This window comes from Medicago truncatula, chromosome 1 (genome assembly GCF_003473485.1).
Source record: "Medicago truncatula cultivar Jemalong A17 chromosome 1, MtrunA17r5.0-ANR, whole genome shotgun sequence".
Taxonomy (NCBI): domain Eukaryota; kingdom Viridiplantae; phylum Streptophyta; class Magnoliopsida; order Fabales; family Fabaceae; genus Medicago; species Medicago truncatula.
The window spans coordinates 38,257,976-38,324,277 of record NC_053042.1 but is presented as its reverse complement, the minus strand read 5'-3'; the positions used below and the strand labels follow the sequence as shown (position 1 = coordinate 38,324,277).

General features: G+C 32.5%; 5 protein-coding genes and 2 non-coding genes across 8 annotated transcripts; 1 reads left to right on the top strand and 6 right to left on the bottom strand.

Annotated features, from left to right (window-relative positions):
• Positions 1-6,642: 6,642 nt before the first annotated feature.
• LOC25484522 (uncharacterized) lies at positions 6,643-24,272 on the bottom strand. Its single transcript, XM_013613367.3, has 22 exons — positions 23,648-24,272; positions 22,184-22,246; positions 19,226-19,325; positions 18,996-19,122; positions 18,784-18,883; positions 18,631-18,708; positions 18,472-18,531; positions 18,252-18,356; positions 17,955-18,065; positions 14,568-14,609; positions 14,264-14,377; positions 13,995-14,179; positions 12,037-12,323; positions 11,167-11,288; positions 10,994-11,036; positions 10,813-10,904; positions 10,040-10,088; positions 9,226-9,296; positions 8,968-9,087; positions 8,428-8,528; positions 7,616-7,661; positions 6,643-7,101 (listed from the first exon to the last, which is right to left on the bottom strand). The coding sequence occupies exons 1-22, from the start codon at positions 23,840-23,842 to the stop codon at positions 7,051-7,053; spliced, it is 2,262 nt and encodes a 753-aa protein (XP_013468821.1). The 5' UTR covers positions 23,843-24,272; the 3' UTR covers positions 6,643-7,050.
• An 8,002-nt stretch (positions 24,273-32,274) lies between these two features.
• LOC112417130 (eukaryotic translation initiation factor 6-2) lies at positions 32,275-35,451 on the bottom strand. Its single transcript, XM_024772158.2, has 8 exons — positions 35,380-35,451; positions 35,183-35,245; positions 34,712-34,808; positions 34,532-34,617; positions 34,401-34,445; positions 33,082-33,212; positions 32,765-32,875; positions 32,275-32,684 (listed from the first exon to the last, which is right to left on the bottom strand). The coding sequence occupies exons 2-8, from the start codon at positions 35,190-35,192 to the stop codon at positions 32,427-32,429; spliced, it is 738 nt and encodes a 245-aa protein (XP_024627926.2). The 5' UTR covers positions 35,193-35,245; positions 35,380-35,451; the 3' UTR covers positions 32,275-32,426.
• A 975-nt stretch (positions 35,452-36,426) lies between these two features.
• Positions 36,427-38,924, bottom strand: LOC25484520 (eukaryotic translation initiation factor 6-2). Of its 2 annotated transcripts, none has more exons than XM_024773663.2 (8): positions 38,842-38,924; positions 38,293-38,338; positions 38,080-38,176; positions 37,856-37,941; positions 37,629-37,673; positions 37,282-37,412; positions 36,901-37,011; positions 36,427-36,822 (listed from the first exon to the last, which is right to left on the bottom strand). In XM_024773663.2, exons 2-8 carry the CDS (start codon positions 38,300-38,302, stop codon positions 36,583-36,585), a joined length of 720 nt encoding a protein of 239 aa, XP_024629431.1. In that variant the 5' UTR covers positions 38,303-38,338; positions 38,842-38,924; the 3' UTR covers positions 36,427-36,582. The 2 variants fall into 2 exon arrangements, with proteins under 2 accessions (XP_024629431.1, XP_024629441.1); XM_024773673.2 differs by lacking the exon at positions 38,842-38,924 and adding an exon at positions 38,617-38,797.
• Positions 38,925-48,248: 9,324 nt separating this feature from the next.
• Positions 48,249-48,322, bottom strand: TRNAI-AAU (transfer RNA isoleucine (anticodon AAU)). Its single transcript has one exon. It is a non-coding gene; the product is annotated as a tRNA-Ile (tRNA).
• Positions 48,323-51,383: 3,061 nt separating this feature from the next.
• Positions 51,384-51,457, bottom strand: TRNAI-AAU (transfer RNA isoleucine (anticodon AAU)). The gene has a single exon. It is a non-coding gene; the product is annotated as a tRNA-Ile (tRNA).
• A 66-nt stretch (positions 51,458-51,523) lies between these two features.
• LOC25484515 (uncharacterized) lies at positions 51,524-52,914 on the top strand. The gene is made up of 2 exons (XM_013613361.3): positions 51,524-51,739; positions 52,360-52,914. The coding sequence occupies exon 2, from the start codon at positions 52,365-52,367 to the stop codon at positions 52,752-52,754; it is 390 nt and encodes a 129-aa protein (XP_013468815.1). The 5' UTR covers positions 51,524-51,739; positions 52,360-52,364; the 3' UTR covers positions 52,755-52,914.
• Positions 52,915-53,604: 690 nt separating this feature from the next.
• On the bottom strand, positions 53,605-60,958 carry LOC25484514 (DNA ligase 1). Its single transcript, XM_013613360.3, has 12 exons — positions 60,753-60,958; positions 58,667-60,136; positions 58,413-58,420; positions 58,049-58,230; positions 56,150-56,210; positions 55,970-56,068; positions 55,694-55,788; positions 55,502-55,615; positions 54,949-55,016; positions 54,581-54,691; positions 54,029-54,260; positions 53,605-53,931 (listed from the first exon to the last, which is right to left on the bottom strand). Exons 2-12 carry the CDS (start codon positions 60,049-60,051, stop codon positions 53,821-53,823), a joined length of 2,466 nt encoding a protein of 821 aa, XP_013468814.1. The 5' UTR covers positions 60,052-60,136; positions 60,753-60,958; the 3' UTR covers positions 53,605-53,820.
• Positions 60,959-66,302: the final 5,344 nt, after the last annotated feature.

Sequence of the window (66,302 nt, the reverse complement as noted above, 5' to 3'; positions counted from 1 at the left end):
AAAATTTTGATGGGAAATAAGGTGTTGTTTGGTTTTTTATTTTTAAATGTATGTAATTAAGTTGTAGAAGATAAAAAGTAAGAGAACGATATATATATAAATATATAAGAAAAGGATCAAAGAAATTAAAATGAAAGTTGAGGCACTTTCATTTAGAGCAAGTATAGTGATTGATGCACTAACAAATTGGCATCGACAACTAGGGTTTTGATTATGGTTAGCATAATGGATTAGTGAGAAATTCTACTATGACAAACATGAGTGTGAGTGTAAAATAGAGAAATCCTTTCACGGAGTCATGAATGGGATTGCTAATTTCCCTTCAAATTTATCAATTTTTGAGGGAAAGAACTGAGAACGTTGGTGTGCCCTAATGAAGGCGCTAGCTTTGAAGCTCAGGAAGTGTTTGACGTTGTGCAAGAAAGCTACAAATAATTGTGTGAGTTTATGGAAGCTGAAATCAGTTGTGGTCGACTGAGGAGAGAATCATGTCCCTTAGTTGTGGGTTCCCCAACTTTCAGGTGGAATATTAGGTACAATTGTTTTCAAGTTTTCAGCTACACTAAAAAATGCGTGAATAACAATATAAAGATAAAAGGATAAATTTGCAAAAAAGCTTGTTTGATTGATAAGATGAGTTATTTACAATGTATGAACAATGTATTTATAGTGTATTGTTGCATATTAGTCAAACAATGTGGCAAACACTATGTAACTCCTATTTGGATAATTTTTTAGGGTGTTGTGTGATAACTTCTTTGGTAGTAGGATCGTGGCGCCCCAAGTTCGATTTCAACTTCCTCTCCTCGGCATGATACGTTAACAAGGTCCCTTTGTGCACAGATCCACTACAAATCGTGTCTCTTCCCTCATTCCTCATAAATGTTATTGCCACTAAGAGCAATGATTATGGGTAATGTGTCATTGTCCAGTCTCATTATGCTTGTGACTCAGCTTTGCGTCTTTAACGACCCATATTCTGAGTTAGTGACCTTGAAAGAAAAAAAATCAACTGTCTTGCTAGACTTCTCTAACATCGCATATACTTCACTCGATGGAAGGGCCTTCTCGCCTGATTACTCAATCACCTATTTATTTAGTTTGGCTAACATGATAATATTTTTAGGTGTAAATAAGATCATAATACTACCTAGGATCAACGAACCACATTTAAAGATTACAAGGCCTTATTCTACATTAATTCTGCAAAGTGTACCAAAAATATATTGTATTGAAACATAGAGACCACACTTAGTTTCGTACATTCTTAAATTCACAGAAATTCTAAATTAAGGTTTGTAAAATTGGTTTAGTATCAAGATTTCAAAGTAAGTTCAGACAAGTTAGAGAAAGTTGTGTTGGCATCAAACTTAAATAACTTCTCATCCAATGGTTCCTCTTAATCGATTGTATAATTCGTATGCTTCAAATATAACTTCGTATATCCTTTACGTATATGTCTCCATCTTTGGTTAACGACATAAAATCCATTAAATCAACTGACGGCTATGGGATCATCTATGTCAGGATAGACTTACATTTCCTTTCCTTAAGAGTTTGATTATTCTCTGGTTCAGATTCATGGCAATGTTGAAATGTGGATTCATTGTCTTATTCTTGGTTCTTCCTAAAAAAAAAAAAAAACTTTCCTTTCCAAATCTCGTGTCCTACTTGGAACTTGCTATCTTTAGATGATTCATCAATTTACGGCATTTCAATTAGTCCATCGTTATTATTGTTTTCAAGTTTGTCATTATTTTCTTCATCAGAAAATGTTGGCCGGATTCATCAAGTTCTTTAATCATAGCAGTGGTAGATCCAAGCAATGAATCATGGCCATTTTATGTTGGTGTAGTAGTACGAATCTTAGAATTTTGTAATATAGGCAAGAGAAAGTTATTTAAAACAAAAAATACAAAACCATGTTCTTTATTTGAAATGAGCCATCCTTTCGGTTCTCCCTAAAGATGAATATCATCAAAAAAAAGTTTTCAAAGAATGTAACATAACAAACATTTTCTTATAGCCTATTAGGACATGAACTATGATGCACAATTCTATTTTAACTAGAAAAGAAAAATAAATAATCACCCCCACATTGCGTTTAAACATTACTTGCCATCTTAACTCCTAAAAACTTAAAAATTTGTATGAAATTGATTTTGCACCATTTTAAAAAATAATCTTTTACAACCCGACAAACATCATACTCCCCCTTTAATAAGTCCGCCCAACATACTCTTGAATGGTCATCTATAAATATTATAAACCTTTTTTTATGAGAAGGTGTACTTGTTCAGTTAGGGTTTCAAACACCACTATGAATAACATAAAAAAATAAATAAAAAATAAATAAAAATAAAAAAAAATCGATGGTTTCTACGACTGTAATGAAAAATGTAATTGATGATATTTAGCAAATTCACATTTAAACAAAGATAAATCCTTATTTTGAAACAACTTAGAAAACAAGAATTTTAAATAACGGAAATTAGGATGGCCTAATTGTAAACGCCATAACATAATGTCATCATCATTATTTGGAACTAAAACATATTAGTTTGGAGGTGGCAAATGGTTCAAGTCAAATGTCAAAGTAGTAGAGTCATCCATCCTCCTTAACACTACACTACATGAAAGGTTTGAAATATGTAGGACATCATTAAGAATCAACATTGAAGACGAGACAACTAAACTTTCACCTGCGATGGCCGAAAAGAATGAGGGCCAAACCTAACCCATTAGAGTCAAGAAAAATTAAAATTAGGTAGATAATCCTACTCGGTTAAGTTCTTAAAACTACAACGAATATTCGTCAATTTATCATCGCAACTATTACCCTCACTAAAAATATGTCTACATCTAAATTACGTGTGGTGCAAACAATAATCAAAATTTGTCAACACATAGCTTAGCAATGTATTACATTTATCACATCGTTTTTTTTTCTTTTAAGTTGTATATACACGAGTTGGCTTTGTTCCACTTACTTTGCTCAATTTATGAGAGATAGACACAAGTGATAGTTTAGTGTGATACAGTGCCGTTTCTGAGATTTTGGTGGCCTAGGGCGAACCTACAATTTGGGTCCTAACTAATAAACATCAAACTTGATACAAAAAAACTAAGCAATTTTTTTAGGGCCTAAAAAAAAATTAGGGCTTAAATTTCGTACTTATTTTTTGGGTCTATGGCGGTCGCCCTCTTCGCCCTGCCTCAGATAGTGGATCTCACTAAATTATTATTTGTGTTTATCTCTCTTATAAATAGACAATAAATAGAGCAAAGTAAATATAGAAAAACCACGTTCATATACACCCATATAGAGTGTACTCCAAACATTTTCAATATGTACATGGGATATATGAATGTCCAAAAACAATTTCCAATTTAATTTTATTCACGCGTGATAAGGTTACCCAAATATCTATCCAATTTGTGAGTGGTGGGAAGACAACAAAAGAAAATAAAACAAGAAAAAACGAGGTTGATTAAGGAAACATTATGACTCCATTTCTTCAACAAGAAGTGAAGTATTATGATAATATATGGGAATGTTGCTGGAACATCTACAATCTTGTAAATGTTCCTAGCTAGCTTAGCATGATAATCTTCACACTTGACACCTTTGTATGTATGCAGGATGTGCTAGCTTCAAATACACAACTCAGTTGCCTTTTAGTTATATTTAAATTTAAATTATATGATTGATTAGTTGTGCGCAAGGATAATTTCATGCTATTTGTGATAACTCTCTCATACTCATATGTATTTTTATTCTCTCTCTTCTTCATTCTCTCTCTATTCTTTTTATCCAATAAATAGAGAGAAAGTGGTTGTCACAAAAATTGTACAAAAATTGGTTGTATAAATATCACTCCAAAACCAAAGTATTTCATTTGGTTTCTATTAATGGTGTATTCGATCTCTCATATATTTAGGAATGACTTTATCTTTAATTTGATCAACCAATTTTTTCTTAGTTTGGAGACACCAATATTTTGGTCGATTTTTGTGATTGATAACTCTGTATCTTTTTTATATTGGCACTTCTTGTGATTTGATTGTTTGTTTCTACTATATTTTTTGTCTTTTTAAAAAAAAAAAAATGTGCAAGGATATATCATAGCTGGTATAGTGGTACCTTGTAACTTAGGTTAATACTATATAATAAGAGGTGTTTGGAATCACGTTTCCATGATAGTTTGACTTGCGTTCCAAAGCCGCCATGATATCAAAATATTTAATGTGTTTAGTACTATCATCATAAATATAAATACAAAGTGTAAGTATAATATACTGGGAGCAACTAAAATTAATGTTACGTGAAAAATGATATTTACTCTTAAACAAGTTTGTTTTAATGTGGTTATCATCCAACTCAATATTCTTTCGGTCTTAAAAAAGATTTGTCAATATATGGTTATATTGGTCATTTTAAAGATCATATGTAGTCGAAATGAGCTAACATAGGCAAAAAAAAAAATCTTGAAGAGTGATGCAATTAAAAATTGTGGATCTTTTATTATTTTTGACCATTGACTATATGGGAAAGAATTTAGTTTGCTTGATAGAATTAAGAGTTTAGTTTGTTAATGTACTTTTACCTTCTTAAATTTTTATATGTATTGATAGCATGTATTTGATTTTCAAATTATGAATCAAATTATGAATCGAGAATGTCTTGATTCATTGTCAATTTGATTGTACTCTAACTATTTCAACACTTAAATGAAGTTTATTTTATTGTCAAAAGTGACAATCACGTTGAAACTAAGGGAGTATGACTTTTTATTTGTGGTCACATTAGCTATCCATCTTACTTTTCATGGAAGAAAGAGTGAGAGAAATTCAAATGTAAAATTTTTTTTATATATAAGCTAAACATTTTTAATTTTAATTCAAATATGTATATTGAATTTTAAATTTAGATTTAATTACCAACAACCTTACATAACAAAGCCTACCCAAACAGTATTAACCATGTTACATGTAAACTGTTCCTTTCATCAATTTTATGTAAAGAATCTAAAAGGATCTAAAGTAAATAATAAAGATTAAGATTCATTGCTTATTGAAGAAAAAAGGATTAAAGATTCATTTCATCCACAAAATAAAATGAGACAAGGAAAGGATGTTATTGTGATGCAAAAAAAAAGCTTGATCTTTGTGAATTGATGATGAAAGATCTGATTAAAGAAGAAAAGGTAATACTGTAGGTTGCTTTTGTTGGACTGTTCCCATCATATGACAAATCACACTATGTGTCCCATAAAGGCAAATTTAAGACTTTATTTGAAAACTACTTCTACCATGCAATGCAACAAACTAAAGCTACAGAACTATTGTTATTGATTGCTAACTCTTCTAATAAAAGTCATATACAGATAAACTAAAATATCTTCTGTAATTTAAGGACATAGATTCTTAACTGTTTTTGACATGTTTTCATATTTTTAAGCAATTATTTTATTCAAAATCAGTATGTATATTACTCTCAAGTACATCATACTTCACTGTATATCAATGACAATGATTACATACAATACAATGATCAATAAGGATTAGTTGATGAGTAAGAGCAACACACTTTTTTTAAGACACATTCTTCTATTAATTGAAATTTAAATGGATTCCACTAAATTATATTGCCCACACAAAATTAGTGAAACTCATGAATTTCAAACAACAAAAGAGTTTTAGAAATGTGTTGCTAGCATAATTTTATAATTTTATTTTTAATCAGTATAAACCAACCCTGATATTACACTTATAATAATATGGTCTAAGGATAGTACCTAGCATAAATAAATTAAAAAATTATATAAATAGATAGATAGATAGATAAACTTTGCACAAATTTTCCGCTAATTTTCAAAAAATATTATTCAATTTTCTAGATTTATCTAAGGTAATATTTTTTTTGAATAATTATTTTTTCTTCTATTCAACCATCGAATTTGTAAGACTCGACAATGGAAGTTAAGCCCAACATAATGAATTAGTGTTCCACAACATGACGAACTAAAGTTGAATCCCAACGTAAGATGATAGTCATGTATGTTTAATGTCGAAGAGTGCCTCAAATATAGTGTGGATGTAAATCATGAGACATCAGAAAATGAATTTTGTCAAACTCAAGCTTTTCTCTTTATTTAGAGTCGTTTTTTAAACAAACTTGCTCAAACATTTGCTGAAGAACCAACAGTTCATACAAGCACTTTAGGGTTATCCTAGAGTACTTGGTACTGATGTATATCAATCGCTTCCTGGTTAGATTAAGGAACTATTCATGTTACTATTCTGCATCGATTTCTTCAAGAAAAACTTCAAGATTGTCTTCACTGACTGTGCCTTCATGAGGAGATGGCTCTCCTCCACAAAGTTCTTCAAGATTAGATTCAGTGAGTCCTCACATTTGAATACTTTTTACTTCAACTTTGCATTTTCAGGATTGTTGTTCGCGAACATGATTAGATGCAAACAAATAATTACTTAATATTTTTCTCCAAAAATGAAGCTCAGTGATATGATATGGAACAATGAAGAAGTATTACAAACGACCTACATAATTCAATTCTTGCTGCAAACCAATTTTCCTCCACTAACAAACTAACCAGTAACATTTGACAAAAACATAAATTATTCAATAATAAAGTTTTGAATTTTATAGCAGCATGATTCACACATTTCAAAATCTCCCTAGACTAACTTGTAAAAAAAAAAAAAGTATTCATTACCTCCTTAAGTATCGGTTAAGTCGGTTCTTTGCTATTTGGATCAGGTTTTAACCCTAGCCAATATACGGGGTAATTTCCAGGTCAAGTCACATAAGAAAATGGCTAAAAATAATCATTAAATATTTTTAAAAAGAAAAAGAAATGATAGCATATAGAATCACAATTACATCTCAAGCTAATTCTGCCCTATGGTAGAATATATGAAACGAGCAAAAATTTATGTAGCACACAAAACACAGCTCCCAGTCCCCATCTATGATCAGCAAATTTCACTTATAGCAGAGAAGTTCTGCCAATTAGTGACTTTCCCTTACTTGTTGAAGAATAATCCCTTCCTCCTTCCCCTCTTTCTGTCCCCTGCCTGTAAAATCAAAAACAAAACAAAAAAACTTGAATATACTTGACAGAAACAAATTAAAAACCAAAAGACATAGATAAATGGCATTCATGTGCGTAAAATAAAGTAGAGCGATAAGATTGAAGATTCAAGGACAGGAAAGAATCACAACCTTGCAATTTACAGATCTTAATTGACTTCAGATCAAGGGAGCTAAAGTAATCTAATTAAACAATTCCATACTTTTTTTACAGAGGTTACCATGGAGTTCATTGCTAATAATTACGATTGGCTTAATACAGCAAGCTCAGTGATGTCGGGATTGTAACATTCTACCTTCCTCTCTAACTATTTTTTCCCTTTTTACCACTCTATCATGTTTAGGCGCCAATGCCATATTTAGGAGAAAAAAATGATTTAGAATTATTTACTATAACATGATGATTTGTGAAGGAAATAGAAGGGAAAAATGGAAAACGTCTATCCATGGCATTTATATCAATCAGCAGCACATAAAATTAAGAGAAGATTTATATACCCTTCGGATGAATAATCTCAATGTGAGCACAATGGTGTCTCTATGACTGCAAAAGAAGCAACATAAATAATCAGAAAATAATAGAAAAATGTTAAATAGACAAGAATCAGAAATAGCCCTATTACACAACCATTTGATACTTCAGAGATTAGAAGAAAAAAAAAATGCATTGTATGCAAGGTAAGCATGTTTTTGCCACTATTATCCATAACAAACAAAAGCAAGAATCAATGAACTTTGGATAACAAAGATTACAAAAATACTTAAGGACAAGAGTACAAAAGAAAAACACTAATCTTCAGATCATGACCTTTTTTTATTGCATTTAAAATTAACTGAGAAGCAAACCACAAACAAGAAGGCACAGGAGAAAGGTATTCAGGCTTCTGAAAATGAAATTCCATTTATTGACCAAGGGCACCAAACCAAATGACCACGGCCCTCAGCCCTTCTACCCACAGATTGAGAGAGAGAACCAAACTTAGACTTTTTAATGTTTTCAAAGGTGTTCAAAAATTTAAGTTTGATCAGCTTAGGCAGACTAATGAAGCCATTTTGTCAGTCAAGTCAACCCAGACTGATGCATTATAACTCAAGTATAATAGAGCACGACTGCATCCAAGATTTCCTTCCAAAAATGAAATAAAATAACATGGTTTCCTTTTAATATGAACATTTTTTGTTTAGAAGATAGATAATGAAACATAGCATAACTAGATAAGGGATCATGATTCCATTCAATGCTGTACAACTTAATTCTTTTTGACAGTCAGTTTGTGTAACAATGCAGTAGTAAGAAATAGAATACTTACCCACTAACATCTGTTGGGCTGTTCTCTGCTCTTAACAGATGTTCAGCACCAGTGGAGCCAATTATAACAAATTCTGAAATATGACCATATGGAATCATAACCTACAGAAGGAAATGCAGAAGTGGGATAAAAAAAAATTAGTCAATCACTGAAGACTAAGTCTCAAGCATTTTCATCAAAAGTAACAAGACTAAGTCTCAAGCATTTTCATCAAAGGTAACAACTTATTGTAGGAAAAAGACAAATAATTTCATCAAAAGTAACAATTTATTAATTTTCTTGGATGTGTAAATAACTTTAAAATGACAATGAAAAAGAAACGGAGGGAGTATTTTTATGATTTTTTTATATATTATAAGGAATTTTAGCATAAAAAGAAATAATAATTTGGAGAAGTTTATCTTCAAAGGCAGAAAGAAACAATTCACTGAATGATTACCAGAATCTGTATTTACTTCATTTTCCTAAACCAAACAAAAACTTTGCCACAATTCCAACTAGCCAAAATCAAAACACAGTATTTCAAAGAATAAGACATACATTGGTCGATGGAGAAAATTTTTCTGTGATTACAACTCCATTTGGTCCGCTGCATTTGATACTGTAACCTTCTTTCTTAATGGCCAATGTTGCTGGTTCCCATATATCAAGATATCCGGTCTGTAATATCAAAAGAAAAAAAATTATTATTAAACTGTTGGAAATATCTAAAGAAAACTGAAAGTAAAATAAAATTTTGACCCTATGATATTCAAAGGAACCTCATAACAAATAAGAAAACTACTTTCATTAAATTACCGAAAGAGAAACTTTATATGAAGCATGTCCGCTGTGAAAACTCTTCTCTATATGGCTCTGCATTTCAGGTTCTGAGAACAAATAACAAAAGAGAACAACTCAACAAACTATTTGAGGAACTCCAAACATTTGCAGCCCAAAAACATTAGAAAAGGGAGACCAGAGTAAACCTATATCAAATTATTAAAATCAAGAGTATGACACATCCAAGTCAAATAAGTTGGTAACTGGGAATATTAGATTAAATTGTTTTTCACTCTTCTCTTTGATTGGTATTTAATTCTCATTATATGTAATTTTTTTTTTCTGATAGTTTTTTAATTAAGTTATTTACTTTTTTTATTACTTCAGCACAATGAATTGATAAAAAATGTTAAACTATATCCCTCTACATACTTGTCTCAATTCTCAAGTACATACCAAGTTAAATAAGACAACTCACCATTTAAAATTTGTCTAACAACCTTAAAGGGCACTATATCACTACAAGAGCATAAGATGCTGTATAACGAATTAGAAAAGTAAACTTCACAGAGAACACTGGATATTTAATATATGCATTGGTGGGTTAAAACTACACCAATTTCTTTCTCAAAACAAGAATCATCCCCTTTTACATATTTTTCTACTGCATGTGACAAGTAATATGAACTTAATTTTAAAAAGGCTACAGCAGATAACCCTCATACACAACACTTTCAAATTACTGAAAAAATCACTGGAACTTGTAATCTTAAGCAGTCTATCTCACAAGTTACATGCAAGGCAGCAACAACTAAACTTCAAAAACATTAATTCCGATACAGGTACTCACCACAAGTGATCTTCTTGTTATCATTCGCAAAAACTTGCACGGGTTCCCCCTACAATAAGAAGTAATGCATGAGATTTTGTGAAAAGTAAAAATCAAGATAACCATATTCAGAAAACCAAACTTATTCTAACTCAATTTACAAAGTACACATTTAGGAATTGTGTTTATGCTTCCCCCTTTGCATCTTATGTTACTTAATAAGCATAGTGCACTACTGTTTCCTCCTTTGCAGAGGGAAACAGGGGTTCATGACAAAGAGAGCAGAAATGACAGCAAAACAGAGATGTGGTTATATGCTGCTTTTGAGGATGCAAAAGAATTTTCAATCTAATCAATTACGGTCCCAGATGCAACTGATGCCAGCATTGGTGAAAGATATTGTATGTCCTTACACAAAAATATGATGCAAGTTAAAGTTCAAAGAATACTTGCTATGATAAATAAATAGGTGCACTCACATAAAGAGATAAAATACACCCAACTCAATGTTGAAAGAAAATTTACTATGATCAACGAAGTGAAGATTAAAAGAAGCCACTCAACAACAAATACAAGTTCCAGTATATACTAATCCTCAGTTTGATCACAATGGTTAGTTTCCAAAGTACACAACACTCCTTCAAATTCATAAAAACCTTTACACACAGCTAGCTTTATGAGATGGGTTGCATACCAGGAAAAGTTCATAATCAAATAAAAGCCACATCATAAGAATTACAATCATTTTCACATACATGTAAAAGACTGCCGCTGTGGTAGGTTCAAAAACGTACCTTGCGCTTCCTGTTATCCAGAGGCTGGACTTCAATGGCAAGTAATGTGTCAACATCATCAGCACTGATAAGATAGTTTGGTTGCTTTGCCCCTATATTTTAACCAACAGCTATGATTGAGTTTATGACATAAGGATACAAGAATGAGAGGAAAAAAGCTCAAACAGAAGCATAAAAAGACCTTCAATATAATTAAAGGAACCATCATCCAGGTGCCGAATCCACTGTAAGTACAACAAGGAACAAAAAAAAATAAAGTTAAATGATTGGAAGAGATATCCACATTGATACCATACAGCAAAAAACTATAAAGAAATAAAGTAACAAGTTCCAAATTATATACGTAAAATGCACCTCAAAGTTACAACTAGTGGTTCCGTGGATGGAGTATCCACATGCCTGAAGTTCCCTTCCTGGAAAGGGATCTCCTGAAATTTGAAGGCCCTCTATAGCTGGTAATGGATCATCATCTGCAGCTGCAGAGTGACATGTTTGCTGAAGTTATGTGTTATAGATAAAAGGAGTAGAGCAATAGTATAAGTTTAAATAGTATTGATAAATAACTTGACAGTAATTTGATACAAAAGATTAAACATGAATCCCAGAGACAGACTCAATCCTAAATAAATATGGAAAGCATAAAACAAATAAGGGAAATGTTAATGAGTGCCCCCGGGGCACTCTTTAAAACATGTCTAATCAATGCATTGGAAATCGAAATATTTGACTTTTTTATAAATTAATTTCTTCTTTTGGAATCCTTAAAGAGTGCTCCGGGGGCACTCGTTAACAAGACCCAACAAATAATACTAATAATTAAAATGAAACTAATCCTAAGAGATGATCTACGATACTCTAAGATTACAAACTGATCCTAGAAAGTAAACTAAGATGCTCTAATATTATATCAAATATATTATAAGATATTTACTTATATCTTAACAATGCTCAACTTAGTTTAGCCAACAGCAAAGCTTCAAATATTTAGTAAACCTTTAAAAGAAAATAAGGGCCCACTTGTTTAAGCTTAAAAAATGCTTGTATAGTCCAGCTTTGTCTGGAGCTCTTTCTGCAAACTATTATTTTAGCTTCCAAAAAAAGCATAAAAACAACTTTTTTGAGGTTTTTGCTTTTATAAAAAATAAAAACAAACTGACACTATAGTTTTATGAACAAATTAAAAGTGTTTTGGCAAAGAAAAAACAAACAAACCATAATTCTAACCTTCAGAAAACGAAGAAGAAGGTTCTTCGAGAACTGGTGGTAAATAAGGAGAATATGAGGAACTGGGATCATCAACAGTAGTATTATAAGGAGGGTTGTCAGAACTCCAGTTAGCAGGTGTCTCTCTCTCGCTATGGTCCCCATCACCCTCTGGATCATCCACTTCATTGTTGCTGACAGGGTCACGAAATTTGACTTGTTTGTTAGACATCTCTCCATAGTATTCATGCGGAGTGTCACCCTGAGTAACTACCTGGTGATTGGGTACATCATGGGCTAAAGAATTCCTGCAAAATGACCAATATATTTGAGCAAACATGCCATTATCTAAATCCCAAAGAAAGTCTACTATCTATCATCACTACTCTACCATTGCTAGATGAAGTACAACAAAACTCGATATGAGGAACTAATGACATAGCAGGTAGATTGAGGGAAATCATACCAATTAGCACTTGTTCATTCATGAAAAGACACGCACACTAATGAATTACATCCCTTCTCAATTTGTAATATATAAAAACCAAGAGAATTTATATTTTTTTGAAAAACTTAAACAACAAGCTACAACAACAACAACAACCAAGCCTTATCCCACTAAGTGGGGTCGGCTACATAGATCAAATTACACCATAATGTTTTATTATAAACCATATTTGGATCCAACTCATTAATCTCTATCTTTCCCAATAGGTCAAAGTATATAAAATAATATTTAGTCCAACCAAAGAGCTACTAGTTGCTATGAGAGACCACTTTCTTTTACTATTCGGTTAACATTTGAAGGCCCGTATTGGTCCAACCAAAGAACTAGCCCATTAGGTTATTTGTAACCCTAAAATTTATGTAACAACCGCGACACACCAACACACTGCCGCAGCCATATTCTTCCTCGACACTCTTCTCAGTTCACTAACAAAACCTCCATTGAAGCTCTCGAAGAACTCAGATCTGGCCGGAAAACACATCTTTATGCTCAGAAAATGCAGATCTTGCCAGAAAGAGTAACAAAACTCTCCTTGCTTGACAATTTCCTTCATCTTCTTCATCGCAAGTTTTGACTTTTCTCCATTTATTTTTCCACATCTGCATAATGCCGCCAAGAGCACGAAACACTACGCTTTTCCCTCCATGATGGCGGCCTTCGCAGCCGCTACTCCCTTCTGCGACGCTACAAGGGGTATTGGGGGAGGTCCACTCCGATCCGCTTTGCCGCGATAGCAGCGCTACAGACTGCTATTGACAACAGAGATAAATATGGTAACTCAATCCAGCCTGAATTCATTCCATCTATATCAGAATACCCAAGCAATTACTATTTACAACAATATTCCTACTTAAGCATCGATTGCAATTGGAAGTCAGTAACATTGGGAAGTGAGTTACCAAACTCTACATGGAAGACTCCACAAAAGTTAATGTTCATATCATGGCCAACTTGGAACATGGATACTACTATTGCTATGACAACATTGTGAAGCATTATATGTTGGAAATTGGCAACGTTAAAGAGGTAACATTAACCTTAAATTTCCTACTCTATTGTCTATAACTGACAGGGCATCTAATTGTACTTATCACCATGGATGCCAAGTGCAAACCATGTTTCCTTTTTAAGACAGTAATTTCAAAAACAAAAGGAAATATAGTCAACCTAATTATTCATTGATGGCAATGACATTAATATAATTAGGTTAGATAATCATGCGGCAGTAAAAAATGCATATCACATTAAGCAACAGATTATAGAGACGAGGCCACATTTTTAATAATATTATTCCCCATCTGTTAAGAATAGTGCCAAACAGACTGCCTAACAAGAATAGCTTATTCATTTGAGTCTAACGGAAGGGAACAACATTGCATGCATTCAGGACCACTTTAACTAAGATTTCATGAAAACAGAACCCACCAATACATTCAGTTCAGAGTAGCAGTCTTCATTTGATCAGGCTCACCTGCTTCCAAGAGGTGAATATCTCCCCAAGTCATCAGCATCAACATTCGCTGCCAGCCCACCACCTATGCCACTCTGGTAGCGACCCATCACATCCCAACCAGTGCCTGCCTGAGGATCAACAGGGGCCTGAGTCATAACTTGAGAGTACCTATGCTGAGGTACCAGTTCAAGACTATTTTTATTCTGATAAAAAAAAAAAAAATACAATATTTAGAATTTGATTTAAGCATAACAATGAAAAGTGACAAGTTGATGGAGTAAGCGTACCGAAGTTGCCAAAGGTGCACCAATGGAGTTCAATGGTGATTGTGTAGCAACATTTGTATGATTCATATCTGAACGCCAAGGTGTCATTTGATACTGTGACTCCTTTAGCTTCGACTGTAACACAGCAATAAAGAACAGATATAATTAATAAAACCGATTCCACTAGCAAAAATGGAAATATAAACTTCCAATATTTTGGCAGTAGCTAGCAAGTTAAACTTCAGCACTAATTCCTTTGAATAATAGACATCAATTTGTATTAATGTAAATGCAAAGAGACCATCCATGTATCTGACGAACGTACCTCAGTGCGATAAAGTTTTTCTTGCAAATGTTTAAACAAAACCTGCCAAAAGCAGAAATAACTGTGAATTCAAGATGGGCGAGGTCCTATATTTTGGATGTAAACAGAGGGACAGGTTTCAGTATTACTAAAATGACCTTTTATACAGAGAAAATTACACTTTTCCATGTCAAAATTGTTGAAGTTGTAGGGTTATAGATGACATGAGGAAGAGAAAGAATGAAAACTTTGAATTTTGATAATGGTTTGATTATTCAAAAAGACAGGACAGATTCTTCGTTATAAAAAGTAAATAACAGCAGAATACTAATCATATTTCTATATATAAAAATAAAAAATAAACCATGAAATATAACAAAAAATGGAAGTCAATCCTACGAAATAATATAAGATTCAAAATTACTATCACTATACAACCAAAATATTACAAGATATATTTTCTATAACAGATATCAACCAACTGCTTGAGCAAAGGTGGAGTCAAAATCAATGTTGTCAAAACCTGACCGTCCGGTTCAACCGGTAACCGGCCAGTCTGCCGTTTGGTTCAACCACAGTCGGTCCTTAGTCTGTTAGAACCAGATCGAACAAGGTTGAACCCAATTGAACCGTGTGGTTGGTTCAGCCGGGGGTTTTATTTTTTATTTTTTTGTGTAGAAAATATCTTTTTAATACAACTTATTATATTTATTTATTAGTCACTCAGTTCAACCATATGGTTTGATTGAGCCAATAAAATTGTGACATGAGGTTTCACGTGTTCAATATCTGGTCAAGTTTTCGAAACGTTGGTCAAATTTCAAATATTTTACATCCCACCACAATCGAAGATAGAGGAAACAAATATTTTCCATAATTTATTCATTACATTTAAGATTCCCGTTTCAATGGAGAAGATTGAAACAAATAACTCCAAGCCAATAAATACACGCATATCTCCGTGTAAGATGCTAATCTAAAATTAAAGGACATGTCAAGATATCAGCAGGGGGAAAAGCTTTCATCCTATATTGGCACTTGTATTGTGTCTGTGCATCATAGATGCCATGTGTGTAAAAAGCATATAACACAAGCACCTTCACAAATATCTTAATAGTTGAGCAAATCACAATCCCAATATCCCACAATGATGGTGTTTTTTTCCTATAGAGTGAGTTAGGCTCCGTTATATCAAAGGTTTAACCAAGCTAATTAAATGGAATATTGAATGTAAGTAGTGGTACTCTGGAAACAGAGTATGGAAATACAATATTAATACTGAAAATGGACACTAGATTGCAGAGATGGAAAACCAAACGGATAATACCAATAGAAAACCCCTTCTCTGAGGAAGAAGAAGAGCCAACTTCTCCACTAAGCCTAGCCCAATGTTCCCTTCACTGTTTTCCTCCCTGTCCTCTCTATTACACCCTCCACCACCCCCAATTCTTATATTTAGCCTTCTCTGTCGTTTCCTAACTCTAAAATTTTCTCAACCATTCACTCGCTGTCACTTGTCCCGTTCTGTTAATTGCCCCATTATGGGTGGACAGTTTCAATATTTCCCATCCTATCCTCCTAAAAATTATGGATCCAACATAACGTTTGTCAAATGAAAATAAATTTGAAACTTGGTTATAAATTACACTCCACTACCCTTTTGTTGATTTAACATAGTTAAGAAAATCAAGAAAAAAATTCACCAGTCATTAATATTACCTTTTTTTATTGCAAAGAGGGCCAAAGCCCACCAGCTATTAACATTACTGCTGACCACTATATTAAAAAAAATTAAGACAGTCAATTATTTATCACAAAACCAGTTCGCCTTGAAAAACTAACACCGTATCTCAGTAGTGGCGGAGCATCTCTATGGCAGAAGGGGCCATGGCTCCCCCAAATAACTTATTACATATGGACATATGAAATAACTATTTCAAGTGGCGTAGTGGGCTCCAGCAGTCTTTGGGCTTGATTTTTCGGTGCCTAAGTTGACTTCTCTCCTGATTCTACATCTGCCGTCAGTTATTGGTTTCAGGCCACATGTACCTAGGTTCCAATTCAAACAACCCTTACCTCTTCTACATGGTCTACGTCTGCCGCTAGTTATCAGTTTTGAGCCACCAACGTAACTAGGTTCCTGTTTTGGTTTAAAACATTTTGAACTTTTTATTTACTCTACATGTTTTATGTTATGTTCTCCAAGAGATTTACCAATTTATTTCATATTTCTGATTCAGAATTCCTATTCTATTTTATTGCTCGAAAATTCTATATTACAATGACAATCAATGGTCTTCATGTCTTGCATTTTCAATTTTCCAAATCAATTGTCTTCTTTTATTCATATATATAATCATATTAAAAAAGAACAAACAGTACAATAAAATATATAAAAAAAAAAGTGTTAAACCAACCCCTTATCCGTGAACATTAGAAAGGTAGCCCATAGGTCTAAAATGAATGGTCTGAACCAATTAGGCATTTATTATGTTATTAGGCAGTAGTTATAATATTATTAGGCAGCAATTATGTTATTAGACAGTTATTAAATAAATAGGGAAACTGAAGGAAGCGTTAGTGGCCAATTAATTGGGACTATTTATTGGCGGGAAGAGACTAAGCTCTTGAATTCTTCGATGGGAGAGACCGAACTCTCAAATTTTTTTATAGGAATTACCTTGCAACCACATACTATCTCTTTCCTTAATTTCAATGTTATTTCCTATTGTCTTTTATTGCAAAAGAATTCGTCATCTGTTCTTTGACAGCATTCCAGATATTGTTGCAATTAAAATTGTTGTTTTCTTCTAAATTTATCAATATAGATACCAGTTTCTATCAAAAAGCAGCGCTGGAATGTTGCAGTTTGATATTGGTTAACAATTCCAGAGAGCCGAGTCAGTGGCTAGAAAGGGAGAAGGTCAGGCTGTCCTGTATGTATCAGTTTGACGTTTCAGCCCTCACATGTGTGTAAACAACAGGCGTTTTTAGCCTCAAACAACAAATACATAGGATTTCTGATGAAAAACCATGGAAAATTTAAAAAATAAACCACCGCCCAGAGGATTCAATAAATCACAAAACAGGACAGATAAATTGAGGGTTTTCCTCAACAATAACAGTGGGGGTATTGGCCGTGATTTTCGGGATGGCGGCTGCTGCAATTTTAAAGATGCTCTAAAAATGTGAAACAATAGTTGTCTGGTGCCACTCTGCGGTGCTCGTCCGCAACAGTGGACTATTACCGTTTCCTCTTCAAACACCCGAGAGAGAGAGAGAGAGATGAAAGTTCTCAAATACATCCAGGCATCAAATTTTAGGTTATACTTGAACTTGAAAGCACTTAGGCGAAGAGTTACAGCACTATTTATTTATTTAAAAAAAAGGGAACAGGTTAAGACTGACCTTGACATTGCTAACAATGGACTGGGCATCAGGAACAGGTGGCTGCAGGGAGTATTCTGCAAGAAGAGGCAGCAGCGATGAAACAAATGTTGACCTTTCTTGCTGTGCATCCTGACAAGAAAAAGAGAAGGTTAAAAACTTGAAAATTTTATTATGAAACACACAGCAAAACAAGGTACTACCCGTGGATGTGGATGTGGATATATCTTGAAAAATGTTAAGTGAAAACAGCAAAAATATCTTGGAAATCAACATAAACCACGCCAATAACAAGAAGAAACAGGTACAAAAACTAACCTGTAATGCATAGGTAAGACGTATATTTTCTTCAATTATGTCTTGTCGGTATGATAAAGCCTTTGATGCGGCATCTACAAGGTCTTGTTGTTGTTGATCAAAGGCCTGGCAGCAACATTACAAATTTTAAACAAGCACAATCTCAAATCACAAATAGGGAAGGGGAAAAAACAATGATGCTTAAGGAATTTCAGGAGGACTTCAAAAATTTCATGCATACCAGACGCATATATGCTATGCGCTTTTCCAAGACATACTTTTCATTGCGTATTTGTGATTCCTATCATGGAAAAAACATTGGTCACCACAATAGACATCAAGATAGAAGATAATCAAAAGATCTATGCATCGCCACTAAAAAACATAATTACATCTTTACCTTAGCAGAATAATCTGCTAGATGTTTCCTTAATAGAATGATCTCTTCTTCGTGTTCCCGGGCCTTAATGGCCAGATCCTAAATAGATACGCATATGCCTCAATAAATATCAAGCTCTGGTTTAAGATGAAAATTTAGAACTGAAGGTGGTACCTGCTTCAGTAAGGAATTAGAATTATTTGTTTCGGGCATTGCCATCAAGCCTTGCCGGGGTGAACTAAATCGAGAATCATGATCTCCTTCTGGTAGATGCCTACACAAAGACAGGTTTCTAAGATTACACAAATCCTTCTTCAAAACTACTTTTATATAGAATGAATAATAACATCACATTATAGCTCTGGCATTATAATTATATCGCGTACATGCTTGGAGAGATTGACCTCATAAATGGTGAAGACAACTGAGAGTGGCCAACATTATCCACAGGCAGCTGATCATTTGGATGTACTCTCAGTGTTCCATTTATTTGACTATTCTCAAAATGATTGCCTGCATAATTTTGACATCAATTATTGTTGAGCAACTAGTTTTACCAGTTAGATCGCCTAAATAATAGGCCCTTGTAGCATTGAGCATACATAATCAAAATTACCTGATGATGGAAATGACTGACGAGCTTCATAAGTTCCATGACCCGGTTCCTTCCACGGAGCAACTGGACTTGATTTTTTATCCAGTGGTTCATATAACCTCTGTCAAAACGTGTAAAGTAAAATTGTACAATTAGATTTTACTAGTTTTCTTTTAAATTAGTTTTTAAGAGCAAATTACTATACTACCTTAGGTTGTCGATCCCAGACAGTGGCATGGAGCAGCCAACCCCAAAACTGGGGTGGCAGTATAGCATGTAGAGAAACGCTAGCAACACACATTTTAACACGCACTTTTCAACACACTCTCTTTGATTGGTTAAAATTCACATGGGTCCCCCCAAATTATATGGGTCCCACATGATTTGGTGGGACCCATGTGAATTTTAACCAATCAAAGAGAGTTTGTTGAAAAATGTGTGTTGCTAGCATTCCTCATAGCATGTAATAGAACTACGCTATTTAAATTCTAATAATTTATCTTTATTGAATAATTAATACTTCAAATTATTAAGAATAAATAATAGTTAATCATTGTTTTCTTTCTTTCTTTTCTTCTTTTTTTTGGATGAAAATCAGTGTTTTCAAATAGCGTCACTATAATGCTGTAGCATAGCCAAGGGCGAAGGTTGGGTCATTTATTCAAGGGGGGCAAATAAATATTATGTCATTTTAGTTCCATCAAACATTGAGAAGCAAGGTAAAACTAGTTTTGCAAATGTGGTTAATAACTGTATTCAACTCCGTACAGATGCATTTACGTCAGTTTTATTCAAATATTCAGTGTGCAAATGAAAAAAGAAAAAAAGAAAAAAAACAGAGAGAGATCCATCAGGAGTCGATACTAAGACTATCACTTGCAACAGTAAAGTTTAACCGCTGCGCCACAAGGAATTATATACCTTATAATGGCAAAGCTGATATATATGTACATATACCTATTTAAGAAAACATTTGGGGGAGCCGAGGCTCCCACCTAACATTGAAAATATCATCCACTAAGCATAGTGGAATTTAAACATATAGTTATTGTTCAGCAATACACTATTTAGTACAAACTACAAAGTGTTGTCGTATAGCAAAATCTGAACAAGTCACTATTGTCGGTGATCCAGGATTGACAATAATGTAATTATTACCATATATATAAATATTTATTTCATATCATTGTTATTATTATTATATATTTTTATTCAGTTAAAAAAATATCAGTCGAATGATCAGTTAAAACTTAGGACTTGAGACTTTCTTATTATTCAAAAGAATTATAGACTTGTTCTGCTAAAAGAAAAAGAGTTCAAACTTATCACTTTCATAGATGCCTGTGATTCACGTCAGCCTATGATTGGGGGGTCAAACAAAACAATAACTCCATTATATCATTTCATAAAGACACCCCTGTAATTTATCTTAACTAACAAAATCCCTAGAATCCGTCAACACAAGTCACAGCAGCCGCAGTACCTAAGTTGCAATAGTCAACAGCGCCGTTTTTCATTATTCACTTATTCCCACTGTATACTCTTCTACTGTTTGTGATTCTTCACACCTTCCTTCTCTTTCTTCCTCCTCCTACGATGGTTAGAAGGAAAGACCAGGTTTCCCTTATTTTAGGGTTTTTCAGAAAACAACATGTTGTAGTGCCACCATGCGCTCCGTGCACATATTGGACCGCAATTTTGGGCCAGGAAAAGGTCTTCTCAGGCTGCAACGTACCGAGGAGCACAATGGCGGCAACCCCCAACTCCACAATAGTGGCGCTATTGTCTGCTATTAACATCCCAGATACTCCTTTTTACTTTTACCATATCCTTACTCTCAAATAATATTTCATCTTCGATAAACAGAATTACATTTTCCATATGTCATAAATCATGGGAGACGATAAAATGTTCATCAGAATGAATGGGTATAACGTTTAAGTTTCAAAAACCAAAGTTTAGGAAAATATTGCTCCATGGAGCAGAATCTTCATTCTGAGATAAAGTGTATAATTTAGAATTTGTATCTGCTTAATGCCATCCCTGCATAATGCTTGGAAATAAATACTTCTTCAAATACAAGAATTATTTTGTCGTAACAGTTTCAGTCCCTTGAACCAAACAATTTTTGTCAAAACCACACTATTGCCAAGTAGGTCTACAAGAGTTAACATCTCAAGTCCACACAGGCTCCAAAAAATCACCATGGCCTATCTTTGGTCACACTAGCGAAATGATAAGGATTTAGGAGATACCAGACATAACATAATATTCTAGACAGGCTGATGAAATGTAAAAATTCCTCAGAGTAGATGTTAATTTTTTATTCGAAAACACCAATCAAACTCAAAGGAAAGTTCTACAAAAAAAATAGCAAGACCAGCATTTGCAAAACTTTAGGGGAGAAGACCAATAAGAGCATAATGAAAGGTTCAGTGTAGACGAGAACGTCAATGTGGATTGATGGATGAGTGGACATAGAAGAAAAGATAAGAGAAGAAACAAATGTATGTGAGAGAATATTCCCACTTTTTCTCAAATAGGTTAGGCACATCATTGAACTATATATCCTATAGTGCTTGGCTCCATTGAAGGCTTTTTCCCTTTGTTGTTTATCTTCTCTCTTTTTTATGCTAAGGGGACCAATAATCCTCGAAAATCTATGTTATGATCTTCTCTGAGTTAACAAATTGTTTAGTATTTATTTATTACAAACAATGTGCATACACGTGTATACAACCTTTGCGCTACTCTCATGTTCCCAGCCCCATTTTCAAATATTAGTAGTCTAAGATTGTCCTAGAATCTAGATCATGATTATGTAGAAACCAAACAACGTAACCCCTACCTTAGCAAAAGAATAGAGAATCGTAAAAGGGAAAAGAACATAGCAATGATCAAATGTATAAAAAGTTTACATATTTTAAAATCGAAAATATCAAATACATTAAATTGGGCAGGGACCATTATAGAACTTACATATTTTTCCAGTTCCTGAATTTTACCCAGAAGCTCGGACCTAAGCCGGTTATTCTCTTCTACCTGTCAAAAGCAACATATTGCATCCTTATTATATGACAGGAAAGAAACCGCCGTTGGACTAGAAAGTGAACCGCCAATTGCAACTGTGTGGATGGTAATGTTTTTGCTCAAGAACATCAATTAAACAATCAAGCACCAACTCCGACAGACACCATACACAACATGGCCACGTCGACACTACTAATGTAAAAACATAGGACACTAACACTGTTGCATATGCATTTGTTTATTTATTATAATTAAATCAAATATTAATATTATTTATAAAAGATCTAAATTGATGATCAACATATATACGCATAGAAATTGAGCAATTTATTTCATTAAAACAATTCTAAAACAACATTCGACGGCATCTGACCTTTATTTATCTATCTAAAAATGATGCAATCTAATTAAATGTATTTAACCCCTCGTTGATCAGCATTGCTTCGACACATCTTTAACCCTCTTAAATGTGTCGAAGTAGTACGTTGGGGTCTGAGTTGTCCAACTCCTGACATACGAGTGTCATACGGGTGTCAGACACTTATCCAAGGAGTATCAAAGTAAAGAAAAATTACAAATTACAAAATTAAATACAAATCAGGATACTTGTCTGAGTTTTTTGACACGTGTCGTACCAGTTTTAGACCTAGAGGTGTCTGTGCTTCATTAACCTATCGATAAAGGAGGTAAACCAAATCCTACTAACTATCTCTACTAATAAAGGTTCCTATAACTACCAAATATCTCATTGACCCAAAAAAATATCCCATTGCCCCAAATTGAAGTACAAAAGTAAGTTTCCAATCCAATTTCAAACCTAAAACTAATAAATTCACCAAGCTAACGCCACGTCACGAATCAAATCATATCATATTAAATAACCAATGATCAAAACAATGAAAAACTTATCTGAGTTCTTTGACACGTGCCGTACCAGTTTTAAACCAAGAGGTGTCTGTGTTTCATTAACCCATCGATAAAGCAGGTAAACCAAATCCTACTCACTATCTCTACTAATAAAGGTTCCTATAACTTCCAAATATCTCATTGACCCAAATTCAAGTACAAGAGTAAATTTTCTATCCAATTTACAAACTAAATAAACATAACTGATACATTCTCCAAGCTAGCGTCGCATGACGTAAGCCATGATCAAAAAAACATCCCATTGCCCCAAATTGAAGTACAGAAGTACGTTTCCAATCCAATTTCAAACCTAAAACTAATAAATTCACCGAGCTAACGCCACGTCAGGGAACAAATCATATCATATTAAATAACCAATGATCAAAACAAAACTATGAAAAACTTCAAAAACATAAAGCAATACACATTAATTAATCATATCTCATACAACGTAAACCAATAACAGCTAAAATGGAACATCATTGTTTGAAACCAAAGGTAAAGTACCTGTTGCTTAATGGTGGCTTCAGCAGCTTCAACAGCTTTCATAACCTGAAACAAGTTATCATTATTGGTGTTGTTGTTATCAGGTTGATGATCATCATGCACATGTTGTTGTGTTTGTTGTTGTTGACCGTTCTGATTGTTAATACCCAATCCTGAAAATTTGTCAGCCAATTTCCCATCGTAACCATTCTCCATAACCCTTTTTCTCTAATCAAATCCACTCCCCTCAAAAATCAAAATCAAAAAATCCCAAAATCCCAAATCAATCAAAAACTAAATATCATAGCAAAAAGGTTCAAACTTTAATCTTCATAGTAGCTCCCAGAAACTACTGAACACTCTTTCATCGTCGATTTCAACACTCGTAAACACCAATCAAGCTGAAATCGGTGCAGATGGAATTAATCGATTGGAGAGTGGGGATTGAAGGGGTGAGGAAATCGAATTGGATATTGAATTTGGAGGAAATGGAAGAATTTGAAACCCTAATTTGAAAGAGAAAGAGGTTTTGAGGAAGAGAGCGATGAATGAATGTGAAAATTACGCACAAAACAAGAACAAGACAAAGAAGAGAAATGTGAGAGTTGTGTTGTGTTGTGAGTGTGGTGTGTGTCTCTCTTTGATCTTATGATATTCATTCATTCATAGGATCTAGTTGGCATTGTCTTATTTTTACAACTATAAATAAATCATCTTTTTCTATATAGATAATAAAAATAAATGAATTAGATAGATATCATCTACGACGATCGAAATTAATTATTTGAATCGAATAAATCGTAATAGGTAACAAAAAGCTATCATCGTCATTTTATAATGACTAGTCTTTATTATCTTTATTGAATATTTTTTGGCGCGCAAAGTGGGTTTTGAAAAAATTAATATGATCAATCATAATCGTAAAATTATAAAACTATTTGATTTTAACCATAATTATTTACAAAGTCACGCGTTTGAATGATTGTGAGTTGTTGTATGTGTTAATCTTTTTACACGGTCAATATATTAGTTAAATTAAAAATAAATAAAATAGTGAAACACTTTTTTTTATTGGGAGCATCTTTTTTGGTCGTATTTTCTATATCCTAGAACTGTGAAGCTCCGATACTTCAAAATGGATGACGTATTGTATCCCCTGCGTATCATGCACTGGTATCTGCCTGATACTTCCTGATACGTATCAGGAGAGTATCCGAAGATTAAATTTTATTTTTAAAAATAATAATTATCCAATATTTCCTAATTAATGTTAACTAAAATAACTTAACTCTCGACCTTGATAATTAAATAACTTAACTCTCGAGTATAGTGCTTCTTTTTTGGATCGATATAGTATAACACTAACAATGTTTCTTTGGGATATAGTATAGTACTTATGGTGTTCTTTTTGAGATATATTGTGTATGTAATTGACTAATCACCACTCTCTTAATCGTCAATATTATTTATATTTATGTTGATGTGCTAAGAGCCTATGATTGTTTCTTTTGTTCGTTAATATATTTGCATATTAAAAAAAATGGTTATAATTATATTATATATTTAATTAATAATTTTTTATTAACGTATGACAGCCGTATCGTATCTTGATTTTTAAAAATTTTCCATATCAATGTATCGGTGCAGTATCGTATCCGTATCATATCTCGTATCCGAGCTTCACAGTCTTAGAAAAACAAATCTGAAAGTATAGTTTAAAAAAAAAAATGGAAAAATATAAGTTTTTGTATTGAAATATAGGCAAAAGGAAAAAGTGTTTTTCTAGAAGTGTGCTTTTAAAGTGAATGTGACAATGAGAAAAGAAACTCTCTTTTTTAGTTGTTTTCTTTTAACCAATTAATTAAGGTTGCGATGTTTTACTATTGTTCGACGATGCTAGGATAATCTTTTTCATTCTCGAAAAGGAAAAAAAAAAAATATGGTAATCTAAAGTTTGGTCGGATATTAACAACAATTTGGTTAATAATTATACTTCCTCTTATCCTTTTTATAACAATCTACTTCCTTCAAAAAACAAAAAACAAAAAAACACTTTAGGTAGCTTATATCTCTCATTTAATGAATTCTATCGTGTGGCATCACATTTTTACACCCCACAATATGTCTACTCCAATGTTGTATATATTTAAGGTACTATAGCTTAATTAGTTCGTTTGTTAGTTGATTTCAAGCATCATTAATTATATAGTTGCATGGATTAGTAACTTAAATAAGCTTAAATAAGACCGTACTCTATAACTTTTTATGGAATTCAAATTGTCACTTAGATGTGCTCCAATAGAAATAAAAATTATGAAACGTTTGCAAAATGTTTAAAACTCAATGATAAAACTATTGTTGAAGATGTTCTAATTATTCTTTTTTAACTAGAGCTTATTAATCCTTTGGGATCGATTTTTTTTTTTTTAACAAATTGTGATCAATCACTTAGTTTGTGTGTGTAGTTCTTTTCTGAAGAACTTAGTTTGTGTTTGTAGTTCTTCTTCACCATATTTTTTCCAGCGGTTAATAGAAGGAAAATATCATTATAGAAATTATTCTTTTTGAGGGAAGTACAATCTACGACTTCATGATTTGCTTATTATTGTTTTGCTTTTATTTTGTTGATATGAATTATGTTGCTTATTGTGTTGATAATTGTTTTTGCGTGTCAATGGATAGGTAAAGGTATTTTGTATTATATGTGATGTGATGCAAATATGTCTTTTATGGAAAATATATATGTCTCATTACATAATTCAATAAATTGAAGATTGTGTTTCCATACTTTTGTTCTTTTTTTAAAAGTTGTCTTTATTTTGTTTTCTTTAAATAATGTTTTTTTTTTTTTATCATGGCTTATGTTATAAGTAGAAAGTTTTCACCATCGTTACACAGTAACTAATCTCCGCCAAAGAATATATGGACCCATAAGGTAGACTATCATCTTCCAACCAAATTTTCTTCCACACAAGAGTCAGATATCACATTCATTATTGATAATAATATACATTTTTAATTATCAAAGGAAAAGTTGTATAATTTTGTTCCATTTCGATTATTTTCTTCAGAATTATGGATTCTATGTTCTCTCATTTCACTTTAAATGTGTGGTGTCGTAGGTACAATTTAACAGTAAAAAGTTGCAAAAAAAAAAATATATATATATATATATATATATATCCTTAATCAATTTAACAAACTTGTAAATATTGTTATCTTTTTTTTTTTTTTTTACAATAATAAATATCGTTATCTTTTCTAACATTATTTATACTTTACTTATATTACCCTTAATCAATTATTATCTAATTCCATCTTTTTTTCCCTCTCACTATGTGATAAATAACTACATATATTGTTGATAAATCAATAATGAGTGTTTTTGAACTTTGAAAACGACACTAATACTATCGACAAATTTTTCTTCAAATGCAACACTTAAAGAAATGAAAGGATAAAGTAATAAGGAGTTTCACTTGGGTAACATTAGCTTTTGTGACATTAGTGCATTTTAGATGAGAAAGAAAGTTAGATGAATGATTAAAATAAATTATTTAAATTAGAGAGAATAATTGATTAGGAGAGAGATATGAACAATGTCACTAAAGTCACAAAGAACTAATGTTATTATTTAAATGAGAGAGAATAATTGATTAGGAGAGAAATATGAACAATGTCACTAAAGTCACAAAGAAGTAATGTCATACAAGTAACATTTGATGGTGTCCAGGGTTCGAACTCTGAACCTTGCATATATCATGCATTGTCTTTACCAACTGAGCTCAGCTCACAGAAACAGAAAAAATTGTTGAATTCAAAACAAACTTACTATTTTTTGTTTCCTTAACAAGTGCCCTTCTTGTTAGCATAACCCATAATTAAATTATTTAAAAACTAATATTTAATCATATAAATATATTCAAATTCAATATCTTGTATAACAACAAACTCAGTTTGTAAAATCTAACTTCTTGTGTAAAAAAGTTCTTTGAAATCATATTGTTAAATTTGGGAAAGGACTCAATCCAATGATGTTTTTCAATTTAAGACATTGAATTGTTATTTCACAATTTTGTCCACCATATAGTTAAACACCGCATTCTCACAATTTCAACTATCAATGATAACATGACAATTTTTCCTGCACTAGGGCAGTGGGTGTGGAAAAATATTGTGTCTTAACCAAAGGTTCTTCCTTTGCTGACAATGTGCGTAGGCTACGTCTAGTCACTCATGATTCTCCACGATCAACATTGATGAGCTCTTTGCCATATAACGGCTCTGCATTTTCTTATACTTCAAGCTCTTATATAGTTTCTTTTTCTTCAGGTACTTTATATGGTTCTCCTTTTTATGATGGTGATGGTTCTTTGGGTTGAGAAGCTTGAAGTTATATGTCCAATACCTTGACATTTGAAGCATTTCAGAGTCCTATGTTGGTTTTCATTTGTAGATCGAGGAGAAAGTTTATTTGAGGCAATGGTTTGCTATATTAGTGTTTTCTGGGTATGGGAGAATTTTCATTGAAGGAAAAATTCATATAAGAAGACTTCGTGGGTAAATGTTTCTCTATTTGCATGGTCATACATATAACAACTGTGTAATGATCAATATTGTTGGAGCTGAACTTGATGAGAAATATTTGTGTCATACCTCATCACCAACTTTCAAAGTTATCGCGTGTACTCTTCCACATATAAGTTCTTATGACGAATATTATGAAGTTGAAAGAAATTATCTTGATATTAGTGAGAAGACAAGATCTTTTTTGTTAGTTCTTTACTCATTTTCTCCCAAGTCTTGATCTTTACTTTTTATCCACGTGCTCGCTTCATTTTAAGTCTTTCCACCAACAAATTGAAGCATGTTTCTTTAATTTGACAATAATGATCTTGATTTTGTTTACTTTCAGTATCTCTTTATACTACTAGACTTTATCTATAATTTGGAGCCAGTCAACAAACTCATTTGCTTGTATTTTTTTTATTTTTTTTTATAAACTGATGCAAAAGCATCATACCATTAGATTAAAACAAAAAAAGAGTACAAAAAAGAAAAGGGGGACCATACCAAAACCTTTTCAAAAGGTAGAAAATCTAAAGTTGGACATACCCAACCTGTTCCTATTGTACTCTCCTCTAATGGAATCAGGTAAGCTCCCAGACCAAAACAAGTCAGAAGAAGTTAATGAAAGACCAATATTTGCAAGACTGTCGGCACAAGCATTTCCCTCTCTAAAGATGTGTGACACAAAAAAACTCATATGTCTAATCCTATACATACAGTTAAGCCACCTGTTTTTAAGGACCCAAGGAACCACAGAAGATGATTTGAAAGCTAAAGTGACCAATTGTGAATATGTTTCTAACCAAAAGTGAGAATAGCCATTGCTTGTAGCTTTCCTTCAAAATCAAGAATACCTACCTTCATGTTATTGTCTTAGAATGATTTTTTTTTTGTGGACGACGACTTCTCAACGACGATGATTTACTACTGGATTTGTCGGTATTTCTACCATTTAAATATCTCTTAGAGTTTGTTAATTTTTTCTTCTTTGAGACATCTTTTTAGAAGATGAAATGAGAATAAGTACTGTATTACGAGATTAATTATTGCAGATACTAGATTGTAAATGATGCACCGAGTAAATATTCAGAAAAGGGTTCACATTCACAATACTGCAACTACTTTTCAGTAAGTAGAATAATTATTTTCTAATATGGAATCAAATTAAATCGAAGACATAACATAACAAGAAGTTTCTATGAAAACAGTGCAAAAAAGTGTTTTCTTGAAAAATTATGTTTGTTATACTAGGGGTAAATTTGTAATTTAGAAAATATATGAGCCAATTTGTAATTTCCATAAAGTTTATGGAAAAACTGTGATTGTTCAAAAAACTGAGGCAACTTTATAATTATGTGCCAATTTTGTAATTTAAGAAAGTTTAGGCCATTTCCAAAAGATGAGTGTTAATTTGCAATTTCATGGAAATTTTGATGATTGAGTGACTAATCTGGCAGTATGAACACGTGACACAAAATAAACGGCTGATGTGTCGTTGCTAGACATGTTAGAGGTGATGTGGTAATGTTGACGCGTGATCAATAGTGGGTGGTTGGATGTAACACATGGCAGACGACTGACCAATTGTTTTCAACCTTTGGATTTCTGGCGACACTCGTGGCGGCACATGGAAGCTTTTTTGATGGCCAAAACCTTCGGTCCAAGGCTTTTGGGTTTTTCGGACACTGCAAAGTGGAGTTTTTAGAATGGCATGGCAGCTCACTTGCACCAAGAACATCCTTAAAAAACTTAAATTTTCTGTTAATTCTCTCATTCAAACTCAACTCCGAATTTTGAACCGGCTCTAATGCTAGAATTGCTCATAAGTCAAAAGAGAATCCACTCTCTAACTCTCAAACGAGAATCTCACAGTTTATTATTAATACATCAATAAAAACACAATCTAATAAAATGGAAATTGTCAAACATAACGGCTTCATTGGCTTAAAGTCAATAATTGGGTGGTGGCAATTTACAGACTTTAGGATTGAACTTAATCTGTATCGTTCAAACATATATGTCTAATCTTAATGTTTTTTTGAAGCTTTTTATTGAATGATTCAAGTATTTTAAGAAAAATAAGAACCGGCTTGTAAGGCCTAACTTTAAATATTAATTGTGAAGAGCAGAATGTTTTCCAATTTACGTCTGAAAAGTGTACTTCTATCGACTTATTGCAATTTGAAAATTGTCTCAGAATAGCAGCATTGCTATGTATAGGTTTTGACTTAGATATTGTCCTTTCATTAGTGCTTACTATAATGACTCATTTGCAAGGATTGTGTTTCTAAGTATTTTCCTAACTCCTATGTTCCTTGTAATTAATAGGAATTGGTGTCACAAATGATAGAATTAAGTCGCACGCAGTGGCTGCAGTCTAGGATTGAATTGAGTCGCACGCAGGATGAAGAAGTCGGAGATGCAACAACATCTATCATTATTCTTGGCATGTTTTTAGCATATGTAGATGCTTCCTTTTATAACTAGTAAATTATCATCTCATGACTCATGCTCTACTTCATGTGAAACTATTCTGAAAATCTTCTTTTTGATATTATAACTATTAAAGTGAAACTCCAAGGGTGAAATGCAGGAGATATTATTATTACTTCATGTTAACTCTTTTGAGATAATCTTAATGTGGATTAAAATGCAGTAGATAGCAATATCAATACTACATTATCTGAATGAGCACCCAGGTGACATATTTCATACTGTATTTTTGGATCATGTTAAAAGGTCAATTGTGAAATAGTTGTCCTAAGGGTACGGCACCAAGACATAAACATAATAATTGTGTCCTAAATTTCATTCTTATACAAATAATAATATTGATGGGTTTTAATATTTGCATTATCATGTGCAATGCCCCTTTTTTCAGGTAAGTAATATTTGCCACTGCTAGTGCTACCACTCACATCACATATTAGCAGTCAATATCTCTCCCTAAGCATGCGACAATTCAATATTAGAATGTAATTCAGATATGACAACTTGCCTTGTCATGTTCTGTTTATTATGGACAATAATAATGTATTTTTTTCTTCTTGTCTCTTTTGAACATTAGAACTCGTTCATCATTCATTACCTAACTAAACAAATATCTAGATACTAGATTTTCCTTTTCGAATATGCATGGGTTGACAAAAAGGCTTACTATGATTTTTAAGGCTATGACAAAAAATAACATAGACAGTTTATAATTGATGAGCTTATAGCAAATAATTCATTGTTTGGTAAAATTCGTGGTCAGACGAACTTATAAATATGAAATGAAATAATAATTTTTTTTCATGCATGTAAGATGATAAAGGTAAAATTGAAAGAATAAAAATGATAAGCTATAAGTTAATTGAATTTACTTATAAAAATAAGTTATACACCAGTAAAAATAAGTTATAAACTTAGAGAAAAAAATGTTACTAAACAAATCTTTTTTTTTATCATTCGAGCTTGTAAGCTATAAGTTTAAAATATGACATTCTCAAATATAGTCTAAATAAGAACATTTCAAAAGAATGAAGAACAACTATTTTCATTTATTTCAATGGAATCATTCAACTTTTTTTTTTCTTTCTTATTTCTAAAAACAACAATAATGATATTTTCCCTCAAAATAATAATAATAATAATAATGATATTTAAGCACCTCAACTTTTACTACACTCATTCAACACCTCATTTTTTTCTCTATCTCTCTCTCTTCCTATTAGATCATCAACTTATCACATCGCTCTGTCTTATCTTTATCTCTCTCATGATGTATCTTTATCTCTCTTATGGTGTATACACCTCAGGAGTGTCTAACAAATATTTTCCCATCTTTCTTTAAAAAAAAAAAACAAATATTTTTCTTGTAAAATGACTGACAACTTGTAATTTCATAAACATTTTATTATATTTTAAATTTCAAATACAATGTTGTTAGCTCCCTACTATTTTTGAGACAAACTTGATGGTTTTCCTTTCTCTTTATGAAGTATTATTATTTGTAATGTAAGTCCATGTGATGCAAGAGCACACGTATTTCACCTCTGATTTGTGGACAACTATAAATTGAAGTAAAAGATATAGCACAATTAGTGAAAACCACAAATCTTGATTAAACTATGATCATATTTGAAAAGACAGCAACGGTTTATTGGGAAAGAAAAAAAAAACTATCATCAAAGTAAAAAGAACTTTACAAGCAGTATAACTTAGTATGAAAAGTGAAAACTTTTAGAGAAACTCAGTTATAGCCATCAAAGAGAGATTTCCTCATCTCATCCACAGTGGCACTAGGCTTGGCTTCCCTCAGCTTGAAAACACTCTCAATCACTGAGAGTTCTGTTGCTGTAGTGTCTGAACCACAAAATGCTGTCCAATCATTTACTGTCATGCCAGCTGCTATTACTTCGCTACCACGGTTCACAGTTCCGGCAACCAAAGGAACTTGAAGAAGTGTAGATAGTTCATCCAAGTCTTCAATGGAAGTATGAGGGTGAACCTGGATTCAGTGATTGGTCAAAAGATATAAAAGATTTATTAAAATTGAAACATTCAAGAGGACATATGTCTTGCACTTACCAAACCACCTTTGTTCGAAAAAGCACAGTAACTTCCCACAAGAATATTACCAGCAACTGTCTGCCTAAATACTTCTACTCCAAGAACATCTGCAACCACCTCCTCAGTTTCCTGAACAACAATTTCATAGTAAATACTTGACCAAGAGAAGAACAATTAAAAAAACCAGAAGATAATGGATATGTGACTGTTAGACCACTTCTTTATTCAGCATTGTTTAACATGAAAATACGAGTTTATCTCTAAACCAATTCTCAACCCTAACTAAGTTTAAGAGATTAGCACACAAAAAGCTATAATCTATAATAACACAATACCTTGTCGAGATCGGTGTGCGTGAGGGCCACATGGTCATTACATGCAATACAATTTCCCAGAGCAGATAATCTTTCTTCTATGCGCTGAACACAAACTCGATCAGGTAGACTGTTTTTCAAATGTTGAAGTTCTTCAACAATAGCCATGAAAAAAATATCAATTTCCTTAAGTCAGTCTAACATCATAACAAGTGCTTATTTTTTTCACCAGAAAAGATAGAACAGTAGATATGCCAATATGTCATATATGAGGAAAGAAATGCTAAATGATCCTAGACTTAAGATCCCCTTTCTTTCACCAAAAAAAGTCCTAGACTTAGTACTTTTGTACTAAATGAGACAAGTAAACATTAAACAAATCAAACCTCAGCCAGCACCTAGGGTGTTGATTGATAAAAGATTCTAGGTGCTTTAATCAAATTGCAGGGTACCATGTTTACACTTTAACAAATAAACTGCTACTACTATACATTAGCCACAGAAGGTTCTCATCATACAACAGAATAGACCTGCAATGGGTTCAACCTTCCCTAGACTCTGCCATATAAGCTTTGTAGCACTATTCATTAAGCAATTCATCATTAACAGTCGTTGATATCATCATTCAAAAGCAAAGCAACGTTCTGAGAGCTCATTTGAATGCATGAATAGTTTTTAATGCAGAAATGAGAACTACAGGTTATAGGTTCCCATGTAGCTCCAAAATTTACACCACTTAAAATTACATTTCATATTGTAGGAGGTGAGGACGCAAATGATGAAAAGGATCACATCAGCTATAAAATAAAGTATTACAAGAGATCTTTTTAACAAATTAAAAGTCCGATCATTTTGCTAAAATAAACTATGAAAACTAAGAATCTACAAGACCGTGATATTCATATCCCAAAATCAGAGTCTAAAAGACTACTCCCTCTAGCCTTAATTATAAGCAAAAGTAGGTCAAAAAAAGTTGATGTATTTGGTCGAAAATTACATCAACTTTCTTTGACCTACTTTTGCTTATAATTAAGGCCAGATGGAGTAACTTTTAATCACTCTCACCTCCACTACAAAACATGAATATATTTAAGATGGCACATGAATGAGAAATCATTAATGAACAGAACCTCGAAGTAACTAATTTTTTCAGTTTTTCCTTTCTTCGTTAAAAAAGACACAAAACTCTTTTATATAGATGTTCCACGATATACAATGACAGAAAGTTGAGGTTAGATTAGTTTGACAACGCTATTTAACACAACAGTTGGGGGAGTATACGCATGACATAAAATAGCATTAAACAATGCTACAGATAATAACATAATAATAGGAATCACCTTGGTCTGTGGTGGTATGGGGCAATAGAAGCCCATTCTTATTTCCTGCAAACCAATAGTAAGTATGTTCATAAACTTAAATCTAATAAATCATAAAACAATACGAGGAAACCAAGGAAAAAATAATTTACCAATACAAAGGCGACCAACAATACGAGTACCACCAATGGAAGTTTTAATCACAGGGATAACATCTGATAACTCAGCCTCAAATGCACTGTATCAAACAACACAATAATTCATTCATCAAGATAGTTGCAGTGGAAATATATTCGAAAATATAGTTTCAGTAAGCTAAAGTGAATGAAAACCTGTAGAAATTTTCAGAACCTCCAATGGCAACCAAACAATAGGCATTGGTAAGTTTTGAGAAGACTCCAACTTCACAAGAATTCTCAAACTGAAGTCCTGGACAAAACCAATTATCGCGAGTCAAAATCAATCCCTTCCACGAAAGATCACATAGCAATATACTAATTTTTAAATAACAACCGATATGAACGAATTCCTAATTAAGCGCTGATAACATAAGCGCTTATATATAAAGCTATTTCTATAGCAAAGGATAAAAATACAATAATGTCAAAGTGTTTTCATAAGTAATTATGGAGAGCTTATGGAAACAATGCAAAAACAATTTATGGACATGTCGTAACTCATAAGTTGTTTCCAAAAACTCTATCAAAGAGTATCACAAGTGCTTATGTCACTAGATAAATTCAAATAAACCGGTCCAAACAGGTACTAAACATAATGGAGAAAATAAATGTCTGATCACTTACTAGTTGCCATGACAGAGAGGGAGGACAGACAGAAATGTTTGATCCAAGAAACCAACTTAATATCTGCAAGGATACATATGAAAACAAAAAAATAACCTAAATGTTAATAATATTTATATTGATTAATAAGTAAAAGAAAGCAATTCTTGAAACTAAGCATAATTCATAAACATGCAGAAAATGGTTGTGTCGGTTACCAAGAGAGAGGAGCAAAGAGGAAGCGGTGAATGGAATGGAGGGATGCAACGAGTAAACAGTACACTACAAAAGTGTAGGCAACCGATACAATTTTTTTGTCTTTCAATTTTTGTAATTTAAAAAAACTTTGAATATAATAAAGAATTTACTTAATATAGTCAGTCAAGGCACAACTATTTTACACTAACATAGCATGCAAATTAAACTCTATAACAAGACATGTATAAATATTTTTTATTTATGAAAAAGCTTAAAATCTTAGGCGAGTTGAGGAGGATTCACGGGATTCAAGAAAAATATAAGGTTCCGAAAACGCTAACAAATATATTTACATATTAGACTCTCGCATCAAGAATGAGAAAAATATATTTATACATTACATGTGTAAATGTTACACTCTCATATCAACAATGAAAATTTTATTTTTATTTTCCCTTCTCCTTTTTCTTTGCCTTTTGGAATATAGGTTTGGGCAAAATGCGAGAAAAAATTAACAATTAAGTTAAGTAATGTGCATGTATCATTTTCAAATTTGGAAGCATATTTACTTATGTGGTGATTGCATATTGCTTGCTTGATGACATTGGATTGATGAGTCCTCTAGATTAATAAGACCAACATTGTTCTAATGATAAAGTGTGACAATACATTGTTCATGACGGATTTAGATTCATATTTTGTTTTGAAATGTGATCTATAAGACTTTCTTTCTTATCTTAAGGATTGTTATGTGTAAGCAGATCAATTCTTGGAGTGGAAAATTTTGTCAAATGGATGGTAGAGAGGTACTTCAAAAATTTAGTTGTGCAAGTTATTCTAATATACTGCAAGAGCTCTTTTCTTATCCCATCTTCCTTGTATGGATGAGCTCTGCTAGATTGAAGCCTCTATTTTTATGGGGTTCAAGAGGTATCCATTTGGAATTTAAGAAACCAATGAGGTTAAAAGTAACTCTCTAAATTATAACTGAAGAAAGAGAGGTGGTATGGACTATCACCACTTAGAAGGGTTCAATCTAACCATTATAAGAAAACAAACCATCTGTATGAAAAAATAACCTGTGTCCATCAAAAAACAATTCATATATGAGATTCAGTTTTGCTTTTAAATAAACTAATTATAAGTCGCGTAACGCCTCAAATCTTGCAAACTGTACAAAGTTGTTCACTTTTAATCTACTGAATTGAGTGATAATGGAAAAATTATTTATAATAGGATATGTAAATTAGCTCATTATTGAGGCTGGGCCTCAGCTTGAAAACAGTGTCAATCACAGAGAGCTCTGTTGCTGTAGTGTCTGAGCCACAAAATGCCGTCCAATCATTTACTACCATGCCAGATGCTATTACTTCACTACCGCGATTGACAGTCCCTGCAACCAACGGAATTTGAAGAAGTGTAGAGAGTTCATCCAAGTCTTCAACAGAAGTATGAGGGTGGACCTGCATTCAGTGTATATGATCAAAAGATAGAACATTTATTCAAGTTGAAACATTCAAAAGGACATGTCTTGCACCTACCAAACCACCTCTGTTGGACAGAGCACAGTAACTGCCAGAAAGAATATTACCACCAACTGTCTGCCTGAAAACTTCAACTCCAAGAACATCAGCAATCAGCTCCTCAGTTTCCTGAACAACAATTTCACAATAAATACTAGACCAACATTAGAACAATTCTTACATTTAAGACAGCGTGCTAATAATTTCCATGATCATAACCTAATTTAAGTGAGCAGATTTACAGTGACAAGTACTGAGCATCTGATTGTACACCTCTATTCAGCAACGATGTTAATTTAACATGGAAATACAAGTCTATCACCAAGTTAATTTCAAATATGACATAAGTATGAGACATTATTACCACAAAAAAGGCTATTATCTATAACAAGGCAATACCTTGTCGAGATCAGCGTGTGCAAGGGCAACATGGTCATTGCATGCTATACAATTTCCCAGAGCAGACAATTTTTCTTCTATACGCTGAACAAGTACATGATCAGGTAGACTGTTTCTCAAATGTTGAAGCTCTTCAGCAATAACCATGACAAAAGTTCCATAAGTCAGTACAATATCGGAAAATTCAGAACTGGTGTTGAGCTTTATTATGCCACAAGGAAAGATGAAAAACAGGTAATGTCATAAAAGAGGGGGGGTACAAATTAATCCTAAACAGCCTATACTTTAAGGAGACAAACATGTACTACAAATAAAAACAAACATAATAACATTGTAACAGGAATCACCTTGGTCTGTGGTGGTATGGGGCAACAAAAGCCCATTCTTGTTTCCTGTAAACCAGCAGTAGAAGAAAGGTGTGCAAATTAGGCGATAGGTCTAAAACTAATACATGATAAATCAATAAAAAGAAATACTGATTTAACGGTCTTTAATTAAAGGAGGAAAACATGTAGCTGATAAAGAAAGAGTGTGGCTGTGGAGCCATCTCTCTTAACAAAGGAAAATACTTTACCAACAGAAAGAAGACCAACAAGGCGAGTGCTAGCAATGGATGTTTTGACCACAGGGATAATATCTGCTAGTTCAGCCTCAAATGCACTATATCAAAGAACAAATTAATTTATTCATCTGGATAACAGTCATTGCAATTTCAATCCATTTAAAACCAAGAATAAATAGTAAATAAGTTAAATGTAATTGGGAATATATTTCCACTAGTTTGAAAAGAATGAAAACCTGTAGAAATTTGCAGAACCTCCAATAGCAGTCAAACAATACGCATTGGTAAGTTTTGAGAAAGCTCCAATTTCACAAGAATTCTCATATTGAAGCCCTGTGATAAAACAACATTCATTTTCCACAAAAGAATTATATCAATTAGCAATATGTTAGTATTAATAGTCAAATAATGACCGATGTGAGGAAAAATGTAAATGTCTCATCACTTACTAGTTGCCATGAGAGAAATCTTTGACCTAATAAACCAAGTTTATATCTGCAGCATTTGATACATAATTAGCTAAAGAAACCATTATTCACAGTTTCACATGTTAACAAAGATAACAAAAAAGCACCTAAGACCTATGAAAATAACACATTAAAAAGTTGAGTAAATGAGCATTTCTTAACTCAAAATTGTAAAGTTTTGAGTAATTGAGTCTCACAAATTAGTCTCTCTATCAAAATATCTTTTCATAAACATCCATTAAAATCGATGAAAGACATATATATTAACTTGAACAGTCTCCTACTACATCAAAACAAGCATAAAACCTTTAATTGCGGCGCTAAATTTAAAAAATGACTTAGTTAACAATGTCGTAATCGATAAACTCAGTCTGAAACCGAGAGGCAGACAGGCAAGGGGAGAGGTCCGCCGGAAAAGGCGGCGGCGGGTGGCTGCGTTTGGCGGCGGCGGTGGGTCCAGCTTCTTAGCTAGGGCACAGAGGTTTAATAAATTAGACATGGTATAAAAATTACAGCCAATAGAAAACGTACCTTAACTTTACGGTGATGACTATAACGGTGAAAAGTAGTAAAACGAGCTCATAGAACTTCCTTTTTAAATAAGCTGGTTTCTAGGTTTTATGGGCTAGGCAATAAAATGGATTATCAGAATTATTTCTTTTGGAAATTAAACAAGAAAAGTAGTTTGATTTGCTAAAAAAAAAACGTATTTTTTACTATTTTTTGTTTATAAGTTGCAATCAATTTTCTAATTTTCTCTTTTATATATTGGAGAAAAAATCATTTATTTTTATCACTTTTGTTTCTTAATTTAGCATCATGTTTTTAACAATTAGTCAATTGGTAACTCATAGAGTTTTTATTTTGGATGTCTTATTCATTTATTATAGATTTTTAATTGATGTAATTTTATATTTGAACGATAATTTTCATATTTTTAATGGAGTTATTAGTTATATATTTAACTTTCGTTAAATTGACTTTAAATTTATATATGTGAAGTTTTTAATTAATAATTTAAATAGAAGAAAACATTGGAGATCAATCCATCGGTCCACCATAAAACATGTGGATATGAGATTTTCAACCCTACATCTTTAGCCGTCCCCAAACATAAATTAATTTTGGCATACATGCATCTTTCCAGCAAGATGTAAAATTGTGTGGCTCACAAAGATACAAAAGAATAAAGCTGAAACAAAAGGTTACAGGTTAGAGATTCACAAGATTTGCCAGTAGCTTAATATCTTTGCTCATGGATTTGATATCCTAACTCAGATTCAAGAATCAAGATGCTGAGAAACTATTATTAAATCCATATGCATGCATACTCCATTACAAAGGCAGTACAAGTTTGTACGTGGAAGTTGGAAGATGCTATATTATGGATTCAATTATGATACTTGTATATGGATTGATTTTCTTTAACAACTTTAGCTAAACATTTTAATTTTATTCATCTTAGAGAAGGTCCACTACTAACCCTTATTATTCATACAGTTGCTTTTTAATTTTATATTCATCTTTTAGAAAAGGTCTATTATTTTAATTGATGGATGGACATAAATTCATATTTGTGTATCTAGCACAGTTTTTTTTTCTTTTAAAACGGTTAAAATAAAGGATTTTACTGCGGATGAACTGTATGCCAGGGAGGAACTAGTTAGTGTCCTTGTCAAATATGAAAAAGAAATAAGTGTTAATTTTTTAAAGAATAAAGGCTTTTTCTTTCAAAAAAAAAAAAAAAGAATAAAGGCTTTTGCAATGTATTGATCTATTTAATATGTATGAAAATGCACAAATTAATGGTATTATTATTTCCAAGGTTTAACATACTACTTTTCAAATTCTGCCTATGTTACAGACCATGTTAGACAGTCAAAATCAATATAAAATTTAGTGGAATCACTTATAGTGTGATTCATGTAGTCAAACTTATTTGACGGGATAAGACTTTTGTCGTTGTTTGTTGTAACATATTACTCCTCACACACAATCGATAAAAATTGGGTTGGATTTATGAATGAGGAAATGAAAGGATTTAAGAAAAATAATAATACTTAGAAATGTTGTTGAGAGGCAATAAGCTAGTATGATGCAAATGAATCTATATTATAGAGCACAAATTAGATGGAACCCTTGTTCATTTCAAGGCAAGACTAATGGCAAAATGATATACTCAGACATTTGACATTGATTACGAGGAGACATTTGGAAAATGGAAAAGATAAATATCTCATGTTGTTTAATTTGGATGGAAATTGCAATAATTTGATGTTAAAAATATGTTCTTGCATGGAGAATTAGAGGAAGAGCTATATATGAATTCCATCTTATTTTGGTCTTACAAATGGAGCTAACAAGGTGTGTCATTTAATAAGGCCTTATATGGACTAAAGATGTCCCCTCAATCCTCATGCATGGTATTGAAGATTCAAATTGACAAATGTGTGATTGCGCTAAAGGCATAGTTAAGGAGATCATACTTTGTTCTTCAAACATTGACAAGGAAGAAAATTGTTAGTACTTCATATTTATGTTGATGATATTATTATTACATGATATGATTTATCTGAAAGACAAATACTCAAAGATAAGTTATCAACAAAATTTGAAATGAATGACATTGAACAACTCAAGTATTTCTTTAGAATTGAGGTAGCTCACTCAAATAAAGGAATATGTATCTCTCATAGAAAGTATGTGTTTGACCTTTTGCCGGAAACTAGAAACATAGATACAAACATGCTAGTTTTTCCATTGGCAATAATTTTCCATACATAATTTTCATCTTTATCACTTTAACATGTCTTCAGAGAACCCACTTAAGTTTTTTTTTTTATCGAAAGAGATAAGATTTCAATAAGACGGTATTTAACTTGAGACCCAGAAATTTGCTCCTTATCAATGTCTTCTTTTTAGTACCAATTTGGGTTGGATAATTAAGGTTTAACTTAAAAAAAAAAACATGTGTATTTAGGACACACATTCCCCCGTTTAATATATTAGCTCATTTTGCACGAAATAAAATACAATGTTGATCCTTTAAAAAAAAAGATACAATTGCTGATTGATTCAAATGCAAGTAAAGGTCAGACACTTGTGGTCAACACTTGAAATTATGGGAGTAACTTACTAGGTTCTCCATTTAATATATTAGCTCATTTTGGGCAAAATAAAATGCATTTGCTGATTGATTCAAATGTAAGTAAATTCTTGACATTTGTGGTCAACACTTGGAATTATGGGAGTAACTTAATAGAACCGAAACATAAATATTTAAGTTCTATAATTTTTCACTTTTTCTTTCTTCTTCTTTGCACATTTTTTCAAGTTTCATGTAGCTTTTTTATAGGGATTTTTTGTCGACCTATTTCAATGATCGGTATGAGTCTTTTCCTTAAAAAGAAAAATACATAAAATAATAGGTCCATCTCAACGTGGCAAGCAAAGGGACAGTGTAAGCAAATGTTAGATTTATGGTGTATGCCATGTGGGGGATTCCTACAATGACAACGTTTGTGTGAACTCTTAGTAGCTCTTAGTGTTACCAATAACCTTGTGACTATGCCTCCAATTCTTTACATTTTCAATGCAAACTTATTCAAATGGTCAGAATATACAGCCAATCTTATATTTTAGTCTATATTTAGATCTCTTTCTTAATGATTAGGTATATATTATCTTAACCAAATGCAGCAACAATGGACACACCATATACTAGCACCATAAAAATTCATAAATTTTATGTATCTATAATGCAAAAGGGTGTACCAATAATTGGAAGCAAGTCCCATAATATTCCTTTAACGGTACGTGGTAGTGTACTGCAGTACCACGCACTCACATTACAGCTCACTTTGAGCAAATAATTATCACTCAATAGTTTGCTTAATTGTTTCACCGCAAAACAATAGAAAAAGAAATGTGGAATGGGTCCTTCATGAACCCCTTTCAACGGTACAAAACCCAATAAACTTCTATTTAATTAGGTCCACATTGTCCCTTTTTTCACACCCCAATTGCACAATTAGAATCCACTTTATTGATATGTCATGATCACATTCACTTTTTTGTTTATATGCTCAATCCAATATTGACACATGTCTTTTTTTAAATATGCTTATTCTTCTCTATATATATGCATACATTACACAACATTTTCAATTGGTCATGTTATATGAATGCAACATTGTTATCTGCATACCAAAACAAAACCAAAAAAATTTTGCACACCATGAAAGCATCAACTATCCTAAAGAGCTACCTCTTGCGTTCAAGGTCTCCGGCGGCCGTGGCTCCTTTACCGGAAAAAAGCCGATTTGATCAAGAACTCACAGCTGAACTTGACACCCTTGGTGGCGATATTGAGTTAGCTCAATTGCTTGATGCTTCCATCACTACTCAAAAAATTGTCTTGAATTCCCTAGTGAACGTTTCTTATAGAGATGATTCCGATCGCGGGGATGTTGATAAGTACTTGGAAGACAACGTTGAGATTCTTGATGTATGCAATTACTTTGTTGAAAAAATTGAGAGCATCAATAATTATGTAGACACATTGAAAATGGTTGTACATTTAGTTGATAACGGTAGTGCAAAGCATAATAAAGTTGCAACAATACGTGCAACGGAACTTTTAGAATCATCATGTAAAAGTGTAGAAAATAGATCATGCAAAGGATTGAAAAATTTGTTAAGGCAAAGACTATGTCATCGTGAAACAAATATAAGTGAGATTATGTGTGGTTCTAAGGCTGTGACATTGATGTGTTTAAGGTTTCTTGAACATGGTTTGTCATTTGATTCAAAAAGTGGAATTTTACCAACAATGAAACTATCTCAACCTACAAGCACTTCATGGTTGAGATTGTTACTTGAATTGACAAAGCAAGCAGAAGCAAGTGTTGATGAGAAGAAGCTGCAGAAAAGGAGATCATCTTTGTTGCAGCAGACAATGGATGCAGCTAGAGAATTGAGGCAACAGATGAAGGTGGAAAAGGAGATGCAATCTTGTGTTGATAGATTGAAGAGAAATTGCAAAGAATTGGAGGATGAAATTGAGGATATTGAGGGAAAAGTAAAAGATTTGTATAGATGTTTGATTGATGTTAGGATGACCCTTTTGGGAATTCTTTCTCAAGCATGAATTCTTTAGATCTATCTGATTAGAATAGATAGTTAGGAAGCTTTGTTGATTAGGATAGTCACTACATAAGTGATGTAACTTTGCTAATGTATAGTGTTCAAAAGGAAGAAGTTATTGATGTGTATTTTGTGTGAGATATATTGTGAATGTAAAAAACGAATCTCTATTATCTTATATATTAGCTAGCCCAGTTTCTTCTTGTGATATCTAATTACTTTTAGTTTTTTGTGATGACCTCCTCAATGCTATATGCATATGGTTATTTGTCCTTCATTGTTCAGCAACATCCAATCCAATAGTCATAATAACTTATAAGTTACAACTCATTTCACAACATTTGGAATTTGAATATAAGATGTGAGTAAGGAACTTAATTTTTTAGTGAGAGAAACTCTGCCTTCTCTCTAAGTTTTTTTTCTCTTTCACTTATCGAGTAGGGGTGATTTTAGGTCAATTTTTTATCTAGAATCACCCCTCTGCATCTTTTTTTCCCCTTTCTTTCAATCTAAATAAGTGATTTTCACATACATTTTCTTTCGTGTTTTTTCGTGATTTTGTCGTCTTAGTGCGACATTGTGTTGTTCGTCGTCTTGTGCGGCGTTGTTTGATTTCGCATCTTTTGTTGTGCGGTGTTCGTTTGATTTGTATTGAAAGATCAGCTCCAGACAATCACAAATTCAATCAATAATGGACGTCAACGTTGTAGATCCAGAAGCATGGGTATTCTGGTGATTTAGATTTCATCATATTATTTGTAGGCATTTTGCGGTTGTATGTTATTAACTTGGGTGTTGTGAGTTTGTTCGCAGATTCACCCTATACGTTTTTAGCGATATTGATCATGTTATTGTTATTCTATCAATTTGAATGAATGAACATCCTTTGTTTTTGTCCAAAAAAAATATGTGAGTCAAAAATTTACATCAAGAAATATGAGCATTGATAAATACTGTGAAAGAATTACCGCAAAAGCATCCCGAATTTGAAACCAACCAGGAAAAAAAAATGCATATGGCCGGAATTCATGTGAAGTCAAAGAAAAAGTGGTTGGATGGAATAAAGGTTGCAATGGATTCGCGAGAATGGCATTCACTTTACATAGCATTTTTTTCAAAAAATATTTAAGCTTGATTTGAAAATTGAGAATTTAGGACAAAATGTGATGTTAAACTAGTATTTGGCTGATTCTTTGCTTAGTTCATTGAATGTAATTTTCTTAAGGTTAACTATTGAATAATTCCGCAGCAAATTAGGATGTTACATAATTATGTGAGTGGGTTGTGTTTTGTTATGGAAGTGACAAAAAAATCTGTCTCTTTCTCTTTATAAGACTCCCTTGATTGGTTAGTTGGACCTTCGTAAGATTCTTGTAAAGTTCTCTATTTGTGCTAAAAAGCAATAGGCAAATGTCTCTGTTAATGTGTACTTGTTCTAATTTGCTTGAAGAGGAAATAAAATTTGTTTCTTCCGCAAAAGGAATTATGAGAATGAGATGAGACAATGCACAAAATGTTTATGCTTCTTTCATTGTCACAAAAAAAATGTTCTCCCTTCCTTGACATCTATATACCCGTCAGAAAGAAATTAATTTCATGAGCTAGCTGTCTATTTGGACTCATGTTCTGGCTTAACATATATGGTTGCTCGAGATTGGAGTATAGCGAGAGGGGAATGAGGTTTAAGAATATGCATTGGCTTGAATCAATCCATAGACTCTAGCGTCGACAAATATGGTTTGGAATTCGATTTAACCATTAACTCGTTGAATTTAATTCATGAATTAAATGAGTTTAATTTGGGTTGAAAATTAAGTTCATTCACTAAATAAGGTAAAATTGAACTATAAATAGTTCTATTAATTTAATTCATGAGTTAGATCGATAAAGACGTATTTAGAAGTGAAAGAGTATTTTGAAGAATTCTTAATTCCAATTCTAGAATTTTGTTGATTTTTATCTATGTTACATGAACTAGTTTTTGTGTGGTTTTGTATTTTTGTGTGTTTGGAGTTGGATACTTTTTAATTTTCTATATTTATCTTCATATTTATGCCGATCTAAACTTTGTATTTGTGTCTACCCTTTAAACATATTATTATTTGGATAACTTTTATTTTCGTTCAATTTTTGTCTTCTAAAAAAGTTAAAAGGTCAAAGATCTAAAATTGAACAGAAATTAACAAATTGGACAAAATTGTTCAAAAAATATAAACGAGTCGAACTCATATTATGAAAAAATGTGTGGTGAACTCTAGTCAAATTTCAAACTAAATTAATTTTTATTTAATTAAGACGAGTTTAAATGGCTCATTTCGTGCTATGTATACTTCTAACTAACCACTTGGTACATGACGATATATTTGTATACTTCTTTTTATAGGAATATATTTGTGTACTTTAACGGTAGGAATTAAAAAGGCAAATTTTATGGTACATCCAATATTTTGAGCGTACCCGCACATCAAACATTAAATTAATAATTAAATTGATTGTTTTTTGAAGAAAAAATAATTATTTTCTATCGTTGACAACTATAATAATTAAATCTTATTTACCAAAAGCGTCGATGAAATAAAATTTACTTTTTTTGAATTTTTATTGCTCATAATGAAGAATATTGATTATTTTTTATGAGAAAATGTTAAAAATTTAATATAATTCATATAAATAATGAAATGATGTTTTTTTTTCTCATGAGATGGTGTTTTCTAAAATATAAATAATGACAAATAACAACTTATTTCATAAAATGATCATTAATTTATAAATTTATGAAGTAGAGTATCGGTACACCTCAATTTGTGAGGTGTACCATAGAAGCTCCCATTAAAAAATAGAATATACAGGTTGAACTAATAGTACACTTTTAGACTTTTGCAATTGTGCTCGCGATACAATTTAGATCGGTTTCAAGATAAAAACTATATGATCTAAAGATAAAATCAAATGTAATTATAATTGGACGACTCGTTTAAAAAGAAAATCGATATGATTTAATTTGTTGCGGTTTAATTTGAGTTTTTTTTTTTTTTTTTTGTTTGAGGGGGAGTTAATTTTTAGATATTCAAGTTACAATTTTATAATAACACAGCAAAGTAATTTGGTGAAAACAAAACATATAATGTACCTTTTTAAGAGGATATATAATAACATTTAAAATTAACATTATTGTTGACAATCATCAACTTGTATTTAAAACATGAAATAAAAAAATATATTAAATTAAACTAAGTATTACTAAAAAAAAAATTAACAACCACAAAATAATATTTTTTTAGATCTAAACCACAAAGTAATATATTAATACAATTTGTGACACAATAAAAAGAATATCATATTTAAACAAAATATGTTACATATGGCCCATGCTGCGACCTTCGCGTTATTAGCACGACACTCTAACCAACTGAGCTAATGGGCCAATTGCTATTTTCATCACAAATATTTTAGATAAAATTACCATAGTTATTCCTTAACTTACTTAATTTTAAATAGAGAAATGCTATGAACATCCTCTTTGTAACACTTTTTTTGTGTGTTAACCTTCAGGTTCTTAAGGGGAAAGGACCCTAGTAAATCAGAGTTCAGTTAGGTGGTTTGTAAAGTCTGGTCTAAAATTGCTCCACCCAAAAATCAAACTCGGGTTCTCACGAACGATCCATCATTTAATGAAGTTCATTAACCACTTAAGTTAACAACTTGATTATTTTCAAAATTCGCTCTCTTATTAAATGAAACTCAATTTAAGTTTCACCAAATAAGAGTCCGAGTGTTATTAGAAAGGGAAAAAAAGGTGTCCATATAGCACTTCTCTTTTAAATATTTGCAATTTAAAATGTTAACATTGCAGGTATATGGAATTCTATTATTTTTATGGATCATTGAATCTATTTATAAAATGGAAATGTTAACGAGTGCTTCTGGGACATTCTTTATGCACTTTAAATGGTAAGTTTTTAATGAAAAATGTGTATTGAATGCATTGGAAATTATAATAATTGATTTTAAAAAAAAAAAATTACTAAATTTAAAATGCTTAAAGAGTATCTCGGACGCACTCGTTAACAAGATTCTTATAAAATTTCACCAAGTTTATATGATAAAAATAAAGTTGTAATGCAAAAGGTTTGTCCCATTGATTTTAAATAAGTGAGTGGTTGTGTTTTGTCATGGAATTGACAGACCACTCTGTCTCTTTCTCTTTATATGCCTCCCTTGATCGGTTAATTGGACCTTCTTGTAAAGTTAAATTTGTGGTGAAGAGCAATAAGCAAATGTCTCTATTGATGTTAATGTCTCTATTGATGTTAAACTTGTTTTAATTTGCTTGATGTGGAAGTAAAGTTTGTTTCTTCCGCAAAAGGAATTATAAGAATGAGACAGTGCACAAAATGGTTATGCTTCTTTCTTTGTCACAAAAAGGTTCTCACTTCCTATGCAATGCATTTACCCTTCATGTGAGCTAGCTGTGTCTATTTGGACTCATATTCTGAATTAACATGTATGGTTGCTTGAGAGTGGAGTATCAATTGTGACATACTCCTGCGACAGGGAAATGTACTTTAAGAATATGCTTGTATCAGTTTCATATACTTATAACAACTAGGTGCATGTCAATAATAATATATTTGTATACTTGAACAATGAGAATTAAAAAATATATATATAATATAGAAATTGAACTAATGATGGTACACTTTTAGACTTTCATTTCATTACTACAACAGTTATTGTGAGTTGTGGCTTTAGCCATGAGCATTCAGTACATTTCAGCAAAATAAAATGAAATATGGCCCATGCAGGTTTCGAACCTGCGACCTTCGCGTTATTAGCACGACGCTCTAACCAACTGAGCTAATGGGCCGCTTGTTATTTTTATCATATATATTTATGACAAAATCACTTATGTGGTCTCATAACCTATGCGCAATCTACAATGCTCATTCATATTAGGTATGACAAAAGAACTCGTACCAGCAGGTATCCTCCCGAATTCGTCCCAATTTTGACAGGAAAAATTCATATTGATAGGCTTTTTGAGTTTGAGTTTTCCCTAATTTCAAAATACTACATCGGAGTGGATAATGCGGACATTTGTATGCACTCCACTTGTAACACAATTACATTTTTACGTCTCTTAAAGCAAATCCCTTAACAAACTCTTAAATTACATGTTAATTTTTATTTTTTCCTCCCCTCTTTTTTTGTTTAAAAGAAAAAAGAAAAATGTTCAATCGACGTAGTTTTTGGATTATTATATTTTTAATAAACCAAAATAAGATCCAAATTCATACGGAAATGGGGCAGAGGATACCCGAAAACTATCAAGTATGAGACTGAGATTTTATTTTTCAGCCCAACGAAATCAAGGACGGGTACGAGAATGCTCGAACTCGTTGGGTTCAGGAACGAAAAAGGAAAAAAGTATCTTTGCCCCTGTTGTCATGCCTACTAAGTGCCTGATGGACAGCCTGAACCTTGTACTGTTGCAGTTTTATCATGTTTTTAGATTGCAATGGTTATGTCTCTTCATATACTTGATTAAGAGATGTAGTTTCATTGTCATTACTGGATTAAAAGTGAACAAACACAACTCTTGATTCAAAAATTTGATCATATATGATAGTGACCATTGGTGTTACTTTTCATATGTGAAATGGTTGTGTCATGTATTATAAATACATGGTTCTTGCAAGTCAAAAAGTCCACAAATTTTGTCATTGTTAGATGCTAATTGTTTGTCATTTTCAATTTCTAAATCATCCTTCTCTTTTGTAAAGCATGAGTCCTTCTCTTTTGTAAAGCATGAGTGAAGTGTATGAAACATTTTTCTGTAAACTATTATTGAAACATATGCTTAGTGTGTTTAAGCAAATAACATTAAGGATTTTTAAAGTATTTTCAACGAGATTCACAATATACCCCTTTGAATCCAATATACATAGATTGGTGGGGGAATTTGAAGAAATTAACTTCATGTTTCTCCTCAACTCTTTTTTTAATCATTCTTGGCTTTTCCATTGTTGTCTTTTGAACTATTGCTCTTGACATGATTATGTTCACACATTAAACTTCATTCTTAAATAGTCATTTTTATATATAGATATTTGAGTATACTTTTTCCCTTGCTTAACTCCAACATATATATAGACATTGTTTTCTCACACTAAGAAATTCAATAATTTACGTTACAAATTTTTTTTATAGTAAATTTACAAGACCCCGTAATTATATTAAATTTTCTATATTTACTGTTCATTTATTTGTTATATATTGCACTTCAATACAATATCAATTAATAAATGTGTAGATGTGTGTGTATGACTCTTACAAAAAATTTAAGACCTTACGAATTTTATAATCAGCATTGCTATAGACAGCGAGAAGTATTGTCCTGAATCCATCAAGAATGAAAATAAGCCAATAAAAAGCAGCTGTGAGAGGAAATCATGGGAGGTGAAACTAGTGGATGGGTGGCATACAAGCCACATGTGTCTTGAAATTCTCGGGATAATTTTATTTCGCTTGAAATAACATTTTTCTTTTATAATAGACACGTCTTTGATTAGAACATTTATCATTTTGAGAATAACTTTTTAACAATGTATCGGAAATCACGATTGAAAGCGATCCACCATTGGTAGGCGTAGTTTCGTGTTCACCATACACTGTGTGAGAATAACTTTCTCACAATGTGTGAGGAATCACGATCAAAAGTCATCCACCACACGATCCATCTCTGGCAAGCAGAGTTTGGTGTTCCCCAGACACTATCATCACGAAAAATAGACTTTTCAAACACAAAGTAAAGTATATATCATGTTTTACAACCATCTTAAAAGTTAAGTGGAATTGTATGAGAATAAATTTCATATTTCGTTTTTGAAAAAATTATTAATTAGTTTACTTTTATATCTATAAATTGCAACTCCTCTCTTAATCCAAAATCCAAATCAACATGGAAGCATCGCATATGAACATCAATTATCTTTAGGCTCTAGAGAACACACCATGAATATCACCAAAGGGGATAATTGAAAGGGTTATAAAGCCACCACAAACTCCTACTCCTTTCTCCATCACTACTTATTCATCTACTGGAGAAGGAGGAACAAGGAGAAAGTGTAGGTTACAATGTGTATGCATGCAAAACATGTAACAAATCTTTCACTTCATTTCAAGCACTTGGAGGCCATAGAACAGGATAATAGAAGCCTAGAGATGATGATGAGATGGGATGTTTTTTTTATTTTAAACCTTATGATTTGAAAATTTTGAAGTTTTTATGTCAAATGTCACTGTTAACTAAGTATTATGGTTTTGTTTTGTTTTGTTATGGAAATGACAAAACAAAACAAGCTGTCTTTTTCTCTGTAAAGTTCAATCTGTGCTAGAGAGCAATAAGCAAATGTCTATATCAAAAGTAGTTTTATTTCTTGAAGAGGACATAAAGTTTGTTTCTTCCATAAAAGGAATAATGAGACACAACAAAAGTTATTATGGGTTCTTTGTTACAGAAAAAGTTCTTACTTCCTAGTTCCTACCCCTTCGTGAGCTAGCTGTCTATTTGGACTCATATTCTCTGAATTAACACATATGGAGTATCAATTTTGACCATACTCCAGCTAAAGGGAAATGAACAAAATGAGCTTAAAGAATATGCATATGCTGGAGGTATCAGGTTCATATACTTCTAAGCACTAGATGCATGTCAAGATATAAATATTCTTGAACAAAGTGGTTTTTTTTTTTAAATTTAAAGGAGAAATTAAAAATAGAATTTGAACTTGTAGTAAACTTGTACACTTTTTACCTAAAAAAAACTTCCACTATAGTCAGTTACTGCTTATTCAGTGAATTACAATTTGCGTCGGTTTTGTAAAGGTTCGTCAAAAAGATAATATTTTCGTAAAATAAAAAAAAAATGGCCCATGCAGGTTTCGAACCTGCGACCTTCGCGTTATTAGCACGACGCTCTAACCAACTGAGCTAATGGGCCACTTGTTAAATTATTCACAAATATGATATAAATACCTATTCTGAAGAGAGAGAAAAATAGAAAATAGCCAAATACTGATGCAACTGCAACGCTGCGTTTTATGACACTGATTCCGTCACCATCTTCTTCCACGATCGTGTTCAAATTAGGGTTTTTCAGAGTTTCAATGTTCCCTCACTTCTTCACTCACATTTCTGATTACGCGTTTCCAATAACCAATTCTCGAAGTTCATCACAATTTCGTTACCATATTTCGACAAATCAATAGCTTTGTTCAACAAGGTACGATTTTTCTCTCAAACGGTTAAAAACATTCTCTTTTCACTCTGGTTCAATTTATCTTTGCATGTTTCGTTAGTTTTAGCTTAAGGTTCTTTTTTTTTTTTTAATTAAAGTTTCCGTTTTTTTTTGTTTCATTGTTGCTGAATTGTACTGTGTTGTATCATTGTATGCATATTGAACTCCTGTTTGGATTGGCTTATTTGAATATTTTCTACTGGTATAAGCACTTGTGAGACTGTTTAGTAATGCTTGTGAAAAGAGCTTATAACATGTTCATAAGTTATTTTCAGCTTTTTTTCATCAGCACTCTGAGATAATTTATGAAAATTGCTTATAGATTATACAAAAACAATTTAACTTTATTTAGGGCCTGTTTATACGTAAATGCTTATCATTGTAAGTGTTTATGCTATAAGCTGCAAATTTAGGATATGTTTGATTGACTTATTTGAGTTTATCTACTACGAATACAATTTTACTTTATTTTATCTTGTGTAAAAGAAACAGCTTATTCATAAGTGCTTACGTTATAAGCTTCAAATTAAGTTGTTTATCCAAACAGGACTCTAGTTGTTTATCCAAACAGGTCCTGAATGTTTTATGTGTCACTTTACTTGCAGTGACAATGGCTTATGTTGATGAGGATGGTACTTCTGGCTCTGGAGAAGATTTGAATATGTTGGATGGACACAAACGTCGCCCTACTGTTGTTGTTCCATCTGGTTCTGGTGGCCGGAAACGGAAGGCTACCGGGGATACTATAGTTGATGCTATGCTGGAGATAGCAGCTGCTTCGAAGATGAGAGCATCTGCAATTTTGAAGAATGAGGACATGTTCTCTATTAGCAAATGCATTAAGGTGTTGGATAAGATGCGAGGTGTTGATGAAAGAGTTTATTTTCATGCTTTGGATTTGTTTGAGAATAGTTCTTCTGCCCGCGAGATTTTCATCTCTATCAAGAGTGGAAAGAGATTGCCATGGTTGCAGTGCAAGTGTGGTGTCCCCTTTGGTTGAAATTGTTAATGAAAATGTTTTGATTATCATGTTGAATAGGTCTCATAACTCTGTGTACAGTCAAGTAGATTGAAATGGAATTGTGTATATGGATTTGGAATTTTTGAATGCTAATGGAATATGTTGCCCTTTTCATAATGTCAAATCTATTTCTGTTTTATGCACTGGTGGAATTTGAAATGCTTTCTGAAACTATGTAGTAGATGCATAATTAATGAAGTAGTGCTTGTTTGATATCGCTGTGATTTTGATAAAATCATGGCAAGTCACCGTAATTTTGCAAAAGCTACACTTCGTAGCTTCAACAAAAGCACGGTGTCACCGTGATTTTGTCGAATCCACCATGATACAAACAAACACGTTTCTTCTTGCACCATTCGTACTCTGAGTTCATCTTTTGCACTAGTCGGGCTGGGTGTGGTTGACCTTGAAATGGATGAGATGGAACTCAATACACCTGTTGCTGGCTACTATCATGGAGTTGCAAGCTTGCACATCTGAGTTGCAGATTATACATTTATACTCATCTACCTTGGTTGGCTTGCTTCAGACTCAAAATCTGTAGTTCTAGGCTACCAATTGAATTGGCCAATCAGACTAATAAACACCGTTGAGCCTAAAGTAACTTTTGATTAACATTTTATATGAACCAAATAAAAATCTGAAATTGGTCAAGGGATCCATGCAGACACATTAAAACATGATCAAGAATTGTTACCTAGAGTCAAATTTAAGTTCTTCTAAACAATTCGTCCTTTGGTGGAGCTCATTAACTGTTTGGTTTAATTGATTTATCTTTGTTGCTTTCAATAGTACATTAATTAATTAATATCTGTGAAAACAATAGCACTATGAAAACTATAGCAAGCAAATTTTATTTCTATATGTCTTAAGTCAATAACCGTTCTACATAAACTATGACTGCTTCAGTTACATGAGACAATATCTTTCCAATTAAGTACATTAATTAATTAATATGTTTGTTGATTATTTCATCCCACCATCACTCCCCCAATAGAAGTGAAAGACAAATATAATCTCTCCTAAAAACAAAACAAAACAAAAATTAATTCATCGACAAGAAATGCACCCTTGCAAGGGTATATTCCTTTCCTGCAATCCAAACACCAGTTTGAGACCATTGTATATCTTCCCAGTCCAAGTTCTCCTCCAACACCTAATCATTAAGCAAATATCCAATCATCATACAATTGAAAAAATTTAAATATGCATTCTACATATTTAGAATGAAATGGAGAATGATATGAAAATACCTCGACATGTTCAAGAGGCAGAGGGATGCCAATCGTGCGCATCAATTTCTGTGGCAGAGGCTTCTTACAACGAGACCACCGGAACGCATCAATCATAACATGATCAGGCTCACTTTTTTCACCATTTGCAGAATGTGGATGGTGATTTTGAGCCTTCTCAGCGCCTGATTCATTTGCCTGAGTTGCTGGTGTAGCCTTGACCAACTTCTCTCCAGCAAAACATAGTTCGTATCTACAACAAAATGACTCATTGTTAAAAGAACACCAGAAGGCTTTTTCTATGTGACTTCAACAACACCTTCATGAATTCTTTGAACTCAATAAATTTCTCAAAGAATGAAGTTGTATTATAAATGAAAACAACAATCATAACATTGAAACTTTTTTCAATATAATTTTACATAAGCATATTCATGTTACATGTGACATTCAACAATAACAATCAATGGATTCAATGCAATGACTTTTTAAGAGATACCATATATGAAGCACATGACAGTTTATGCCAGTACAAATTACTCATTTAGTGCAACAACTTCCGTGTCAAAATACCTGGTCGTATGCGTCTCCAAATACAAAACTTCTCCCTTTTTCAATCGAGCAGATGTGTATTGTGGCTTTTTTAGACCCTTGTCTGCTACAATGCTTATACTATATTTGATCCTGATGATTAAGAAACACAAAATCCTGAGTAAGGATGGGTGTATAAAATAACATCAAGATAAGGTGCAGAATATGTCGTATTGCATCTGTTATCTAATATAGGATAAGAAATACTGCTTCTGATCCATATTGCATAGCCAAATATTGACATGTTTTAAAATATTACTAAAATAACACAAATTGGGTTTTATTATATTTGCACCAACACAGCACAATATTAGATTAGTCAATTAATTTACCAACATAAACTACCATACCAAGGCTCATTGCAAAGATTGTACTGAATCGTGACTTCTCGAACATATCTTTGCTGCCGCAATGCATTCTGAAAAATGAAAGCCACAAAGACAGACGGTAAATACTAAAGGCCGGGTCTTTCTAGCTGGCTAGCAACATAAATATCATGCTTCAATACGAGTGGGACATTATATTCTTCTCAATCTTTTTTTCTTATTAATAACACTTTACTTTTAATTGGAATTAATAACACATTTATGGAAACTGATAGAAAGACAATCTTTTAAAAAAAACAATAGTTTGTTTGCACCACCTGGAAAGTATAAAAAAGCGCAATTTCTGAATCCAGAAAATAGAACATAACCAACTGAACAGCCCAAATACAAAAAGTAAAACACCGAAACTTTTTAACTTCAAGAAATTAACACAGTGCATGCTTGAATTATTGAGAAGCACAAATGCAGGCATCAACAAGTTCCATCTATGAAACAACATAAACAATTATTGATTATATTTTGGAGGCAATTATTAGATGTTGAATTTGCTTATTAAAAAAAAGATGCTGAAACAAACTGAAGCTGCGGCCCTGGTAGTCATTGTCCGCTCCACAGCCACTGGAGCAAGGGTCGGCTCAATAGTTGATGTATGTGTAAGGCAAGGTTCAAGATCAATAGTTCCACCTCCTTTCTGAAGATAAACAAAATGAACAGTTAGATATTAAGTAGGTAATATTGATAGGAGATTTTGCACACTATTTGATACTACCTTCACAATGCAACACCGTTCGATTCGATAACTGCAGCCAATTTTAGCACCCCAAGCACGGGAACGTACATTGTTTCTCAGTGTAGAAATATAGCCTGATGTCACATACATAATTAAAAAATTTAGATTGCCAAATAAATATTCAAATGGAAAGAAAAAGAAACTGTATGTCTCCTAAATCCGATTTTAAATATATTCTCAGTTCTTAGTCATTTCCATTAAAAAGGCAATTAAATGTTACTGAAGATAATAGTGATTAAGGCTGTATGGACATACAATCTTTTGGAGGTAGCACCCGTATGGTTGCGCGTAACTCTTGTATGGCTGCAGGAGGTGGAGATGCTGTTGGGCGACAGTAACCTGTATGCATGAGAACTGTGCAGATACTAACGTCAAGCATGTATCTTCCAGTATATGTAAGAACAAGCTACTGCACCAGTTTTGTAAAAGACATACCAGCAACAAGATCGGAGTCATATGTGTACACATCAGTCCCCCAAAGCTGGCCACCTCTGACCTGAATACAATAATGTAACTGTTACTTAATACATGATATAGCATTAATAGAAAAATCATGTTTGAAAAGTATTACAATTAAATTTTAGGGATATACAGAAAAAGGCAAAAAAAAAAAAAAAAAAAAAAAAAAAAAATCGAAACTTGCATCTTGTGGAATCATTATTATTTTTTAAATATAAATCTTCATGCCAAACTAGGGTGCATAAATTAGTTTACGATAGTAGCATTGGAAGTAACCAAGCCTCAGATTTTCACAATAGCATAAAATTGAAAGTTACTACTTTTCACCCCATTCAGCTCCATTGACTAACTCGACATTCTGAACAAGTTCAAAGAATTTCAACCAGATTTGACTGACTCTAAGATGGCCCGACTGCAGTTATTTGGACCAGACTAGCCAATCGAGTCCAGTAATCATTGCATAAACCACTCACCCTTATAATAGTAATCACTAAACTAAGTTGTTTTCAACTGTTCGATGAAAAAGCATGCTGTAAGATAGAAGTATAGGATGGATTACATACTGACGACAATTTCAAGATCAACTGAAAAGTTCAGACCTACAGTTCTTTGGTTTAAAAATAGCAAGCAAAGGACTTAAACTTCCAAGGAAGACTTCCAAGAATAAGAGGATAACTACTTGACTAAAAAAATATACGCAGTCTTAAATAGAGGTGGAACTATGGAAGAAGCAGAAGATTCAGATAAATCAAAAGGTACCGGATTATTGGCAGAATATGGATAATGATGTCTCAGAGCCTCCTGGGTGAAGAGACAAACAACATTTTGAAAACATTTAAATCTAAAGCTAATAGAGACTTAGATCAGATCGTGAAGAGTTAGAATCTAAAGCTAAGAGTTAGAATCTATGTTATTTAAAATGTGACCAAAAAAAACTCTAAAAGAAATACAACTATTAGATACTATACTAATTTTATTTCACTATCATAGGATTCCCTCTATTTCAATAATCTTATTTTCTTGTTCCCTTTTAACCACCCAACATTTAGTTTCATTCAACACGTGTTTACAATTGTGCTTGAAAATTTTCCTTAGCTTGAGTGGTACTTTCTCATCACAATTCGTGCACTCCTCCATTTCATCCGCCTTGTTGGGATCCTATGGTCAATATCCCCTATGTTTCCCCGTCATTCTATATGATAGACTTGGGGTGTGGTATGGTATACAATTTTAATGGCATGTTAAATAACACACGGGCGCGCGCACACAGACATATACATTCAGAAAATATTTATTGCATAATTATTACTGTCCTTCATAAACAAAGGAAGCAATCTTGTTTAACAAACAAAGCCAACAGTGAATGTTCAATGGTAAGGAACGAGACCTTTAAGTATTAAAAGGAATGCATATAAAAGAGCATCAATGTGTATTTATAGTGTCTTGATAAGCTGCCTCTTTAGAAAAGGCCTCTAATAGTTTCCAAAATGTTCATGAAAATTATGAAGAATGGCCAACCACAATCAAAGGCTCAATTAAAGGAACAAAATATGTGAAAAGAAAAGTGTTAAATCAGAATTTTAGTATCTTATATTGAAATGTTACTAGTAACAAATTTATAAATTTAATGCAGCATTATATTCACTACATCAACGCAAGCAGAAGATGAAACAAAGGTAAAATGAAGGGAAAAAAATAGAAGGAACAGCTACACAAACTAATTTTATCAGAATAATAATATCTTTTAAAGCAGACATTCTAAATATCAAACAAGCAGGAAAAGTAGTTCGTGTAATATTAAATGAAGCCACCAAAAGAACGCAATTGATGAGACTCTTTCGTCAATTGTACAATAATAATAAAAATGAAGCTTACTTGGCGATTTGTAGCAGTAACATACTCGGACGATATCCGAATTTCCAGAGTGGGGCCATTTTTAGAGCTTTCACCATTTTTTTCAATTTGAGATTGAGATGATTCATACTCCGTCCACAACTTTATCAGCTCTTGCATGCTTTCACCAACTTTATAAACAACATAAGAAACCTCAACTTTACCTGAAATACCAGAACTTATATATTGGAAAAAGCAAAGGAAAAAGGCACTTAAGAATATTAAGCTCAATCTTCTCCATTCCACCGCTAAACAGTGCCAGCAATTGATTATCAATGGGCCAATAACAATTTCTGCCGGCACCTGTGTTACTTCATGAAGCCACTGAAACAAAATGATAGCATACCTTGAGACCTGCAACATATATGTCCAGCTATAGTTACTAGAATGAATATAACGAAGGACCATACTAAAAAAACACCATAAAAATAGGATTCAATCGATTAAGGTAAAGAAACAGCTATCCAATGTAATTATGAAGCTTCAACTTTTATAACGGAAACATATATAGACAATTTTACAAGATATTTGAATGACAGTATATTTATTGGATAGATAATTTAGCAAACAATGAAACATGAAGGAAGAGGAAGAAGGTACCCTTCGTTGTCTTGGGTGCGGGGCCTGAAACGAGGCTCCCGATTAGGCACCTGAGGGCTCCCCCGTGATCTTTGTATCCTCTTACGGTGCTGACCACTATAGTTATAGACTTCACTCTCCTTTTCTATTGCCCCTTGCCCATCAGCACATCCATCGTCTGATTCCTTGTCAAAGCCCCTACTGCGCTTATCAGACCTGTCTCCTACTAAATCAGCTTCCCTTTCTTTTCTCTTGTCTTTAGCTTCTCTATCAACATCTTTTTGTTTCTTCTGCTCCGGTAAGACAGTTTCTTGTTCAGGAACCTTAGCCGATCCATCAACAGGTTCCTTCTCGTTATTTGAAACATCTTTCTCGGCTCCATTCCACGACTCCCTCTTCATCTGATCCTTTTCCTTCTCTTTTAAATTTTCTTTTTCTTTGGGAAGATCTTTTTTCTCCCTCTCCCACCTTTCAACATCTCTATCTTGCTTCAGAGGTTCTTTGCCGTCACCAATCGTATTGCTTACTTGTACATTGTTTCTACGATCATTCACAGATTCTTTCCAGTCACTACCCGTGTTGCTAACTTGTATATTGTTTCTACGATCAATTCTTTCTTTTTCCTTCTCCCCCCAGTCCCGATGCTTCACTTCCTTTCTTTTTCTATCTTTCTCTTTAGATCTATCGTCGCCTTTGGAATCAATTTTGTTCTCCCCAACAGCTTCACGAGCTTCCCCACCATACTCCCTTTGTTCTGCTGATGAACTCTCCTTTCCAACCTCGAGTGAAGCTTGTGTATTCCCACGTGACATAGGCCAGGGTTCCAAACTCGCGCCAGGAGGATCAGAATATATTTTTGCCCTATGGTATTTTTCTGATTCTTTCCAATCCAAGTGAAGGCCGCTAGCCGCATTAAAACTATCTTTTTCTGTCTTAGTATCACCTTTTGAATCATTATGACTATCCCGATCATGTCTAACATCCTTGTTGTCATCTCCTCTACCTTCAACATGTGCATCCTTTTCACTTTTAGCACTCTGAGGATCCTTTCTTACTTCTCCAAACATCTCCTTTTTCTCAGTCTTCGTATCACGATTCTCAAACCGGATATCTCTACTATCCTTGGATTCCCTTGATTCTAACCTCTTCTCAGGACCAACAGGATGCTCGGCATGAGGATCACTAGAAGACGACGGCATCCGATACACTGAATGAAGAGGAGATCTTCTCTCCACATCACGAGGCACTTTTACCACCCGAGAATCCTGACCTATATCATAAGACATATGATACTCATTTGAAACTGACGACGGCGCCAATTTTGGATACGCACCCGCGTCTTCATGCGGGTGTTTTGAAGACGGATGAACAGACTCTTCATGAGATTTCTTAGGTGTACCACTCATATTGAAAACCCAACACAATCATACAATTCAAAAAGAAAGTAATCTTTGCTGTCTATTTCTTACACTAAATTCCACAACACCATAACTGCAAGCCAACAAAAGAATCGAATTTCAGAAGCATTCAAGAAGCAATATCTTTGAACAACACATGCATTACTATAAATGAAACACCTTAAATATATAAAACAGTATATGCTCTAATCAAAGAGACAACAATTGATAAATAACACCCTCAATACAGTACAATTAGCAGCAAATCAAACTAACAACATATAATATAAAAGCAAATATAAAAAATCCAAATTGAAATTGTTGACTTGTTTCTATAGTTACAATACAGATAGTAGGGTTACCATATATACAATAAATTACATTAAATGTGTGAGCTTACCAAAAGGAAATGGTGTGAAATTGAAATTAAGAAGAAAGATTATAGCAGTAATAGATCTGAAAACCAAATTATGAAAAAAGTAAAAAATAAGCAACCTAGAGAAACAAGATGAATTAGAGAAACAAAAAGAAGAATATGAAACACAATTTAACGTTATAGTAAGCACTAAAGTGTAGAATTAAGGTGAAAACATGTAACAATTTCAACTGAGAAACAATATGAAAGAAGATGCACTAACTAAAATGATAATTTAAAAAAAAAATGAAAAAGTAAAAAGAAAGAGTGGTTAAGGAAAAGGAACTACACATACATTTTTGTTGAATTGTGATTGTGGAATTTGGAGATGAAAACCCTAGAAATTGTGGTAAGTTTTGTTTAATTTTGATTTGATTTGAAGTTTGGGAATTGTTGAGACATAGAACAGGTTTTGTTTGAAACAGGTTTGTGTTGTTGTTCTACTACGTTGTTGTTGTGTTTGTGTCTTCGTTCGTTTGATGTTTTTTTGAGGAGGCTAATGTTGTTAAGTTTATTTATGTTTATGTTTTTTTTTTTTACAAAGCCACGTCAGAATCTAATACCGTTCGAGTTGAAACTTATTACAAATATAGTATGCTTGTGTTGTTCCAATGAGACACGAAACTATTATAGTGTAGATGTTTAATGACCAATCTACCCCCATCATGTTGTAGAAAATGCTAGTTGAGTTCATATCATTTATGTCTTTATGCTTGCTAAACATATGGATATGAGTTTTGTCCATTGGGTATGAAATATGTCAGCTTAGAATAAATTTATAAAGGATAAATGATATTTGTACATCTATTTTATGACAACTTTTGAACAACTTTCTCTCTCATACTCACATAATATTATTTTCCTCTCTCTTCCTTTTTCTCTCTCCATTGTTTTGACCAATTAGAAAAGAGAGAAACAAAGTTGTCATCAAAGTTGTCTTCAAATGGATATACATATATCACTACTCTTTTTAAAATCAAAAAAACTATTTGTATCTTTAATAATTATAAATTAATTAATTAACTTGGTAGGGATAATACATAAAATATGCACCCTCTAAAGTTCGAATCTTGAACATCAAAAAAAATCTTTTGAGAAGGGTAATATTTATGATAACTTTTTAACTAAACTTAAAACAGGATCCACTTATGACATGTTGAGATTTAGATTTAGGTCTCTTTCTTCAACTCGGGTCAAAAAATTTACTTCAACTCAACATATTTTCACTCATTATGGACAAAATAAAGTCACTTTCTTTTTCGTGGTTGAAGGAGAAATTTGTTCAGTTCTCTCTCAATTATCATGGTTGGTGGATTAGTCCCCTCACAATGTTGGGCTACGGATAGTTGTTATTTCTTTCGTCTTTCTTTTCCCAGTTTATAAATATTGTACGGACTCTTATGTTTTTACTTGGCACACCTTATGCTAGGAAGGACATTTTGTGTTGATAATATATTTCATTTTAGTCTCTTAAAAAAATGTAAAATAATTTTAAAAAGTTGATAAAATTTTATCAATCAAATTTCCAAAAACAAAAAAATTAAAATAAGACACCTAACAAACTCATAATTCCATAAACTTTTTAGTAGCGGTCTATCATTTTTAATTGCCACTGAAACATAAGTTCATAGCCACAAGATTGAGACTAGCACCATCAATAAACAGATAAATAAAACTAAGAAGTATTATTAGCGTACAATAGAAGTAGAATAAAATGGTGTGACTTAATATCTCATCGTAGTGTTTTTGTCGATGGATAGTTAATTAGGGATCATATAGGATTTCGTTGTGGAGTCAAGATTCTTTCCATTTTTTATCCCTTCCATTTGTTCCATTATAAAAGTTTTTATGTACATTCAATTAATGTCTCCAATTTTAAAAATGTGTGCATTCATATTATTTATTGAATTCAAACCATTAATGGGCACATCTAGGGGCGGGCAAAAAGAACCATAAACCGAACCGAACCGCGGGAACCGAACCGAACCGAACCAAAAATAACCGAACCATTATAATGGTTCATGAACCGAACCGTTAATTTATTAACAGTTCTTGAACCATAACCGAACCATCTTGAACCGAACCGAACCGTTTGAACCGAACCGAACCACTTGAACTTTTATTTTTTATTTTTTTAAGGAAACCACTTGAACTCTTTGTTGGATCTTTCCAAAAAAACAACTTATTTAAAATAGCTTATTTTAAAAAGCTTTTTTACGCAAAACACCTTATTTTAAAAATAGCTTATTTTATGAAAACAACTTATTTAAAAAAAACAACTTATTTGAAAAACAGCTTATTTTAAAAAAAAAAACTTATTCAAAACAGCTTATTTTATGCAAAACACCTTATTTTAAAAAGCAACTTATTCAAAACAGCTTATTTTATGAAAACAACTTATTTTTAAAAAAAAAAAAAACAGCTAATTTTATGCAAAATAGCTTATTTGAAAAACAACTTATTTTAAAAAAACAACTTAATTTATGAAAAACACCTTATTTTAAAAACAGCTTATTCAAAATAGCTTATTTTCAAAAAACAACTTATGTTTTGAATAAAATAAGTTGTTTTAAATAAGCTGTTTTAAAATAAGTTGTTTTCATAAAATAAGTTGTTTGAATAAGCTGTTTTTTAAAATAAGGTGTTTTGCATAAAATAAGCAATTTTAAATAAGCTGTTTTTTATAATAAGTTGTTTTGCTTAAAATAAGCTGTTTTGAATAAGTTGTTTTTAGAAAGAGATCGAAACAAGCTATTTTTAATAAAATAAGCTTTTTTGAATAAGCTGTTTTTCCATAAAAGAAGCTGTTTTCAAAAATAAGTTGTTTTTCATAAAATAAGCTGTTTTTTATAATAAGGTGTTTTGCATAAAATAAGTTGTTTTGAATAAGTTGTTTTTAAAATAAGTTGTTTTTCAGAAAATAAGTTGTTTATCAAATAAGCTATTTTGAAAAGGATAAAAAAACACAATTAAATTCACAAAAGGATAAAAAAATGCATTTCGGTTCAAAATATTGATTTTGGTTCGGTTCAGTTCATACGTAAGAAAACGGTTAACCGAACCATAACTTTGGTTCAGTTCGGTTAGCTCCATACCTGAAACGGTTCGGTTCGATTTTCCCGAACCATTTCAAAATTTCGGTTCGGTTCGGTTCGATTTTTTAGGTTAACCGAACCATGCCCACCCCTAGGCACATCCATTTTATTTAAGAAATGGAGATGATTCCAACGGAAAGTTGTGACATCATCTATCTTAAAAGTGCTTAAAAGCCTAATTTAATAAAAAATATATATAGTAAAATTGTTTTAAAATTAAACACTCACAGGCATAAAAGTATTACATTGTAAACTTGCTGAAAAAATATTTAAAATATAGACAACAATTTGTCACGTTAACTCAATTGACAATCAATCAAGATCAATATGTTGAGTGACTAAAATATAAAACAAAACCTAAACTATCCATTATTATGGTGGCATGTCAACAATTATCATTTTGTCTCTTTGATCATGAGCTCTTCTTATCTCTTTGATCTTGAGCTCTTCGATTGTTGTCGTTTAGTAGTCTATTTATAACGCCCTATTTTATTATTTATTTATTTTATTGAGTTTAATGTTTTTTTGTATAATTTATTTGAATAATTGTGATGTGTTAAATGTTGGTAATTATTAGTAGTTATTATGAACATTATTAGTGATAGATTATAATTAAAATAGATTAATGAGGCATAAAGACAGTATTGGAATAAAGGAGAATGTGTTAGGAGAGATTAAGTGAGAAACAAACTCAGTTAGTGATTATAAATAGATGAGACCATTAGAGAATTAGGGTTACAAAAGAATAGAGAGTCAGAATACAGAATACGTAGAAACTCCTTTTGGGAGAAAAAAGGAGAAAGTGAGAAGTCAGAGAAGAGAATATGAGCAATCTTGTAGAGTCCAAATTCAACCAATCTAAGGTAAGGGTGTGACTAGCTTTCTCTAATAATGGGTTGTATGATTCTAAAAAGGGGTTTAACATGTTGTTGTTTTGTTAGTTTTGATGTTATAGAAATTAGGGTTAAATTGCAAAATTGATTGTTGAAAGAGTAGGTAATCCATTGAATTAACGTAAGGAATGAGGTTCAGAATTGTAGAATAAACATAGGTTGAGTTTCCTTTTGAATTTGGGATTTGGGTGCTTGAAAATTGGGTTTTTGGCTGAAAACAGGTTTCTTCCCGTAGAACTGTCTGTCATCGCTCGCCACGGCGAGTGATCTTGTTCGCCTCGCGAGTGACTTCGATGTCAACTCGCAACGGCGAGTGTTCTACTCGCCTCACGACTGATCAGTAGTAAAAAATGTGATTTTATAAAATAATATTTTGGGTCATGTTTTGTATGGTTTTGAGAGTCTTTTCATGTTTAAACAAGTCTTGGAATCAAATTTGGGCATAGGGAAGTTAAAAATGGGATTTTTTGGTGAGAAATGTTAAGTAGCCTTGGTTTGACATGAAAATCTTTTGTGGATAATTTGATATGATTATATGGAGATATTTGAATGATTGCTAGGTGTTGAATATGATGTTATATGATGTTGTTCATGATTGATGAGTTATTATATGAATGTATATGTTGATTAATATGATGCCTATATGATGCTATTCCTGTTGATGAATTGTGAGATTATGAAATCATTATGGGAAGTTGTTGTTGTTGCATTGGATTGAGTCAATGCATAATCATTTTAAGTAAAGGGAGCTTGTTGCTCTGTTATTTAATCAAAGGGAGCTTGATGCTCTGTTATTTAAGCGAAGGGGGCTTGATGCTCTGTTAATTTTAAGCGAAGAGGGCTTGATGCTCTGTTAATTTGAAGCAAAGAGAGCTTGATGCTCTGATGGTACCACATGCATATTGCATCGTTGAGTTGTCGTTGTTGCATCGTTGAGTTGTCGTTGTTGCATTGTTTAGCAAAATTAATTGATGATTTGTAGTTGGAAATATGTGAAGCATTGTTGATGATAAATGACCGTTGTTTCGAGTTGCTAAATTCTCTAACATAAATGATTGTTTATTAGTATTGTTAACGATGAATTGATGTTATTTTGTGTTGTTAAATTCTTTTATAGAATTATATGCTTATTATTATTGAATGTGAAATCTCACCCCTTCTGTTTGAATGTTGCCTCTACGTGGGTAACGTGAAGATAACCAGAAGTAACCGCTAATGTGAGTTGAATTCCTCGTGTCATCTTAGGAGTCGCTCTGATACGTAACGGGATGGGGATTAATTGTATTTTATTTTCCATTGTTACGTATTCTTTTTATGAATTTATTGTTGAACCATTTTTAGATGAAATTAATTATGTTGATGACGTTGAGGCCTTTAGTGCCAATTTTGTTGAAAGAATAATTATTTTCCGCTGCGACGTTGTTGAAAATTTATTGGAAGCAGATGATTTAAATAAAGAGTGGATTTTAACTCTATTTGTGTTAAATATTATTTTGAAGAAAGAAATGTGACATCCTGTTTGCGATGAACTCTGATTTATTTTATATTATTTATATGTTGGGAAAACAGGGTGTTACACTACCCACATAAATTAGGAAAAACATACGAAAATGAGTAATTGTTTTCAAAAATACAGTATGGCGGGTAAAAGAATATTAATTGCACATCAACAAATACTCGAACACACAACATATATAACAACAATAACCAACATTACGCATGAAAACAACTCATGCATCATAATCTTCAAATACTCGAACACATGGATCCTTTTAACTCGAGGTTGATACAGGGAGAGAATGTGTCTACTACCCCATGAACAAGAAAGTCTACTTAGGATGATTTAAGATTCAATGG

Coding starts and splice junctions, on each gene's coding strand:
- LOC25484514 (XM_013613360.3), bottom strand. CDS start 60,051: ATGAGTGGTACACCTAAGAAATCTCATGAAGAGTCTGTTCATCCGTCT. Junction 56,211..58,048: donor TTACTGCTACAAATCGCCAA/GTAAGCTTCATT, acceptor TATTGTATTCAG/GTCAGAGGTGGCCAGCTTTG. Junction 56,069..56,149: donor TGACTCCGATCTTGTTGCTG/GTATGTCTTTTA, acceptor GTATCTGCACAG/TTCTCATGCATACAGGTTAC.
- LOC25484515 (XM_013613361.3), top strand. CDS start 52,365: ATGGCTTATGTTGATGAGGATGGTACTTCTGGCTCTGGAGAAGATTTG.
- LOC25484522 (XM_013613367.3), bottom strand. CDS start 23,842: ATGGAGAATGGTTACGATGGGAAATTGGCTGACAAATTTTCAGGATTG. Junction 19,326..22,183: donor TTCAGGAACTGGAAAAATAT/GTAAGTTCTATA, acceptor ACGTTTTGACAG/AGGTTATATGAACCACTGGA. Junction 8,529..8,967: donor AATTTTCTCCATCGACCAAT/GTATGTCTTATT, acceptor TTCCTTCTGTAG/GTTATGATTCCATATGGTCA.
- LOC112417130 (XM_024772158.2), bottom strand. Junction 32,876..33,081: donor CGCACACCGATCTCGACAAG/GTATTGTGTTAT, acceptor ATTGTTGTTCAG/GAAACTGAGGAGGTGGTTGC. Junction 32,685..32,764: donor TTTCGAACAAAGGTGGTTTG/GTAAGTGCAAGA, acceptor CACTGAATCCAG/GTTCACCCTCATACTTCCAT.
- LOC25484520 (XM_024773663.2), bottom strand. Junction 37,012..37,281: donor CACACGCTGATCTCGACAAG/GTATTGCCTTGT, acceptor ATTGTTGTTCAG/GAAACTGAGGAGCTGATTGC. Junction 36,823..36,900: donor TGTCCAACAGAGGTGGTTTG/GTAGGTGCAAGA, acceptor CACTGAATGCAG/GTCCACCCTCATACTTCTGT.